The 55,829-nt window shown below is 46.6% G+C and overlaps 1 protein-coding gene across 1 annotated transcript; it reads right to left on the bottom strand.

Moving 5' to 3' along the window:
* Nucleotides 1–22,122: 22,122 nt before the first annotated feature.
* Nucleotides 22,123–39,794, bottom strand: LOC142295901 (uncharacterized). The gene is made up of 5 exons (XM_075339017.1): nt 39,693–39,794; nt 39,413–39,580; nt 39,203–39,326; nt 38,919–39,083; nt 22,123–26,303 (listed from the first exon to the last, which is right to left on the bottom strand). Exons 1-5 carry the CDS (start codon nt 39,768–39,770, stop codon nt 24,769–24,771), a joined length of 2,070 nt encoding a protein of 689 aa, XP_075195132.1. The 5' UTR covers nt 39,771–39,794; the 3' UTR covers nt 22,123–24,768.
* Nucleotides 39,795–55,829: the final 16,035 nt, after the last annotated feature.

Genomic DNA, 55,829 nt, shown 5'->3' with positions numbered 1-55,829 from the left:
CCTCACCACCACACACAGAGTCCGGAGCCACGTAGCGAAGAGTGGGCCCATAGTTCACAGGAGGCAAGCAGCCGGATTGACCTGGTCCAGGCTATAAGCAAACGGGCCAAAAGAAGGGGAGAGAGGCATCAGCAACTTCCCTGGGCGACCCCAGCAGGGCTTCAAGTAGGGGTCACCCCAAAACACACAGGGCTAGGAAGGCGAGTTGGTAGTCACCCTCATCAGCCAGCCGGAAGGATACCTGGTTCCAGCCTAGTTCATCCCAGCTACGCACGGGTTACTCACCCTACCATCAACTGTGAGTAAAAACCCTGAAAGACTGCCTGGACTGTGTTTGAGTCATTCTGCGCCTTGTGGTTCCACCCACTCAAAACGGGCCCTGGGGCCAGCCCTACTCTCGGGGGGCCACACCATCTAACTGCACCTACTAACAACCCCAGGCATCCCTTAACCTGCAGTGGCGGTCACCTGACCGCAATACCGAGAGTGGCGTCACAAAAATCCTAAAGAGAAGGTTCCCTACCTGTGACCAGACCATCCCATGTGGAGTCCCTGAAGGTAATGCACCGACACAACACCTGCGGGGCTTCACAGTACCACAGAACACCAGTGACTGTCTGACTGCAGTTTGCAACATCATGTCTGCCCTCTATCTGAAACTTAACCTTTCCAAAACTGAACTTCTATTCCCTCCATCTTCTAAACTCCCTAAACCCAACATCTCCCTCTCTGTGTGGCACCATGATAACTCCTAGGCAGCAAGCCCGCTGTCTGGGTGTTATACTTCACACCGATCTCTCCTTCACCTCCTATTTACAATCTCTTACCCAATCTTGTTGCTTGCACCTCAAGAACATCTCTAGAATCTGCCCCTTTCTCACAAAGGAAACGACAAAAACCCTCACCGTGGCCCTGATCCACTCCCACCTCAACTTCTGTAACTCTCTACTAATTGGTCTCCCCCTAACTAGACTCTCTTCTCTACAGTCCATCCTTAATGCAGCAGCCAGGGTCACCTATCTGGCTAACCGCTACTCAGATGCTTCCGTTCTGTGCCAGTCATTGCTTGTTCTCACCCACAAAGCTCTCCACAGTGCAGCAGCCCCCTACATCTCCACCCTCCTCTCTGTCCATCACCCTACCCATTCTCTCCACAGTGCGGCACTCCCTACATCGCCACACTCCTCTCTGTCCATCACCACAAAGCTCTCCACAGTGCGGCACCCCCTACATCTCCACCTCATCTCTGTCTATCACCACAAAGCTCTCCACAGTGCGGCACCCCCTACATCTCCACCCTCCTCTCTGTCCATCACCCTACCCATTCTCTCAACAGTGCGGCAGCCCCCTACATCGCCACACTCCTCTCTGTCCATCACCACAAAGCTCTTCACAGTGTGGCACCCCCTACATCTCCACCTCATCTCTGTCTATCACCACAAAGCTCTCCACAGTGCAGCAGCCCCCTACATCTCCACCCTCCTCTCTGTCCATCACCCTACCCATTCTCTCAACAGTGCGACAGCCCCCTACATCGCCACACTCCTCTCTGTCCATCACCACAAAGCTCTCCACAGTGCAGCACCCCCTACATCTCCACCCTCCTCTCTGTCCATCACCCCACCCGTTCTCTACGCTCTGCAAAAGACTTTTTGACTAACATCCACACTAATTCGAACCTCCCACTCCTGGATCCAAGACTTCTCCCGAGCCGCCCCAATCCTCTGTAACGCTCTACACCAAGAAGTTAGGACGAATCACAACTTCCTCAGCTTCAGACGTTCCCTAAAAACGCATATTTTTAGGGCAGCCTATCACACTCCCTAGCTGAATTAAATTCACATAGTCCCTCCACATCTTCTCACAACATAACCCCACATCAAACTCCATGGCGCCCAAATGCATCTCAAGGCTCTGGCCAACTGGTCCAGGCAGCCATTATCTATCCCCCATTTCTTGAAATGGCTGGATTGTCATTGTAAATAAGCACTTGTACCTTGCCCCCCCCCCCCATCTCATTGTAGATTGTAAGCTCTCATGAGCAGGGTTGTCTCTTTTTTCCATACTCCAATTAATTTATTTTTTATAACTGTTGTGTTTGTATATGAACCTCCTGAATTGTAAAGCGCTGCGGAATATGTTGGCGCTATAGAAATAAAGATTTATTATTATTATTATTATTATGTGGTGGCTTAATGGTGAGCACTATATGGTGGCTGAGTGGTTAGCACTATATGGTGGCTCAGTGGTGAGCACTATATGGTGGCTCAGAGGTTAGCACTATATGGTGGCTCAGTGGTTAGCACTATATGGCGGCTCAGTGGTTAGCACTATATGGTGGCTCAGTGGTTAGCAGGTTATGGTGGCTCAGTGGTTAGCACTACATGGTGGTGTTATGGTCAGTATTTTATATCTTGTATTAGTTATCATTTACACAGTTTATATATACTTGATAGTTTTGTGTTGTGCACATGGTTTGTGTTATTCAGAAATCTCTTACACAGCGCATTTTATTTCTTGTGTTGCTACATTTTGTGGCTCTCACACAGTCTTTAACCCCTGTTTACACCTTTTCAGCAGACTTTGTTTATGGCCGTCTTGTTGTGACACCTGCTATATCTGCTTTTGGATAAGGACTGAGCCATTCCCATTCTTCTGTGGATATAATATGTGCATTGTCAGGTGAAGTCAGACCAGGCTGATACACGGACATACTGGTGGTCTGTGTTCTCGTCTCCGATGCATCGCTATTAGTTGGACCAACACTGGCAGATCTGGAGATCCCTTGGATCTCACCCCAAATAAGGTCTCCCAGATAAGGGGTTTCCATGATAGAACATGGTGCCAGAAACCCGGGATGGTTAACTGGACCTCTCTGTGACCCGACTACAAGGACCTTCCCAGGAACCACTGAATAAAACCCGCTGTGAGTAACCCTTTGTGTTACAAAAAGATTCAGTGCATTTTAGTGGTCCGAGACGGGTACGTAATGGTCCTAAAAAACATTCTCATCAATCCTCTACCAATGTTTGGATTTTGTGTGTACGAAATAATAGATTTAAGATAATTTGTGGTCTATTATATGTTTCAATGTGTCTTTAGATGTGTAACTGATAATTGACTGATGATTGAATGAGAATTGAATCAAGTGACAAGTAATCAACCAAGTGAGGAAAAATTATAGTAGGTGAAGTTCTTGCTCAGTCGATTTACCCAGAGCAGGAAACATACAGTCATGGCCAAAAGTTTTGAGAATGCTACAAATCTTAATTTTTACAAAGTCTACTTCTTCAGTTTTTCTAATGGCAATTTGCATATACTCCAGAATGTCATAAAGAGTGATCAGCGTAACAGCAATTACTTGCAAAGTCAATAATGGCAAAGAAAATGAACTTTAACCCCCAAAACACATTTCAACATCATTGCATTCCTGCCTTAAAAGGAGCAGCTAACATTGTTTTAGTGATTGTTCCAGTAACACAGGTGTGGGTGTTGATGAGGACAGGGCTGGCGATCAATCAGTCATGATTAAATAAGAATGACACCACTGGACACTTTAAAAAGAGGCTGGTGCTTGGTATCATTGTTTCTCTTCAGTTAACCATGGTTATCTCTAAAGAAACACGTGCAACCATCATTGCTCTGCACAAAAATGGCCTAACAGGGAAGAGTATCGCAGCTACAAAGATTGCACCTCAGTCAACAATCTATCGCATCATCAAGAACTTCAAGGAGAGAGCTTCCATTGTTGCCAAAAAGGCTCCAGGGCGCCCAAGAAGGACCAGCAAACGCCAGGACCGTATCTTAAACCTGTTTCAGCTGCGGGATGGGACTAGCAGCAGTGGCGAGCTAGCTCAGCAATGGCAGCAGGCGGGTGTGAGGGCTTCTGCACGCACTGTGAGGCGGAGACTGCTGGAGCAAGGCCTGGTTTCAAGGAGGGCAGCAAAGAAGCCACTTCTCTCCAGAAAAAACATCAGGGACCGACTGATATTCTGCAAAAGGTACAGGGAGTGGACTGCTGAGGACTGGGGTAAAGTCATTTTCTCAGATGAATCCCCTTTTCGATAGTTTGGGACATCTGGAAAACAGCTTATTAGGAGAAGAAGAGGTGGCGCTACCACCAGTCTTGTCTCATGCAACTGTTAAGCATTCGGAAACCATTCATGTGTGGGGTTGCTCCTCAGCCAAGGGAATCACACCACTCACAGTCTTGCCTAAAAACACAGCCATGAATAAAGAATGGTACCAGAATGTCCTCCAAGAGCAACTTCTCCCAACTGTCCAAGAGCAGTTTGGCGCTCAACAATGCCTTTTCCAGCATGATGGAGCACCTTGCCATAAAGCAAAGGGGATCACTAAATGGCTCATGGAACAAAACATAGAGATTTTGGGTCCATGGCCTGGAAACTCCCCAGATCTTAATCCCATTGAGAACTTGTGGGCAATCATCAAGAGACGGGTGGACAAACAAAAACCAACACATTCTGGCAAAATGCAAGCATTGCTTATGCAAGAATGGACAGCTATCAGTCAGGATTTGCTCCAGAAGATGATTGAGAGCATGCCCGGGAGAATTGCAGAGGTCCTGAAGACGAAGGGGCAACACTGCAAATATTGACTTGCTGCATTAACTCATTCTAACTGTCAATAGAACCTTCTGGTCTCATAATATGATTGCAATTATATGTCTGTATGTGATGTAACATCAGACAAACACAATTAAAAACCAGAGGGAACAGATCATGTGAAAATATAATTTTGGTGTCATTCTCAAAACTTTTGGCCATGACTGTACAGTATGAGAAGTAAACTTATTGCAGATTTACAAAGGGGGAAAAAAAGTCATTGTTCAGCCCCCAATTGTGCAAGGTCTCCCCCTTATAAAGATGACATTTGCCTGTAAGTGACATCAGAGGTGACCACAACTATGAGAGACAAAATGAGAAAACAAATCCAGAAAACCACCGCGTCTGATTTGGAAGATTTTATTTGCTAATTATGGTGGAAAAGAAGTATTTGGTCAATAACAAAAGTTCATCTCAATAGTTTGTCTTATATCCTTTGTTGACAATGACAGAGGTCAGACGTGTTCTGTAAGTCTTCACAAGGTTGGCACACACTGCTGGTGGTATGTTGGCCCATTCCTCCATGCAGATCTCCTCTAGAGCAGTGATGTTTTTTGCCTGTCGATGGACAACACGGAATTTCAACTCCCTCCAAAGGTTTTCAATGGGGTTGAGATCTGGAGACTGGCTAGGCCACTCCAGGACCTTCATATGCTTCTTATGAAGCCACTCCTTCGTTGCCCTAGCGGTCTGCTTGGGATCATTATCATGCTGAAAAACCCAGCCACATTTCCTATTCAATGTCCTTGCTGATGGAAGGAGGTTTGCACTCAAAATCTCATGTTACATGACCCCATTCATTCATGTACACAGATCAGTCATTATGGTCCCTTTGCAGAAAAACAGCCCAAAAGCATGATGTTGCCACCCCCATTCTTCACAGTAGGTATGGTGTTTGGATGCAACTGAGAATTCTGTCTCCTCCAAACACGACGAGTTGTGTTTTTACCAAACATTTCTATTTGGCTTCATCAGTCCATATGACATTCTCCCAATACTCTTCTGGATAATCCAAATGCTCTTTAGCAAACTTCAGATGGGCCTGGACATATACTGGCTTAAGTAGGGAAACATGTCTGGCACTGCAGGATCTGAGTCCCTGGCGGTGTAGTGTGTTACTGATGGTAGCCTTTGTTACGGTGCTCCCAGCTCTATGCAGGTCATTCACTAGCTCCCCCCCGCCCTGTGGTCTGTGATTTTTGCTTACCATTCTTGTGATCATTTTGACCCCACGGGGTGAGATCTTGCGTGGAGCCCCAGATAGAGGGAGATTATCAGTGGTCTTGTATGTCTTCCATTTGCTTATTATTGCTCCCACAGTTGATATCATCACACCAAGCTGCTTGCCTATTGCAGATTCAGTCTTCCCAGCCTGGTGCATGGCTACAATTTTGTTTCTGGTGTCCTTCGACAGCTCTTTGTCTTCACCATAGTGGAGTTTGGAGTGTGACTGTTTGAGGTTGTGGACATATGTCTTTTATACTGATAAGTTCAAACAGGGGCCATTACTACAGGTAATGAGTGTAGGACAGAGTAGATTCTTAAAGACGAAGTTAGAGGTCTGTGAGAGCCATTAATCTTGCATGGTTTTAGGTGACCAAATACTTACTTTCCACCATACAATGCGTTTTTAACGCGTTTTGCCCAATGCGTTTTTTAAGTGAAATCTATTGACTGGAAGGGCTCAAAAAAGCTGCAAAAATGCAAAAAGAATTGACATGCTGCATCTTCAAAAATGCAGCCAAGATGCAACCAACAAAAGATGCCCAGTGTGGACAGCAAAACGAAAATCTCATAGACTTTGCTGGGAGAAGGAAACGCATGTATTTTGGTGCATCTTTGTGACCTCAAAAATGCACCAAAAGATGCACTGTGTGAACTTAGCCTAAAGAAGAAGAAGAAGAAGAAGAAACCAGGCACGGACCTGTGTATCGAATCTATGATAGTAAGAAAAACCCAAGAGAAACTTGCAGTTCCTATAATTGATGTAACACCTGCACCCCCCTTTTTTGGCACCCCTGCTTTATGCAGGATAGATTGAATATTTAAATGTGCAAGTAGATAAAAAAACAGCATTTACTAAGTAGTTAGAGGCAGGTAGAAATTCAGTATGCGATAGACCTGCAGATATTGGGGCCAACAGAATCCCCCTGGGGCTAACAATTGGGCGTCTTGTGTTTCCCCACGCCCAGGAATATTGCCCAAAGTGCCTCGTTTTCTCAAGTCATGTACATTTCTACTTCCTAGGATATAACATCACTTCCAGGTACAAGATCTGCCCCAGATATACAAAAATTGAATCGCACCAGCTGTGGCCCCTCAGCGAGATCATTGCCCTTGTAACCCAGCTCCTGGATCCCCGGAAAATTCTCTCAACATTTTAGAAGGTGCTTCCAGGGCATCCAGGAGGCATATCGGGCCACATGGGATGACCTGCTTTCAGTCATTTTACAGACAGGGAGTGACCCCTTACTCATGGAAATAATTCAGATGATGCCAGGGCAGGAACATTAAGAACACTACAGATTAAGGACGAGAATTTGTACGGAGGTTGCACTAGGCTCGGACAGAACAGGATAAGAAACAAGACCTGCTGCAGACTGTAGTGCAGGACAAAACTCAGTGTCAGAATATGCATCTGTGTTAGTGTAGCGCCCCTGAAGCCATTAGGGTGCTACCAGGTTCTGCTTTCCCACAAGGATACAGGGCCTATCCCCCAGTGATGGTGTCGCGGGCGGGGAGGATGCCGTCGCTGCTGCGCTCTCGCTGGCGCTCGGGGCGGGCGCTGCTGCGATGGCTGCTCGGTGGCTCGAGCGGCGGGCCGGATCCGGGGACCCGAGCGGCGCTCCTCGCCCGTGAGTGAAAGGGGGTAGTTGGTTTGGGGAGATTAGTCCGTGACGCCACCCACGGGTTGTGGTGAGGTTGGGCACCACCGCTGCTGGTGACTGGGATCCCGGGAGCGATGGTAGGGTCTTGGCTGTTAGGAAACCCCTGGGGTCCGGTCACTGACGGATTTGACCTGTTTAACGGCGACTCCAAGCCTGGTCGGGGTCCGCAGGCCCTGCCGGTTTGTGCTGGCTTCACTTCGCTCCCCGGTTCGGTACCGGCGGGCCACCGCCCATCCCCGGTCCTACGGTTCCGCGTTGATTCGCCTCTCCTGCAGACGGCCACCACCGTCTGCCAACGTTGCTCTAAGTGCCCGGGCCACGCACCCGGACACGGTCAGTTTACTCCTTTCACCTTCACTTCTCTAACTGATCTCTCCCCTCTCTACTCTCAACTGACTTCCTTTTCCCGCCTCCAGGACTGTGAACTCCTCAGTGGGTGGGGCCAACCACCTGGCTCCACCCCACTTGGTGTGGACATCAGCCCCTGGAGGGAGGCAATAAGGATTTTGTGTCTGACTGATGTGCCTGTCTCGGGGTGGGGGTGTGTGTTGCAGTACCTGTGATGACCTGGCTAGTCTAGGGCGCCACACTGGTAACATAAAGACCCAAATAATCCTAGTTTTCCCCAAACAATCCCCCATACAATGGTGCAAGGCTAGGGTCGGACCAATGGATGGCCGCCTAGAGGCGGAGCCACTCCAGTCCAGTGGATGACCAGTGAGAGGGGTAGACTGTGGACAGTGACAGCAGAGCAGAGTAGAGTGTGGAGGTGCATGAAAGACACAGACTGTCCCGGGTTAGCGGTAACCTGGTACCCAGGAGAGTAGTTGCCGGTGGAGTGCTCTCGAAACTACGCACCGACGGGGTACAGGACCCTAGGACAGGAAAGAGCTCCACGCCGACCTGTTAACACCTGCACAGCAAGGGGACCATTAAGGACCTCGCTGACCCCTTAAAAATCCGAAGACTCAGTAGCAAAGGGAGAACCCGGGACAGGACCAGAGACTCCAACCCCACAGGGTTCAAGCTACCATCAGTCGGACAGAAGTGGACAAACCACCAGACGGGGACCCCCAGTTGCTCTACGCCACGGGGACCCATTTAACAGAGAACAGGTGCAGGGGAAGAAAATACCAGAGTACTGAACTGGCACTGGGACGAAGGGGACCTGTAGGTGAAACCAGCCGGTCTCGGGGAACCAGCTACCACCAACCAGCAGTGAGTAAAAACCAGTTGCACTAAACCTCTGTGTGGACTACCTTCTTCCTCCGACTGTTATAACAGCCATCCTCTGGGGTGCGGCCCTGCTTGCGGAGGGCCTACCATCCAAGCTGTAATTAACACCAGCCCCATTAGTGACATTCTGCAGCGGCGGCTGCATCCACATAGCCGCAACACCGCAAGTGGCGTCACGTGTGAACACTAATTTAATCCCCTGTAAATATACCCCCTTTTCAAAAAGCACCCAGGGCACGGAAGCGGGCAATGGCCATCAAAGTGACATTCCCCAATTGTACCTTGCCCAGGACCGAGGACTCCATATCCCTGGGCGACACATTAGTACCAGGGCTCTTAATCTTAGACATAAAAACCAAAGCAGAAAAAGATAAAATTAAATACCCTCCCAAGAGATCAGGCCTCATCATGTGGTTTCCATTCATTACCAGAAATTAATCAAAACAGCTGTGAGATAATGGAAAAGACAGGTTAGCGCAGCAAACAATTAATTAGCAGAACACAATCCACAGGAATTAAACACATTTTGCATGGTATTAGCCTCACTATTGCGTAGTAATAAAAGCGTTAGCTCAACTCAGTGCACATATATGCAGTAGGGGTGAATGAAAATAAGGCAATTTAAAGAAAAGGTGTCGTAAAAAAAAAATTAAATTTCAATAACTGAAAAACTGTAAAGTATTCATGTTTTGTTTAAATATTATGTAAAAGTTTGATATTTTCCCCTCTGAAACACTAGGGGAAGCAGCTGCTGAAATCCTGCTGTATACCTAGCTCACATTACAGCTGCAGTAAAAGTGGGCGGAGTCTGCTCTCCTGTGTGTGATGTCACCTCCCCTTCCCAATCTGGTTGTTTCCAACAGGATACGGGAAGATGAAGTTTATCACAGTGCGGAGCCATTTTGTTGGTGACTGCAAAGTGATCCTAATGTCTAAAGTATCGAGAACCGCTGGCATAGTGCGCCACTATATATTATGCCCCAATGTATACTGTGCTCCGCTATATACCGCACCACCACTGTATACCATGCTCCACTATATTCCGCGCTCCACTGTGTTCCATGCTCCGCTGTATTCTGCGCCCTTCTGTATACTGTGCTCCACTATATACAGTGCCTACAAGTAGTATTCAACCCCCTGCAGATTTAGCAGGTTTACACATTCGGAATTAACTTGGCATTGTGACATTTGGACTGTAGATCAGCCTGGAAGTGTGAAATGCAGCAAAAAAAGAATGTTATTTCTTTTTTTTTTTTTTTTTTAAATTGTGAAAAGTTTATTCAGAGGGTCATTTATTATTCAACCCCTCAATCCACCAGAATTCTGTTTGGTTCCCCTAAAGTATTAAGAAGTATTTCAGGCACAAAGAACAATGAGCTTCACATGTTTGGATTAATTATCTCTTTTTCCAGCCTTTTCTGACTAATTAAGACCCTCCCCAAACTTGTGAACAGCACTCATACATGGTCAACATGGGAAAGACAAAGGAGCATTCCAAGGCCATCAGAGACAAGATCGTGGAGGGTCACAAGGCTGGCAAGGGGTACAAAACCCTTTCCAAGGAGTTGGGCCTACCTGTCTCCACTGTTGGGAGATCCGGAAGGGGAAGGCTTATGGAACTACTGTTAGCCTTCCACGGCCTGGACAGCCTTTGAAAGTTTCCACCCGTGCCGAGGCCAGGCTTGTCCGAAGAGTCAAGGCTAACCCAAGGACAACAAGGAAGGAGCTCCGGGAAGATCTCATGGCAGTGGGGACATTGGTTTCAGTCAATACCATAAGTAACGTACTCCACCGCAATGGTCTCCGTTCCAGACGAGCCCGTAAGGTACCTTTACTTTCAAAGCGTCATGTCAAGGCTCGTCTACAGTTTGCTCATGATCACTTGGAGGACTCTGAGACAGACTGGTTCAAGGTTCTCTGGTCTGATGAGACCAAGATCGAGATCTTTGGTGCCAACCACACACGTGACGTTTGGAGACTGGATGGCACTGCATACGACCCCAAGAATACCATCCCTACAGTCAAGCATGGTGGTGGCAGCATCATGCTGTGGGGTTGTTTCTCAGCCAAGGGGCCTGGCCATCTGGTCCGCATCCATGGGAAGATGGATAGCATGGCCTACCTGGAGATTTTGGCCAAGAACCTCTGCTCCTCCATCAAGGATCTTAAGATGGGTCATCATTTCATCTTCCAACAAGACAACGACCCAAAGCACACAGCCAAGAAAACCAAGGCCTGGTTCAAGAGGGAAAAAATCAAGGTGTTGCAGTGGCCTAGTCAGTCTCCTGACCTTAACCCAATTGAAAACTTGTGGAAGGAGCTCAAGATTAAAGTCCACATGAGACACCCAAAGAACCTAGATAACTTGGAAAAGATCTGCATGGAGGAGTGGGCCAAGATAACTCCAGAGACCTGTGGCGGCCTGATCAGGTCTTATAAAAGACGATTATTAGCTGTAATTGCAAACAAGGGTTATTCCACAAAATATTAAACCTAGGGGTTGAATAATAATTGACCCACACTTTTGTGTTGAAAATTTATTAAAATTTAACTGAGCAACATAACTTGTTGGTTTGTAAGATTTATGCATCTGTTAATAAATCCTGCTCTTGTTTGAAGTTTGCAGGCTCTAACTTATTTGCATCTTATCAAACCTGCTAAATCTGCAGGGGGTTGAATACTACTTGTAGGCACTGTACCACACTCTGCTGTATTATGTGCCCACTGTCTACCGCACTCCTCAGTATTCCGTGCTCCGCTGTATACCACGCTCCTCAGTATACTGTGCTCCTCAGTATTCGTGGTGCTCCGCTGTATACTGTGCTCCTCAGTATACCGCACCGCACTGTATACTGCGCTCCTCAGTATACTGTGCCCCTCTGAGCTGCTAGGAGCGGAGACCCAAGGTGATCACACGAGAGGGGGGGGGTGGCGGTGGCGGGGAGAGCGGCGGCGGGAGGACTGGCGGTGGCGGGGGGACGGGAGAGTGGCAGCGGCGGGGAGAGCGGCGGGGGGGGAGAGAGGGTAGCGACGGCAGCCCGGCTCCTGTACTCACAGATCCCAAGCGGGTGACGGGGGAAGTGCAGCACACAGCATACGCTGTGGGCTCCACAAAGATGGCAGCAATTTCTTCCCTTTGCTGTGATCTGGACAGCCAATGCAAGAGCACATCTGGGAGAACGTACTGTCCCCCGAATATGTAACTTGTTAGGGGATAGTGGGAAAACCTTCTAAATAATGAATGGCTCAGCTCCATCACTGAATTTCCATGATTCAATTATGACCCAGTTTTTAGTTTTCCCTGATGCACCTATTAATTTTTTAGTGACAGACGTGTTACAGAAAATTGAGGCCTGCATAGAATTTACTCCAAAGGGCCCCAAGATGACCACCCCCTTACATGAAATTACCTGTGTAGTCTCTGTTGCTCTTGCAGATGGGTCCATAGTAATGCGCCACTCAAAACACATACTTGGAAACCGTGTAGATGTGTGAGGTTTTGATCATTTGCCATTGTATACGCCACAGCAAGAAAATTCAGCTCCATTTCCTTCACTGAACAGGAGGGGGGAGAGGTTCCTGTATCAACACCTCTTCCAAATTGGTCCCTTCACACCCCATGCGTGGACTCCACTCCCCTAATGGCAATACCTAAAGCCAAAAAGATCTAAATCTGCATTAGACATTGGGTTTAGATAGCGTTCTCTGGTTTGTTAATCTCAGTTTCTATTAGTTTTAAACAGTCAGAAAACTTTTATTCATTGACCCATTCTCCATTTTTTCTTATCTTCTTGCTCTACCCATTCCGCTGTCCACTCTTTTGATCCCATTGTTGCCACTGGCTTCTTCCTGTCATGAGGGTGGAGTGTGGTTGGTTGTGTTAGAGGTGGGCATAAGGCTGTCTTTGAGTATTACCGTATTTTTTGTTTTATAAGACGCACCGGATTCTAAGACGCACCCCAAATTTAGAGATAAAAAAAAGATCCATCTGCACACGCGCTGACTCTGGGCGCCATCATTTGCACCCAGAGCATCTGGGACACCCACCGCACCGGCCTGCTCCATACAGCCACCACAGCCCGCCCAGAGAGGCAGCCAGCCACCTGCCCGCACAGAGAGGCATCCTGCCGCCAGCCCGCACAGAGAGGCATCCTGCCGCCAGCCCGCACAGAGAGGCAGCCGGCCACCTGCCCGCACAGAGAGGCAGCCTACCGCTTGCCCGCACAGACAGCCACCGACACCAATTCTCCACCTCCCGGTAAGCTATATTTGAATTTTAAGGCGCACCCCTCATTTTCCTCCCATATTTTTGGGAGGAAAAGTGCATCTTATAATCCGAAAAATACGGTATACGCTTCCCCTATTGTGTGCAGCCAACTCACTTGGTCTCGGCAACTTTTAGTTCCTTCTACAGATACTCTTATCTATGGCTCTTGTAAAGCTACTTTGAGATGAAACACAAAAAGATATCAATACATAGTAATACAAAAAGACTATAGGCCGGTTCATCCATCATTAATTAAAGGGGGCTTTACACGCTACAATATCGTTAATGTTTTATCGTCGGGGTCACGTTGTTAGTGACGCACATCCGGCGCCATTAACGATATCGCAGCGTGTGATACTTACCAGCGACCTCAAAATGGTGAAAATCGTTCACCATGGAGAGGTCGTCCCAAAGTCAAAAATCGGTAAGGGTTGTTTATCCATGTTGTTCATCGCTCATGCGGCAGCGCATATCGCTATGTGTGACACCGCAGGAGCGAGGAACGTCTCCTTACCTGCCGCCGGCCGCAATGCGGAAGGAAAGAGGTGGGCGGGATGTTACGTCCCGCTCATCTCCGCCCCTCTGCTTTGATTGGCCGGCCGCTTAGTGACGTCGCTGTGATGCTGAACGTCCCTCCCCCTTGAGGGAGGGATTGTTCGGCAGTCACACCGACGCCGCCAACCAGGTAAGTGCGTGACGCTGCCGTAGCGATAATGTTCGCTGCGGCAGCGATCACACGATATCGCATCCACAACGGGAGCGGGTGCTTACACGCTCGATATCGCTAGCAAATGCTAGTGATGTCGTAGCGTGTAAAGCCCGCTTAACTGTAAGAAGTTCCTGTGTGTTCAGAAAATACAGTAGAACTCGAGACCAAAAGCAAATAAATACACAATTCAAAACAGAAATATTGTAAAACATACTTTATTAATCAGCGCTGAAAACATTATGTTTAAAAGTGATAATACAAGATTTAAATAAGGGTACAGTATATGCAGTATATAAGTAGTGATGAGCAAATAGTAAAATATTTGGGTTCGGATTTATCGTACCTTGTAGTATTACAGTACTCGTAACGAATAACTAACATAAGTCAAGTCAATGCGGAGCCCGGGCATTATTCTTGCAGATATCCCAACAAAATCCTCAGGTTCCTCCTTGACATTAGGTTGGTTCTTCATGAGGAATACTGGAGTAGCGCTAGAGAGGAGGAAGGTGTCCAGCAACAAAACATCCAAGGTCATAAAAAATTGGTTAATCAACGTTGATACCAGTCTTGTTTGTCAGGAGCACCGCCCGAGGTTCCTCTTCCATCTCTATAGTCACACGGTGAGCTGGACGTTTTCTACTGTGTTTGGAATAACACTAGGTATCGGTACAAATAATCCGACCCCGAATATTTCACTATTCACTCATCACTATTTATAAGTTTTCACTTCACACATTCCATTCATTGTTTCGCCATTGTGCGGACAGAAGGATCCCACCCTCCATCAACTCATTTTTAGCTACGAACACAACTTCAGACCCTTCATATTTTCCATAATCTCTGTATAATCCCGTATAAACTGGCTGGATCGTTCCTCTTAAAGTCATGTATATGTCAGAAGTTACTAAAAACTTGAAACATATATTTAGACTTATTCTGTCCCAAATTATTAACACTTAAGTATAAGTATACCAAACTCTATAGAAAAACTGTAATGAACTAGCAGGGGGAGCTGGAACACCAGGAGAGTGCTGACAGTAATCCTCCACTAGAGGGCACAAGTCCCCTCAGTGGAAGAAGTGGATGGTTGTATGGGCTGGGGTCAGAACCAAGATGTCTACGAGGTACACAGGGTAAAACAAGGACAGACTCCAGGGAAAGCCGAGTCAGGAGCCAAGAGGAAACGTCAAAGACCTGGGGGAGCGCGGAAATCAGAGTAAATAGACAAGCGGGAGCCGGGAGAGCAGGTAATAGTAGGGAGTACAGGAGGACGAAAGAACAGAGGAGGGAGGATGGGAGTCAGAGAGGAACAGAGGTGGTCAGGACGGAGGGCAGGGAGAACCTACACAGGCAGGGCAGGAAGTGGGGGAGTGGACACGGTCAGGATAGGTGGCAAAGAGGATGAATGTAAACAGGACGAGAGGCAGGATCAGAACTCACGAGGGATGAGTCAGTCGCAAGCAGACCAACAACTGGAGTGACATTTTTGGAAAAGAATGAGCACACAGCTGACAGGAGGGATAATGAGAGGAACACTTGTGGTAAGAAACAAAAAAGTCTTCTTCTTCCTTCGGTCCCTGTCATGAAGGAGGAATAGAACTAGGTGATAGCACCGGGGAAAAGGACTTGGGCATAATAGTGTGTTACACCTCGTGGCTCTCCTGTGGCAAGGAATGAGACAGTCTCCTTGCCTGCCACGAGCGCTCCTGCTCCGCAGCGCCGAAGGTCTGCCAGACTGCGCAGAGTGCAGGAGAAACCTCCTCAGAGAGGCAGCACAAGGGTGACACCTAGTGGTACTCCTGTTGCAAGAAATGAGGCGGTCTCCCATTCCTTGCCTGCCACAGCTCCTCCTGCTCAGCAGCCTCGAAGGTCGGTGAGGTTGCGCAATGTGCAGAGATTTGCTGCTCAGGGAAGCAGTGAGACTCCCGTTATCTCTACACATTGTGAGACCGAGGATCCCGCCTCTATTTCCCAGAGGCAGGAGGGTGAGCATGTGCTATGCTTGGTGGATCCTGATTCGCCCACTGACGTCACACGGCTTGATGACAAGGCTGGTGACGTGGTGAATCCTGACTGGCCAGGCTGGGATGTCGTGGATCCTGATTGGGTCAAGTCCGTCATCTCCGCCTCGCGCCCGCCCTTGGCTGGAGCTACACCTCCTTAAAAGCTCCTCCTGCCATCATGGCGGCGCGCGACCGTCCTTCTATGTTTGGATGTCTGGCAGCGTGCTGCCACGCCACTGCTCAGGCATTATCTTCTTCTGTGGGCTTGGCCCTTGCTGCTTAGGCAGCACCTGGTTTGCAGGCCGTGTCCCTGCCTTGCTGCTCCGGCAGTAGCTCCTTCTACAGGCCGTGTTCCTGTCCCAGGTGAGCTCCTCGAGTCTCCACTGGACTCACCTGGTTATTGAAAGCACACGTGCGTGGGCACCTCTGTGCTACCCTCGTGCCATATTCTCGTGACTTCCACTGGCACACGTGCGTGGGCACCTCTGTGCTTCCCCGTGCAACAGGTACACCGAGCCGTGTGATCCCTGCCATACAACCCACACGGGTTAGCGCAGACCGGTGTACATAGATCGTCTGTGACATTCCAGACGATCGCTAGCAGCAACCCGCTCACTCTTCACCCACCATAGCAGCGGTCCCTTACACCGCACAGTGGACCTTGACCGGCGGAAGCTGTCCATTCCCCATCTTGGCACGCTTCCCCGGGTCCCCCTCGTAACATTACGGTCGCGCCAAAGGTCTGGCTATGGCTGAAGAGCAGCAGCAGTTGCTGCGTTATGTGCAGCAGTTGGAATCACGTTTGGCAGCAGTGGAGCAGTCTTCCTCCGACAAGAGTGCTCTGACGACAGTCGCCACCCAGGCGGCTACCCAGGCTGTGCTATTGGGCGGAAGGTCTCCTCGCCTTGCGCTTCCAGAGCGCTTTAGCGGGGACAGCTCCGAGTGCCGTGGGTTTATAAACCAAGTTACCACCTACTTAGAGCTGTCCGCGACTCTTTACGCTACCGAGAAGGCGAAGGTAGCCTTCGTCCAGTCCCTGCTCACAGGGAGAGCGCTGAAGTGGTCCACGCCGTTGTGGGAGCGCGGAGATCGGGTGGTGAATAACTTAGCATCTTATCTTGGGACCATGAGAATGGTGTTCCTCGGGCCTCAAGTCACCCACGACTCCGCGCTGCGCCTCCTACGACTTCGGCAAGGGTCCGCTTCAGTCGGGGACTTTGCCGTACACTTTAGGACACTTGCCGCAGAGCTGGACTGGCCCGATAAGGTACTTGTCCCTGTGTTCTGGGAGGGCCTGGCAGGGTTCGTCAAAGACGCACTGGCCACGCGTGAGGTGCCTGCTACTTTAGAGTCCTTGATTGTGATTGCCTCTCGCATAGACATCCGCCAGGCGGAGCGGAGGCTCGAGGTCTCTCCAGCACCCACGTCCTCACGGCCTAAAAAGCGTCTGGCTCCCGTATTCCACCAGACAGGTCTCCCAGCCAGCTCTGTAGGCGACTCCGTGGAGTCAATGGAGGTGTCCAAAGCGGTCTCCTCTACCCCAGGTTCTCGGTCTGGTGTCATCTGCTTTTCCTGTGGGCAGAGGGGACACATAGCTACCCGATGTCCCAAACCGTCGGGAAAAGACAGCGTCTAGTTTCCATCAGAGGGGGGTTACTAGACGCTGCTTCTCCCTCTAGGTTGACTATCAGCGCCCAGTTGCAGTTTGGCACTACTCTCTTCTCTGCTCTGGCCTGCCTGGACTCAGGCGCTGATGGCAATTTCATTTCGACCTCCCTGGCAACCCGAAACTCAGTTCCCCTGGTTCTCTTACCCAAGCCACTCAGGGTTCGGGTAGTCAACGGGTCCCTACTAGTCGATCCCATCACCCAGATCACCATCCCTCTCAGGATGGAAGTACCACCAGGACACCATGAGCAGGTGTCCTTCCTGGTGCTTCCAGGGGGGACGGATGAGATCCTACTGGGCCTCCCCTGGTTGAGACAGCATGCTCCTATACTCAACTGGGCAACAGGGGAGATCTCATCATGGGCAGGATCCTGTAGGGAGCACCTCGTGACTACCGAACCACCCGCTACCATTAGGTCGGTTGGGTCCTCAGGGAATACAGGGGAGCCAGGTTTACCGACACCTTATGAGGCCTACAGGGACGTCTTCTCCAAGAGGGCCACAGATACCCTTCCTCCCCACCGGCCATACGATTGCCGAATAGACCTGAAGCCAGGCTCCGAGCCCCCTAGGGGCAGAGTGTATCCCCTCTCTGCTCCAGAGACGGAGGCTATGTCCAAATATATTCAGGACAGCCTGGCAAAAGGGTTCATTCGAAAGTCTATTTCACCGGCCGGTGCGGGGTTCTTCTTCGTGCAAAAGAAGGAAGGGGATCTACGCCCCTGTATCGATTACAGGGGATTAAATGCAATCACGATCAAAAACAAATACCCTTTGCCCCTCATTACGGAGTTATTTGATCGATTCCGCGGGGCAAAGATCTTCACGAAGCTGGATCTACGCGGGGTGTATAATCTAGTGCGAGTCCGAGAGGGCGATGAGTGGAAGACCGCCTTCAACACCAGGGACGGTCACTACGAGTATCTCGTAATGCCCTTCGGACTCTGCAATGCCCCCGCCGTATTTAAAGACTTTGTGAATGATGTTTTCCGGGATTTGTATCTTTCCGTGGTTGCATACCTGGATGATATCCTTATCTTCTCCCCCGATCTTGCCACCTATCGGAGGGATGTCATCCGAGTACTTAAGAGGCTCCGCACTCATTCGTTATATGCTAAGCTAGAAAAGTGCGTTTTTGAACGTGAATCCTTGCCGTTCCTGGGGTATATCGTGTCCAGTCAGGGGTTAACAATGGATCCGGGGAAGTTGGAGACAGTGATGAAATGGCCTGAGCCCCGCTCGCTGAAAGCGATCCAGCGATTCTTGGGGTTTATCAATTATTATCGCCAGTTCATTCCCAACTTCTCGACGGTGGCAGCACCCATCATTGCCCTTACCCGCAAGGGCGCTAATCCCAAAGCATGGACACGGGAAACGGTAGAGGCATTTCACACTCTCAAAACTTACTTCTCCAGAGCTCCCATCCTTCATCGTCCAGACATCTCCAAACCCTTTCTACTGGAGGTAGACGCCTCTTCGGTCGGTGCTGGTGCAGTCCTGTACCAGAAAGACGAACGAGGAAGGAAGCATCCTTGTTTCTTTTTCTCCAAGACCTTTTCTCCGGCCGAGAGGAACTACTCCATAGGGGATAGGGAGTTACTGGCGATGAAACTAGCAGCATCCATTTGAAGTATTTTCCGACCATAAAAATCTCACATACCTCCAGACAGCACAACGCCTGAACCCAAGGCAGGCCCGTTGGTCCTTGTTCTTCTCCCGGTTCCGCTTTATTATCCGCCACCTGGCCGGTGAGAAGAACGTACGGGCCGATGCCTTGTCACGTTGTATGGTTGTGTTGGAGGAGGACGAGGAGGAGCCTCGTCTTATACTACCCCCGGACAGCTTGAGGATGGTCACTCCCACTTCTCTGGACCAGGTGCCACCTGGCAAGACCCTCGTTCCCCCTGAACTACGGAATGAGGTGCTATCGTGGGCCCATGCCTCCAAGGTCGGGGGTCACTTTGGGGTCAAAAGGACCAGAGACCTTGTGACTAGGCACTATTGGTGGCCGAGACTACCCCAGGACATACAGGAGTATGTGGGAGCCTGTATGTCGTGTGCACGGAATAAGCCGTCCCGGCAGAGACCGGCAGGTCTTCTTCACCCACTGCCAGTGCCGGATCGTCCCTGGGAAGTGGTGGGAATGGACTTCCTGGGAGATCTGCCCAAGTCAGCAGGTCACAAGGTCGTATGGGTCATCACGGATCACTTCTCTAAAATGGTCCACTTGGTGCCTCTCCCACGACTCCCGACGTCACGTGCTCTCGCCACCTTATTCATTAGGCATGTATTTAGGCTGCATGGCATGCCTGACAAGGTGGTGAGCGACCGGGGTCCCCAGTTCGCGTCTCGCTTCTGGAGAGAGCTCTGTAAGCTCCTGCAGATAGAGCTGAACATCTCCTCCGCATACCATCCCGAAACCAATGGACTGGTAGAGAGGACCAATCAGACCTTGGTAACTTACCTCCGCCATTTTATCTCCGCGCACCACGACAACTGGGCTAACCTCCTTCCTTGGGCCGAATTTGCCATTAATAATTCGGTCCATGAATCCTCTGGTCAGACTCCGTTCCTGCTCAATAACGGACAACATCCCAGAATCCCGGTTCCGATGCCCATTACGTCACCCGATCCTAGAGTGGAGGATTGGGCGACCGAGGCCCGGGAGATCTGGGATAACACCCAAGAGGCCCTTAAGAGGGCTAAAGACCGGATGGTGACAACGGCTGATGAGCGCCGCCGCCCTGCACCATCCTTCGCCCCTGGTGACCTAGTGTGGCTGTCCTCTAAGAATGTTAACCTACGGGTACAGGCAGCCAAGTTCGCCCCTAGGTACCTGGGTCCCTTTAAAGTGCTAGAGCAGGTGAACCCGGTGGCATACCGACTCCAGCTCCCTCCACGCTGGGCTATAGCCAACACCTTTCACGTGTCCCTCCTGAAACCCGTACGACTTAATAAGTTCTCGGGGTCCCTGACGCCTCAAACTGACTCCCCGCCCGACGACTCTGAGGTGGCGAAGCTTGTGGAGACAAAAGTTATACGGGGCAGGAGGTACTACCTCGTGGAGTGGGTCGGCCGTGGTCCGGAGCATAGATCCTGGGAATTGGAGGATCATATCCACGCCCCGGGTTTGATAGCGGCCTTCGAGCACGGGCAGGGGGGGGGCCTAGACGGGGGGGTAATGTTACACCTCGTGGCTCTCCTGTGGCAAGGAATGAGAGAGTCTCCTTGCCTGCCACGAGCGCTCCTGCTCCGCAGCGCCGAAGGTCTGCCAGACTGCGCAGAGTGCAGGAGAAACCTCCTCAGAGAGGCAGCACAAGGGTGACACCTAGTGGTACTCCTGTTGCAAGAAATGAGGCGGTCTCCCATTCCTTGCCTGCCACAGCTCCTCCTGCTCAGCAGCCTCGAAGGTCGGTGAGGTTGCGCAATGTGCAGAGATTTGCTGCTCAGGGAAGCAGTGAGACTCCCGTTATCTCTACACATTGTGAGACCGAGGATCCCGCCTCTATTTCCCAGAGGCAGGAGGGTGAGCATGTGCTATGCTTGGTGGATCCTGATTCGCCCACTGACGTCACACGGCTTGATGACAAGGCTGGTGACGTGGTGAATCCTGACTGGCCAGGCTGGGATGTCGTGGATCCTGATTGGGTCAAGTCCGTCATCTCCGCCTCGCGCCCGCCCTTGGCTGGGTCTACACCTCCTTAAAAGCTCCTCCTGCCATCATGGCGGCGCGCGACCGTCCTTCTATGTTTGGATGTCTGACAGCGTGCTGCCACGCCACTGCTCAGGCATTATCTTCTTCTGTGGGCTTGGCCCTTGCTGCTTAGGCAGCACCTGGTTTGCAGGCCGTGTCCCTGCCTTGCTGCTCCGGCAGTAGCTCCTTCTACAGGCCGTGTTCCTGTCCCAGGTGAGCTCCTCGAGTCTCCACTGGACTCACCTGGTTATTGAAAGCACACGTGCGTGGGCACCTCTGTGCTACCCTCGTGCCATATTCTCGTGACTTCCACTGGCACACGTGCGTGGGCACCTCTGTGCTTCCCCGTGCAACAGGTACACCGAGCCGTGTGATCCCTGCCATACAACCCACACGGGTTAGCGCAGACCGGTGTACATAGATCGTCTGTGACATTCCAGACGATCGCTAGCAGCAACCCGCTCACTCTTCACCCACCATAGCAGCGGTCCCTTACACCGCACAGTGGACCTTGACCGGCGGAAGCTGTCCATTCCCCATCTTGGCACGCTTCCCCGGGTCCCCCTCGTAACAATAGTGGATCCCAGATTCAACATGAGCCAACAATGCGGAGCTGCAGCTAAAAAGGCCAACAAAATTCTGGGATGTATCAAGACAAGCATTGAATCTAGATCAAGAGAGGCCATTATTCCCCTATACTCTGCCCTGGTCAGACCCCACCTGGAATACTGTGTACAGTTCTGAGCACCCCAATTCAAGAAAGACATCGATATATTGGAGCAAGTCCAGAGAAGAGCAACCAAGATGGTAGAAGGTCTGGAAACTATGTCCTATGAAGACCACCTACAAGAACTAAAGAGAAGGCTGAGAGGAGACTTAATAGCGGTCTACAAATGTCTGAAAGGTCGTCACAGTGCAGAGGGAACCACCCTATTCTCATTAGCACAAGGAAGTACAAGAGGCAACAGGAGGAAACTAAAAGGAAGGAGATTCAGATTAGACATGACACCGTGTGCAGAATTATTAGGCAAGTTGTATTTTAGAGGATTTTTTTTATTATTGATCAACAACTACAGTATGTTCTCAATCAACCCAAAAGACTCATAAATATCAAAGCTTAATATTTTTGGCAGTTGAAGTGGTTTTTTTTAGATTTGGCTATCTTAGGAAGAGATCTGTTTGTGCAGGTAACTATTACTGTGCAGAATTATTAGGCAACTTAATAAAAACCAAATCTATTCCCATCTCACTTGTTTATTGTCACCAGGTAAACCAATATAACTGCACAAAATTTAGAAATAAACATTTCTGACATGCAAAAACAAAACCCCAAAAAATTAGTGACCAATAGCCACCTTTCTTTCTGATGACACTCAGCAGCCGACCATCCATAGATTCTGTCAGTCCTTGATCGGTTTACGATCAACATTGCGTGCAGCATATACCACAGCCTCCAGACACTGTTCCGAGAGGTGTACTGTTTTCCCTCCCTGTAAATCTCACATTTTATGAGAGACCACAGGTTCTCTATGAGGTTCAGATCAGGTGAACAGGGGGGCCCATATCATTATTGTTTCCTCTTTTAGACCTTTACTGGCCTCTGGCCAGCCACGCTGTGGAGTAGTAGGAAGCATGTGGTGGAGCATTGTCCTGCATGAAAATCATGTTTTTTTTGAATGATACCGACTACTTCCTGTACCACTGCTTGAAGAAGTTGTCTTCCAGAAACTGGCAGTAGGCCTGGGAGTTGAGCTTCACTCCATCCTCAACCCGAAAAGGTCCCACAAGTTCATCTTTGATGATACCAGCCCATACCAGTAACCACCTCCACCTTGCTGGCATCGGAGTCGGAGTGGAGCTCTCTGCCCTTTACTGATCCAGCCTCTGGCCCATCCATCTGGCCCATCAAGAGTCACTCTCATTTCATCAGTCCATAAAACCTTTGAAAAATCAGTCTTAAGATATTTCTTGGCCCAGTCTTGACGTTTTATCTTATGTTTCTTGTTCAAAGGTGGTGGTTTTTCAGCCTTCCTTACCTTGGCCATGTCCCTGAGTATGGCACACCTTGTGCTTTATGATACTCCAGTAATGTTGCAGCTCTAAAATATGGCCAACCTGGTGGCGAATGGCATCTTGGAAGCTTCACGCTTGATTTTCCTCAATTCATGGGCAGTTATTTTGCGCCTTTTTGCCCAACACGCTTCTTGCGACCTTGTTGGCTATTTACCATGTAATGCTTGATTATTCGGTGTTCAGGATTCAAAAGTTTGGCAATTTCAAGACTGCTGCATCCCTCTGCAAGACATCTCACGTTTTTGGACTTTTCAGAGCCTGTCAAATCTCTCTTCTGACCCATTTTGCCAAAGGAAAGCAAGTTACCTAATAATTAAGCACACCTTATATAGGGTGTTGATGTCATTACACCACACCCCTCCTCATTACAGAGATGCACATCACTGGATTTACTTAATTGGTAGTTGGCTCTCAAGCCTATACAGCTTGGAGTAGGACAACATGTATAAAAAGTATCATGTGATCAAAATACTCATTTGCCTAAAAATTCTGCACACAGAGTAGGAAAAACTTTCTGACAGTGAGGGCAGTCAGGGAGTGGAACAGGCGGCCACGGGAGGTGGTGAGCTCTCCATCAATGGAAATCTTCAAGCGGAAGCTGGATAAACATATAGCTGGGATGATTTAGGAAAACCTGCACTCGCAGGGGGTTGGATCCGATGGCCCTTGAGGTTCCTTCAAACTCTACTATTCTATGATTCTCTGATTCCATTTCACCTAGTCAGGTCAGTCGCCAGTCTTTCTTATACATGCAATGATGTAAGACACTGTTTCTTAAATCTTTCTATATTTGCAGATACGTCACCTATTATCGTCGATGAGGGAACTGCAAGACAATAGTCAAACACATAATAAGGACAAGACCTAGGCATGTCTAAATACGTAACATTACCCTGACCAAAAAGGAACCAAGTAGTTCGGTGTTTGGAACTGCACAGTTATTTGTTACTATTGAGAACTCAGTTATCATCATCCTTATTTTCGCAGTCCAGGGCCCCCAGGGCATTCCCGAGAAGTCAAACCTGCTGCTGGTCCCTGGGCTGGTCCTTACTTTGTTTCAATGAGACCGATATCTAAGTAATGAATTCAACGTATCTCTATTGCTGACTAAAACCACACAACTGAAAACAATTGAAGCACATAAAGCAACCTAGAGTCACTAAAAGTTCTCTAAAATTCCCATGCTATCCTTGAAGACTCACTGGGGAAAGTATTCCTGCAGAAGGAGAGACAAAACCTGTCCATCCCCAATAGAAAATCCCCTTTTTCAGTTCCCAAGTGTTCTGGGAATCCCTTTAGTGGCTTAATCCTTTGACCACAGCCATAATTTCAATTGAAAAATTTCTGGGATTAAGTTTTCGCACAGTGATAATATAGATGTTACACGAATAACTGTAGGTGTTTCTTACATGATAGAAAATAGCAGAATTTATAGCTGCATAATAGGTAAGACAGTCTGTGTCTTCCAAGATTACTCACACCCCACATCGGTTTCTTTGATCCAGCAGTTTTCATGAAATCTACCACAACCTGTCAGATTTGCCGGGTCTGAAGACACTAAATCTTTCCTTACTGAAACACTATATTCTGACATAAAAATGGTTTCTACCCTGTGTGAACTTTTAGATGCTTCAAAAGACTTCCTTTCTGGGTATAACATTTGCTACATTCTGAACATGAAAATGGCTTCTCTGCTAAGTGAACAATTTGATGTTTTTTAAGAAGCGATTTCTGGTTAAAACATTTCCCACATGCAAGACATGAAAATGGCTTCTCCCCTGTGTGAGTTATCAAATGATTACATAAACCTGATTTATACTTGAAACATTTCCCACATTGTGAACATGAATATGGCTTCTCTACTGTGTGAGCTCTTACATGTTCATTAAGACGTGACTTCTGGCTAAAATATTTCCCACATTCTGAACAAGAAAATGGCGTCTCTCCTGTGTGAGTTCTTAAGTGATCCAAAAGAGTCGATTTCCTCTTGAAACATTTCCCACATTCTGAACATGAATATGGCTTCTCTCCTGTGTGAGCTCTTACATGTTCATTAAGACTTGACCTCTGGCTAAAATATTTCCCACATTCTGAACAAGAAAATGGCGTTTCCCCTGTGTGAGTTCTTAAGTGATCCAAAAGAGTCGATTTCCTCTTAAAACATTTCCCACATTCTGAACATGAAAATGGTGTCTCCCGTGTGTGAGTATTTAAATGCGCCACAAGACTTGATTTGTGCCTAAAACATCTTCCACATTCTGAACATGAAAATGTTTTTTCTTCTTTATGAAGTCTTAGATGATCCAAAAGATATGATTTCTGACTGAAACATTTCCCACATTCAGGACATATATAAGGCTTTTCCCCTGTATGAAGTTTTAAATGTTTCACAAGACTTGATTTGCAAACAAGACATTTCCCACATTCAGGACATAAAAAAGGTTTCTCCCCTGTGTGACTTCTCTGGTGTTTAACAAGATCCCATTTTTTGTAAAAACATCTCTCACATTCCGAGCATGAATACGGCCTCTCTCCTGTGTGAATTCTGAGATGGTTCACAAGACTTGATTTCTGAGTAAAACACCCCCCACATTCTGAACATGAAAATGGCTTCTCTCCTGTGTGACTTCTAAGATGTTTTTTTAGTCTTGATTTCGTGCTAAAACATTTCCCACATTCAGGACAAGAAAATGGCTTCTCTTCTGTGTGGCTTCTTGAATGGCTTTCAGGGGAACCTTTAGGCATAATGGAATTTACATCCACCAAAGATGACAATGGTTTCTCTCCAGTGTGAGTTTTCTGATGTCTTAAAAAATCGATTTCTTTGGTAAAAGATTTCCCACATTCTGAACATGCAAATAAGCTTTCCTGTCTGTGAATTTGTTCATTCAAATGAAGATTACAGTTCTTGTTAAAATAATTCCTCGTTTTGAGTATTTCGTCCTGGTTATGTCCAGTTGTTTGATTGCCAATCGGTGATTGATTTTTGTGACTAGTAGTATCAGTGAATATGTGGCTGCTGTGAAGGACTACGGGGACATTTAGAGTTTCTGAATTACTTTGTGTGGAATTGTTATATTCTACTTCAAGATACGGAGATAAAGGGATATGTCCGTGGGAGTCTCTTGTACAGTCTTCACCTAGAATAAAAACATTTACTCAATCAAAATAATGGCCATTATTTGAAAAATATCCTGAAAATTAGAATCATGTACAATTTAGACAGGAATTATACGATCTAGAGATTAATAGCAAAATTGTGGTTAAACCTGTATAAAAGAGGGAGACAAAGGGGCCAAGAAGATTACCTGATGTACCAGCACAAGAAGCAATGATACATGATAGGACGTTTTCATGACAAAGAGCTGAAGAATTTACAAAATTTGTTCCCAGGGGCGTACATAGAAATCATGAGGCCCATAGCAAAATTTCTAATTGCCCCCCCCCCCAAAAAAACCCCAAACAATTAATAATAATAAATAAAAATATTCAGCTGGGACACAGAGGAGCATATTTCACAACTTTGCAGCCCTTACCAAGTAATTTTCCTCCTATTGAAGCTCCTTGATTCCGACAAAAGTGCCCCCCAAACACGGTCAGTATCTTACATCAGTATTTGTACCCAAATCCAGGAGTGGGTGATAAATACAGAAGTGGTGCTCGTGTTTCTATTATACCTTTCATCTGATTGCTCCACTCCTGGTTTTGGCCACACATACTGAGGTAAAATACTGACCAAATACTCAACATGTTCACGGGGCTTTAGAAGAGAATAATGGGCCTCAGATAGTCCTCCATATAGTAAAATGAAGAGACGTTTACTTGTTTTCACCAGACAAGCTCTGTAAGTGCATATGTGCTACAGTGTAATAATCACAGGACAGGGAGGGGTTAAACATTCAAGTATTTAATCTCTATTGGAAATAAAGAATCTTTCCCATATAGATATCAGAGAGAAAAAGTGACCTCCATACACAACACAATTCACTATACCAAAACCAATAATACCACATACAAGGGAGAAATACTGTCATACCGTGACCAGACAACTTATTACCACCACATAGTGACCTAATACAACCACATACAAAGGAAGAAATACTGCAACACTATGACCAGACCACATAGTGACCGAATAATACCACATGCAAGGGAGAAATACAGCCACACTGTCACTAAGCCACATGGTGACCAAATAATACATACAAAAGAGAAATACCACCATATCGTGACCAGACCACATATTAACATGACATAGTGACCGAATGCAACCACATACAAGGGTCAAATACTAACATGCCATCACCAGACCACATACTGACTGAATAATACTACAATAATGATCATGAATAAAAACCACAATACTAGTAACACTAATATTATCATCAGTGCCATCATACACAGGAGTTCTGTATATAGTGTATAGTGTGTGTGTACATGTAATACACTGATTTACCAGTGACGTCTCTAGCTGACGTTGTTCACCTTCGCTTTTCCTCTCCATTTGCCATCACTTCTTCTAGCCAGAAAATGCCTCTGCAGAAAATAACACACGGTAACCTATAGCCGATCACTCCCAGGGCAAATTCCACACTGTTTCCCCAATTTCTACACTACATCAGACTTTTGTTCCCAACAATGGAAGATAGTATCCTAAAAAATAAACTACGGTATATTTCATCAGTAATAATGTCCCCTAATTTGCCCCTACAGTAATTATCTCCACTATTTGCCATCATAAACCAATAATGTATGTTCCTCACTCTGGCCCCATATAGTAATTATGTCCCCCATCCTGGCCCCCTGTATTTAATAATGTCTCCAATCCTAGCCCCCTTTATTTAATAATGTCTACCTTCCTGGCCTCCTATATTTAATAATGATTCCCATCCTGGGCCCCTTTGTTCCTCCGTCCCAGGCCCCTAAACTTCCCCATCCTAGGCCCCTATGTTCCTCCATCCCAGGCCCCAAAACTGTCCCATCCTGGGCTCCTATATCCACAACTCTGTCCATTCACAGAGAGAGAAACAGCAAGATTCTTCTCGCCTCCCTGCGCTCCCCCTTCCACCCTGCGGCTTCATATTCTGTGTGGTCAAATGGCCACCCCACCCATCCGAGGCCACGCGATGACATCAGAGTGTGGCGCATAACAGCGATGTTTAAAGATGTGATGTAGGCCCACACACATGCATACACATGCAGACAGGCACACACTGACACATGCATGCAGACATACACACACGCGCACATACGAAGATGCACTGACATGCAAATGTATGTAGACACACATACATGCACACACGCTTACATACAGAGACAAACAGATATACAAAGACAGACAAATGCATGCAGACAGGAAAACAGACACATGCATTCAAATGCACATAGACATGAACACTCATGCAGACAAGCACACACACGCATAAACACAAAGACATGCACACAAACACGCATATGCAGACACAGAAATGCACACATACACACATATACGTAGACACACAGACAAATGTACAGACATGCTGACACACACACAAACAGGCACACATACACATAGGCAGGCACACAGATATGCACACATGCAGCGTGATGTCACAGTCAGCAGATACGGCAGCGTCTGTTAACTGTGATGCTCCCGGGGCTGCACAAGAACATCGGGAGACATAGAAAAAACAGGTGGCCCGGAACAGCCGCATGTAAAGCTGCATGGGGACCCCTGCCCTAGCCCAGCCAGCCGATAGCAGAGGGCGGTTAACCAGCCCTATATGAAGCAAGGGGGGCCCCACTGAGGACCCGGGGCCCTCCGGTGGATACCCCGCTGTTCCTGCATACTCACCTCACCTCGGTCCCCCGCCGCTGCTCCTAGTTCACCAGATGTCTGTGCTCTGCCTAGTACTTTAACACAGTGGCGGCTGGCGCTTACCAGTGACATCACCGCTGTGTTGAAGAACTGTCAGAGCACAGCGGGGACAATGATGAGAGGGCGCGCTGCGCTCTGTGTCATTGTCGCTTTCAACTGTATCAGCATCTGAGATGCCGATACATTTGAAAGTGCGATCCTGGGGGGAGGTCCGCTGCTGGAGCTGATACCGCCGGCAGCCGCCCCCGGGCACCTCCAGCTCACGGGGCCCGGTAGCAGTTGCGTGGCCTGCCTCTACTGACGGTGCACCACTGTTTGTTCCTTGTTTCCTATATCTGCAAAACAAATCTTAATGGCTTCAACTGAACAACAGAATGATGTCAGGTCCGGTGACTTATTTTAAGAAGAATCATTGCTCCAGGCTTCTTCTGTATTACTTTACTAGTTCCTATGTTATTATTCTCAACCGTGTAGCTCCTATTCTTCACTTTTTTCCTGCCTCGTCCTTTTCATGGTTTCTCTAGTACATATTGTTACGTTTCTGCTCTGAAATTATTTTGACAATGCTTCTACAGAATCAGGGTTATTGCTGCTAATCTGTGACATTTCCGGAATTTGCGATCTTCGAATCTTCCTGCTGAAAAGTCTATACCATTTTGCAAGAATTAAAGGTAAAACAAGGGGAACCTTAACACCTCACAAGTAAGTCTAATCAATGACATATTGGACTCGCACCTTCTTTGTCTTAGAATATGACCGCCTTTTGCCGCAGTCTGATGTAACTTATATACGCCTTTTTCTGCAACATGTGACCCTTTGTCTAAACCAGGTATAAAACGCCCTAACACTATAGTTCATGGCCAGATAACCAAACCACCCAATCTCTGGACACCTGCGCGTGTCTGCGTGCCTTGTAACCTGTTTCCTGTATCTGCTCTGAAATAAATTCCAACCCCTACTTTGAAGAATCGATTGCAGAGTCTCCTTTGGACTACTAACCCTGCTGTACTGTTCGGGTCAATATGACCCGAAATGATTTTTGAGACCCTGCAGATTTTTTTTAATGAGGATTTGAAACTAGTGGTTCCTTGACTTCTCCTCATTTGTGGAGCTCTACATTTTTTTTTTGCTTTTGTTTTTTTTTTTTTTGTTTACTTTTTGCTACACGCTGATTGTTACACTTGTACTGTTCGGGTCAATATGACCCGATAGCATTTTATACTGTTCTACACGTCTCTGATTATTTCTGACTGCAAAAGTTATGTTTTTTTATGTGTACTTCATCTCAAAATGGTGTATACAGGAAAAACCCCTGATGAAAGACCTGAAAAAAATCAGGGTATGCGTGTTGTTCTAGATTTGACTCATGGACTAAAAGGACAAAATGTCACATGTGACAACTTTTTTACATCCTATCAACTAGGCCAGATGTTGAAGAAAAAACATCTTACCATGCTGGGTACTATGAGAAAAAACAAACCTGAACTACCGCAAGGTATCCTTAGGCTGCTTTCACACCTCCGGTTTCTGCAATGGGGCACACTCCGACACTTTGCAGGAAAATCGCAACCGTTTTTTTTTTGCTGCCGGTTGCGATTTTCCTGCATAGACTTAAATTAGTGCCGCATTGTGCCGCATGGCCTTGCGTTCCATCCGGTTTTTGCCGCATGCGGCAGATTTAGCAGATGCGGCGGCCGGATGGAACGTTGCCTGGCACGTTTTTTCGTGCGGCAAAAAAAAACCGCATCGCGCCGCATTCGGCCGATGCGGCGCATTTTTCAATGCATGCCTATGGCGGCCGGATGCGGCAATAACCGCATCCGGCCGCCGCATGCGGTTTTTGCCACTGCGCATGCTCTGTAGCATGCCGCAAGCGGCAAAAACCGGACTGGCTGCAAAGGAAAAACTTATGCAAAGGATGCGGTGTTTTCACCGCATCCGTTGCATAGCTTGCACAGCCAGATTGAGCCGCAGAGCTCAAGCCGGATGTGTGAAAGCAGCCTTAGCAAGAGAGAGGTGTACAGTTCTACTTTTTATTTTTCTGAAAAAACAACTGTTGTTCATTATGTTCCAAAAAAACCAAACAGGTAATTCTAATGAGCACAATGCACCATGACAATGCCGTAAGTGATAGAGAAGACAGAAAGCCTGACATTATTTTGGATTATAATACCACAAAGGGAGCAGTTGATACTTTAGACCAAGCAATATCAACATATACATGCAAACGCAAAACCAATCGGTGGCCAATGATTTTATTTTATAACATACTGGACGTTTCTGCATACAATGCATTTGTCTTAGGGAGAGAAATCGACCCTGATTGGAACCGGAATAAGCTGCATAAAAGAAGATTATTTCTTGAGGAATTGAGAAAATCCCTGGTGAGGCCATATATTGAGAGCAGAAAAGTGACCCTCAGAAGTGATGGAGCAACAGCCATTGTAAAAAGTGTCCAGCATGCTCAAGAAAGAGACTCCACATCCACGGCCTCCACCAGCACAGCTACCAGCAAAAAAAGGAAGAGACTCCACATCCACGGCCTCCACCAGCACAGCTACCAGCAAAAGAAGGAAGAGCCTCCACATCCATGGCCTCCACCAGCACAGCTACCAGCAAAAGAAGGAAGAGCCTCCACATCCACGGCCTCCACCAGCACAGCTACCAGCAAAGAAAGGAAGAGACTCCACATCCACGGCCTCCACCAGCACAGCTACCAGCAAAGAAAGGAAGAGACTCCACATCCACGGCCTCCACCAGCACAGCTACCAGCAAAAAAAGGAAGAGACTCCACATCCACGGCCTCCACCAGCACAGCTACCAGCAAAAAAAGGAAGAGATGTCGCTTCTGTCCTGTGACAATAAGACTAATCTGACATGTGCTGGATGTTCAAAATATCTGTGCAAAGGACATGTGTCTTATTATTGTGTTCAGTGTAAAAACGCATGAACATGTTCAGTTTATTCTTTTTTCTTTCTAAAAAGGTTGACGTTTTTATGATTTTTCATTTGTTGATTTATAAAATTTGTTTTCAAAAAGTTAAATTTCATGTTTTAGTAATAGTAATGTAAAGCTTCTCTATTATTTGTGTGCAGAATGTCAACAATTGAAGATAATTGCAAAAAGCCTGTGTAACCTTTTTATGAAAAAAAAAAATAATTAAGTTTGAATTTAAATTTTTTTATTTGTTTATGATCAACCATGTTCACATACAGTATTTCAATGAAAAAAGTATTCAAATAAAACAATTATAGTAGCTAAAAATCAAGAATTAATAGGTCGGGTCATATTGACCCGGGTACAGTACAAGTGTATAGCAAATGCGAACAGAACAGCAGGGTTAGGGAGAAATCATTATTGGACGCTCTAGTGATCTTACAATCATAATGGTGTTACAAGCCTATAGATTGCAAAACTGTTGCTATATGTAGTCCCTTGCCTTTGGATGTATAGGAATGGGCTGACAGGTGGCCAGGTAGCGCCTGCTAGCAAGAACAAATGAGGGCTATGCTATGTTCAAATGATCGTGTTAATTCACGGGCCAGTTGGATATGCCTCAATCCATGTGCTGCTGCTCTGTCGCTTCTTCTTGTATTCTGGGGCAAAACGTCTAACCACTTCAAGTCGTGATCTGGTTCTCCATCATCCAGATTTTAATAGGCCATTAAGGCCCCCGGGATTGGGATACATACAGTACTCATAAAGCAGATGAAAAAGAATAATGTGACATATGTGTGACGACATGGACTCTCATGGGTTAAAGTTTCTTAAAATTCAGCCAGACAGGATGATAGATTGTTTATAGACGGGGGATAAGTCCCTCATTGTTTTTACAAGACTCTTGTTGACTCATGTAATTGTGTTGGCCACTGAAAGTCAGACGTATTGTTTCTCCAGAATCTTCCAGTAATCATTGTATTGTAGTTGTGTATTGCTAATGTAATTACCTTAGTAGCCATTATCTAGTCGGTGACTTCCAGACTACATGTATACCCTCAGTCTTTCTGTAGACATCATTTGGATGAACATTGTCCATGCAGCTTGAGATTCATCTAATGAGAGAGGCAATCTTGTCCAACCAATCGATGAGGACGCAGTGTATCCAAGTGGAAGGCTGTGGCTATAAAAGGGATTTCTTTAAGCCACCAGGTTGTTGTTGATGGATGCTGATGGATCCAGTCTAAGCTCTTAGGAGCTGACTAGAGGATCATGATACCTTATGTCTTCAATCTAGGGACTCCGGTTCTGGTTGGAGACCATATCCACAATCTAGGGATTTCGACCCCGGCTGCCAGGATTGTATCATCATACCAGGACTACCTAAGGAGGACACTCAGGTTGGGACAATCTGGTCACCTGGCTACAGACTTTGCAGGCCTCACACAGCTTCCTAAATCTGGCGCTATTCCTATCTCGGTGGGTGCCCGCCGAAAGCAGGGTGCTGCTGGATTGGAGTAAGCGGCCCTTGGAACCTCTGAGGCATGGACATTCTAAATCCCTGGTGAGCCAGCGGAAGGGTGAGACTCTGTTGCCTGTTACATTTGTGTGTTTTGCTGGTTATGTGTTATGTGCAGTTAATTGTTTGGGGATCCAATAAAGTCTAATTATTGTGGTTCCCTCACCCTGTGTTGTCTGAGTAGTGTTACGCCCACGGTTAAGGAGGCCGGCGTCCAGTTGGGATAAGCCCTGAGCCACGCTGTCTTTCTAAAGGCGGAGGGTTTTAGTGGACGAGAGCACCCACTGAGCCCCGTGTCCCCACAATATTCTACAAGAACTTTTCTACCTGCTCTATTTGAGATCTTAAGGTACCGGAGATAACCTGTGCCTTGAGAAAAATGGTAACACATCTAAAAAAAGACCTGAATTTAACTATTATGGTTTTCACCGATTACTCATGTTTGGATTTTATCCTCGCATATCTGACAGAGTGTTATAAAAATTTCAATCTCATATTAATATTCAATAGTCTGTATTCATTATGAGTAGTGTTAAAAAAAATTTAGTCTCCTATTAATAGCTGGATATAATAATTGTATCTCTCTGTACTCATGATTTTGTATCTACTGATGTATGAAGAGTGGGAGAGTAAGCTGTTGCCCCAGACTTTATCTATGCTTCTCCTGTCAGGACAATATGGCAGAAGACGAAAGATTTATTTAAGGCCAATTAATGTATTTTCTAAAGTAGATTATTGTTACAAGTTCCTTATCTGGTGGGCTGGAAAATAAGAGATTTTTTTTCGAGATAATGTAATATGTGATTTTTTTTGCAGCTGTTGTCTCTGAATGTATTACTATAAAAAAATCACATAATCCTAGAGGGAAGACACTCTTGCCCATTGATCCTGGAAGGTGCTTTTTAGTTGTCTCCTCATATATAAAAATAAAGTCTTCAAAGAGAGCAAATGTCTTCCACTTCCTTGATTGATAAATAAGAAATTCTCCAGTCACAGAGAGGCTGCACTCTCATTCTGTGCATGCGCCTCACTCATTGCCATTTTATTGAAGACAGTCTGTAGAATCACACTGTGCACAATCTTCAATAACATGGCACTGGATGCGGCGCACATGTAAATTGAGATTTTGGCTTAATAAAGAGGTCATTGAGCTGAAATCTCAATTTATGCATGTGCCTCAACAAGCGCCATTTCACCAGCAAAATCGCACTGTGAATGCGCTGCCCACCGCAATCAAGGCAGTAGTGTGGAAATTCAAAAAGGAGGCAGTGACCTGTAGAAGCAACAGAGAAGGCGGGCTCAGAGGCGGAGAAGAAGGAAACCCTACCTCCCAAGTCCCCCTAGTTTAGAGCAAGATTATTCAGCAACCTAAGATCGGATTTCTTCACGGCAGGTATCCATTTAATCAGCATCACAGCAGCATTATGGCCATGTATTTACTTTATAGTGCTAAATCCTGCTGACAGTCTCTCTTTAAGCATACTTGTGAACTCTTCTGCTTCTATTGTTGATTAGGTTGTTAACAATTGTCTCTGCTTGCAGTGAAGGCTCCATCTCTAACCATCCAGACATTACCTCCTCCAGCCTCTACCTATTTCATCCAAGAGCTGAAAATAGATGGAAATTGATTTATGTTTTGTCTTCTGTACAGGATTTTATGGTAGATTTGTTCCTGTATTGTGATTTTTGTCTGATCTGGGTTACTGGGATAACATCTGCTCCTCAGCTGGTCTTAACTTTCATTAAGGAGAATTTGGCCTTCTCCAATCTCAATTTTTCATTGATAAAGAATTTCAGTTTGCCTCAAAGTCCTGGAAGACACTGAAGATTTCGGCCACAGTCACATCTCTGAGTCTCGCTTTATATTGGTACTCAAGATAGTCAATGGATGAAGCCCAAGAATTCCATTCCTACCATTGCTCAGCTTTACCAGAAGAAAACCCCCATTAAAATATAACTTTTAATAATAGTATTAAAAGGGCAAAGACCAAAAACACACAAAAAACAACAAAGAAATAGTGTGCAGAATGTGTAGTAACGAATGCTAGGTGGGAGGAAAAAATTCAGACTGGCCCTAGATAAGTCCTAATAAATCTCTCCTTACCTAGCAATGGAGGGTATGACGCCCTAGGGTTGTGGCGCCCCCATTCACCAAAGGGAGACCCTCTGCAGCCCTAATTAGCCCTGCACAGACCAAACAACATCATCACCATTTAGAAATAAACAGAAGATCCCCATCAATTTGATGGAGAGTCAAAAAAACGTATCTGAGAAAGTGTCCAGAGACAGCATTCCAACGCGTTTTCTCCCAAAGAATGCCAGGGATTCATCAGAGACAGCCAGGGAGTAGAAAGTCAATGTAGGAGTCACCTGGGAGTGCCAGATAGGTGGTGCAAGAGGGTGTTTTAGCCTTATAAAATTATGAGATTCCCAACTTTTACGATATGTTCGCCCCTGGAGGTCCCAGGTGATGTCATCTTTCATTTCATGATTCTATCTTTCCATAGATAGGAGACATGGCATAGATATTGTCATCTACCTGGCCGATATTCATTTGGTGGAACCATGGCATCCAGTGACGAAAGACGATGGTTTGCATTCGCCACTTCCAAAAATATCACTTTTCCATTTATATATCATGCCATTCATAAAACCTCAGTTCATAATTTCTATAAGAGAGTCAAAGGATTTTAAGTACTCTGCTTGTTTTCCTGTTCAAGCTGATGATCTCACCTATACCAGCTGTAAATCTGTCATTGTCATTCTCTGCATTCTTCTGCAAGTTAGAGACAACTTGTTACGGGGGAACCGGCAGATTAGGACCAGGGGTATATATCTTAATCGCCAGTCGGGGCCCACCGTGCTCCAGATGGTAATGGAGCTGCTGGCACCCTGTGGGTTAGGCGGAGACTATAGAGCTGGATGGCTCTGAGATAACTCAAGGAACCGGTCACGTGTGTAGGGACACGTCAGACCGGACGACAACCCAGTTAGCGTTTCGGTGGAGCGGACGCTACTCCGACCACGTGTGTAACAACACGTCAGGCCGGATGGTAACCAGTTAGCGTTGACCGAGAAGACCGCTGCGACAGCGCCCTGTCGGCCACGTGTGTAAGACACGTCAGGCCGAGCGGTCCTCCGATTAGCGTTTCTGGCCACCACTCGACTGGCCACGTGTGTAAAGGACACGTCAGACCAGGTAGTCACACCAGTAGCATTTGACTGGGAAGCCGAGGAGGATAATAGGGTTCACACACCCAATCCAGGAACACCCTGTAAACTTCACAGGGGTTCTGGGGTGCGCTGTCCATGCGCGTAGAGGGCACAACTGGACGGGTGGCGCAGCAGGTACACTGTCCGTGTGCGTAGAGGGCACTCTCGGACAGGTGACGCAACAGTATTCTGTCCGTGTGCGTAGGAGGCACAACTGAACAGGTGACGCAGCAGCCGCAGCCCAGTTAACGCCACTAAACTGCTCTAGCACAACAGGAACGGTAGCAAGGAAGCACCGCGCCTGACCCTCATGTGCTGAGCCACGAATCTTGGCGTGACAGGCACCGTTCGCCTAGCCCTACCTACCGCTTCCAACAAGGCTTATGCCACCAAGAACTCTAAATGAATACTGCGCACCTCCATGTTATCTCCAGCCCCTTTTATAACCTGGGTCCATCCCAAACCCAGGGTGGAACCACCAAGGTCCAATAGCAGAGTGCCATGTCATCAGTGACGTCAAATGCGGCCTATCCGGAACCGCCACGTCATTGATGACGTCATGGCAGCCACGCCCCAAGCACTTCACCAGTCATCGTCTGACGACCAATGGTGAGGTGCCAGATCATAGGGGCGGGCCTCTGCGAGCCAGTCCGAATTTGCCACGTCATCAGGACACCTGACACCCTCTGCCCTATCAGGGCCTGCCACCTCACGGACATGCTCAGTGAGGTCCTTACCGGACCTAGCCTCTGATGCACTAAGTGCCTGAGCATGCTCAGTAGCCTGAGCAACAGGCTCAGAAAGCAGACTATCAGTTTGAGCATGCTCAGTAGGCACATCCCAGAACTTAGACACAGCACGAAGTCCAAGTACCTGTACAAAGAGGCTGTTAGGGTTAATTGTGGGAGCATGCTCAGTAGCCCGAACTGAGGACTTAGTCTCAGACATAACACAATCAGGCTGAGCATGCTCACTAGGCAAAACACCGGGCTTAGACTCTGGCTGGGGTAAATCGGCGCACGCATGTGCACTAGCCGCCTCTCCACACTTAGACGTGGTGGAAGGAACAGCCAACTGGATGACTCGAGGCACGGCCAAGAACGGCAGCCGGCGCCTGGGCGCAACAGGAACCGCAGCAGGCTGCTTGCGGCTATGGCGGCGCCGGTTCGTAACACACCTCACATATGCTGTCCTTAGAGGATTCTCTTTAATTAACGGTTTCCAAAGGAGGGGGTCAGCTGCATAGAGGTGTTAGCCTAACTTCAGTATTCACTATGATTATTATCAGACGTCTTATAGAATTGCAATCATATCTGTAACAGATATCATGGAAACTTCACTGTGAATCAACATTTGTACTTGAATCTTTTTTGTTATTGTGTCTCTCCATGTTGTATCACATTCAATCATAGCTAGGGAATACCATAGAATAATAAAGCGACATACAGACCAGATTCCAAAGTAAAATATAGATGAAGGGTGAACAAAGAAGTTAGGATAGTGAGTGTTATTAACCTGCCTAAATAAATGTGCTTTTACGGCATATTTAAAACTCTCGAGACTGGGAAATAACCTGATCGTCTAGAGTAGTGCGTTCCAGAAAATTAATGCATTGTGAGAAAATTATTATATCCTTGAATAGGAGATTCAGTTTATGGAGGATTTTAGATTATTAGCCAAACAAAGAGGTGGGGTGGTAGACAGAGATGAGGAGAAGATGTAAGAAGAAGTAGCACAGTGGAGAGGATGGATAGGTTGGTAGACAGGAGATGTACGGCGGTGCAGCACTGTAGAGACGATGGGTAGGATGGTAGATAAAGATGAGGAGAAGATGTAGGGCGGTACAGCACTGTAGAAAGGATGGGTAGGATTGGATACAGAGAGGAGGATTAGATGTAGGGTGGTGAAGCACTGTAGAGAGGATGGGTAGGATTGGATACAGAGATGAGGAGAAGATGTAGGGGGGTGCAGCAGTGTGGAGAGGATGGGTAGGCTGGTAGACAGAGATGAGATGTTCTGCAATGAGGATAAAGTATGGTAGATGAAGAGGAGGTGTAGGGCGGTGCAGCAATGTGTAAAGGATGTGTAAGATGGTAGATAGGTGAGAAAATGTAGGAAAATCACTAAAGTAATGATAATATTGATCAGGAAGAAGAGAAGACAGATTTCTGAATTTAGTAATTAGTAATTCATATTTACAGGGAAAAATATCTAGGAAAAGCTCTTACCAGTGACAGATACTAATATGGGTTTTTCGGTATCACTCATTGTTTGTAGAAATCTCATCTCATCCACCTGATGATCCCGGGGGACATTCTCCTCCTTTTCTGGCCGATCCTGGGAATATAGAGGACGGGGACTTCTCTCCGGTGGATTTCTCTGACTGGATCCATCTGTAGGAAATAACGGCAGTGATGAATACATTGTCTGTATGTGATGAGCAGATGATGGGGAATCTAGACGACTCTCAGCCCTGTCCTCTCCTCTACAGCCCAGGACGGTCTCCTCTTACCCGGGGATGTGATGGACGGGGGATCCTCCATCATGACCTCCTTGTACAGATCCTTGTGTCCTTCTAGATACTCCCACTCCTCCATGGAGAAATAGACGGTGACGTCCTGACACCTTATAGGGACCTGACACACACAATGAGCCGTCATTAGCAGAACCCTCCCCCGGCAGCGGTATTGTATAATGTCCCAGCATTCCCGGCAGCGCTCACCTCTCCGCTCAGCAGCTCAGTGATCCTGTGGGTCAGTTCTAGGATCTTCTGCTCATGTATCAGTGAATGAGGTGGAGGCTCGGTGATGGCACTCGGGGTCCTGCTCCGTCCTCCTGACACACGGGGGGTCACACACTCCCTAGACAACGTCTTCACTACTGTGTGATCCTGTGTATGGGGAGACGCCGGTCACTACACAGAGGCTGAGAATCCTCCACCTTCCCCGTCATTTCCCTGCTTTATTCCTAGAGATCAGAGGGATGTGATGTGAAGCTCTCACCTCTCCAGTGATCCAGTAGATTATCTCCAGGGTGAAGTCTAATATCCGAGCCGCCATGTGGTCTCTGTCCTGCTCCATCCTCGGGGGGCCACTGATGGGAAGGATCAGCCTCTAGTAAAGGGAAAGAGTCCTCCTTATAATAAGGAACCTGAGGAAACAAGAAGACCTTGGATGAATTATCTCTCGATTTAGGAATTATAGGACTGTGAATGATACAATGAAGGTTTCAGCTATTGTCTTCTACAGTGGGGAAAATAAGTATTTGATGAGAAATTAGATAAATTAAACACCGGCGCTATTGTAGTACTGGAGCTGCGAGTGAACAGGGAGCCCTGTGTGTAAGATTTCCAAAAAATAAAAGCACTTAAAATTAATTTTTGATCACCGCGCATCCAGTAGTATTCTAAACGAAGTCCTGACTATGCACAACCACTAAAAACTAACAGAATAGTGTAAAAATGTAGCTTGTACTGACGAAATAATGTAAATATGTGGCAAATACAGGGATGCCAGTCACTGTAAGAACAATGAGACAGCGCTGATCCCACCTAGATAATCCAATTATGGACACGCTGAGGTTAAATTACCCTGAGGAAGGAGGCTGCTTTGCCCTTTGAAACGCGTTGGTGTTTTGGACCTTGTGTGAGTCCGTACTGGCCATTTCTTGTGCCTGTGACATCACTTGCATTTTTCTACGCGATTTGTTTCTATCGGAGCACCACCGGCCGGGGTGCTCCCTTCAGTATATCGCGTCCACTATTATCTGCTGAAGGCAGCACAACTATCAACAAGTCACTCACTTAACAAGCCGGTACAGAGACTTCCTAATTTGTCTCACTTACAGCCTATGATTCCAGGTATTTGTCTAGGTTCACTTTAAAGTGTGTCCTGACTTGCTGTCTGTTTATTTAACCTCAACGTATCCGTAATTGGATTGCTGCGTGCAGCTCACAGAGAGCGGTCGTGCTTTATGGCCGCTCGATGTGACCTTCCGATGTAGCAGAGTTGGAAGCGTCGTGGGACCTCGTGTGGATTACGTCGAACCTGGAAGGCTGTTTGGGGGTTAATAAAGTGGTGAAAGAGGGGTATTTTTGTCTTTTATTCTAAATAAAGGATTTTTTGGGTTTATGTGTTTATTCACTTTCACTTACAGATTATCATGGGGGGTGTCTCATAGACGCCTGCAATGATTTACCTATGACTAAAGTGGGCTTTACACGTTGCGATCTCGCTAGCGAGATCGCAAGTGATCGTACTTGCCCCCGTCGGTTGTGCGACACGGACAAATCGCTGCCCGTCGTGCACAACCTCGTTAGTCCCCGTCACACGCACTTACCTGCCCTGCGACGTCACTCTGGCCGGCGATCCGCCTCCTTTCTAAGGGGGCGGTTTGTGCGGCGTCACAGCGATGTCACACGGCAGGCGACCAATAGGAGCGGAGGGGCGGAGATGAGCGGGACGTAACATCCCGCCCACCTGCTTCCTTCCGCATTGCCAGTCGACGCAGGTAAGGAGATGTTCATCGCTCCTGCGGTGTCACACGTAGCGATGTGTGCTGCCTCAGGAACGACGAACAACATTGCTAATCAAAAGAGAATGATTTTTTGATTCAGGACGACCTCTCCACGTCAAAAGATTTTGTGCACTTTTGTGATCGTTTTAGGTCGCTCAAACGTGTCACATGCTGCGATATCGCTAACGGCGCCGGATGTGCGTCACTAACGACGTGACCCCGACGATATGTTAGCGATATCGTAGCGTGTAAAGCCCGCTTTAGTTACAGCTATGAGCGAGCTGCCATTAACTCCTTATTACCCCGATTGCCACCGCACCAGGGTAACCACGGTGAGCTGGGTAGAGTCCCGGGACTGTTGCATCTAATGGATGCGGCAATTCCATGCAGCTGCTGGCTGATATTTTTAGGTTGGAGGCATCCTAAAAACGATAGGCCTCCCCAGTCTGAGAACACCAGCCAGAAGCTGTAAGGCTTTATCTTGGTTAGGTATCAATTGGAGTGGGGACCGCACTTCGTTTTTTTAAATTGTTTATTTATTTAACTGTACGATATAGACATGCCCACCGGCAGCTGTGATTGGTTGCAGTGAGACAGCTGTTACTTAGTGTGGGTGCTCGTCTGACTGCAACCAATCATAGATCAAAAAAAATTGGTCTGCACTCTGACTAGTGGATGGTGGTGCAAGTGAAAAATGGGTCCAATCCAAAATAATAAATAAATTCACTGCACCTATAGATTGTGATGCAAAATTTTTTTCAAATTTATTGAGGCGACTGTGATTCTGGCGTTTCGACCCTGCCTGGGTCTTAGTCAAGAGTCGCTTCAAGATGGGTGCCTGGGATATGGAAATTTGAGTGGGTTAATAGCGTTTAGTAGAGAATACCTTGAGGATAAAGGTCCTGGGTTTAGCCAGCGCAGCAGCGCTGTGGCTGGTGATATGGTGTATCCTCATATCATATCACCAGCCACAGCGCTGCTGCGCTGGCTAAACCCAGGACCTTTATCCTCAAGGTATTCTCTACCAAACGCTATTAACCCACTCAAATTTCCATATCCCAGGCACCCATCTTGAAGCGACTCTTGACTAAGACCCAGGCGGGGTCGAAACGTCGGAATCACAGTCGCCTCGATAAATTTGAAAAATTTTTTGCATCACAATCTATGAGTGCAGTGAATTTATTTATTATCTTGCAACCAATCATAGGCGCCGGTGGACAGGGGAAGCAGTGAATATGAGATGAGCCTAATGAGCGTTGGCACTTTCAGAAGCAGGAGAACAGCCGTGTGACAGCCGTGCAGTGCTGCGCCGGTGATCGGTGGGTATGAAGGAGGGAGAGAGGGGAAGAAAGGGAGAGACCGACTGACCGAGAGAGAGAGAGAGAGACTGACACCGACAGAGAGACCGAAAGACCTGCGTTTTTGTTGACAAGAACGAACCCAAAATGCATCCAAAATGCAGTGCAAGAGCACAGCTAAACAGTTTGGTTGCGTTTTGGCACACCTCATTCATTTCAATGGGTGGAAAATGCAATCAAAAGTCTCCGGAGTCTCCTAGGATGTGGTAGTGATGTCACCTGAAGGGTGAGGTCTGCCAGGATGTGATAATGATGTCACCTATATGAGAAGAGTCTTCCAGGATGTGGTAGTGATGTCACCTGAAGGGCGGAGTCTTCCAGGATGTGATAATGATGTCACCTATATGAGAAGAGTCTTCCAGGATGTGGTAGTGATGTCACCTGAAGGGTGGGGTCTCCCAGGATCTCTGCGCTGTGCTGCTCGACGAGGAAGACGAGGCTGCACGACGTACGAGGAGACAGGAAATCATCTGCACATGTTGTATCCGAGCGACTGCAGGACCTGTGGTGATGTCATGGTCATGTGATCAGTCACATGGGGGAGGAGGGAACAAGTGATTTTTTTTCCCACTGTTCTGCACTTCCTGTCATGTGATGATATTGTTATCCAGTAAGTTGCGTGTAAGTGATCACATGACTGTGACATCACCGCAGGTCCTGTATGCACTGTCACACAGCGCCGCTGCCCTCACTATGACACCTCTTACCTTTATTTGAGCCCTGATTCTATTTTGTGGTGACGTCATATTCCGCACATCACAATATGCAGCTTTACAGAAGACACCACTTTCAAATTGTCAGTTTTTCTGATTTTTCTCTTTATAGGTATATTTTTGAGTAAAATGTAAATTGTTCTTTTATTCTATAAACTACTGACGACGTCTCCGAATTTCCAAGCAATAAATTTTGTATTTATTTTCTGCAAATGAGAAATGGTGAAAATAACAGAACAATGCACAGAATGCACAGCGCTTTCACACCTCAAATAATGCAAAGAAAAGAAGTTCATAATCATTTAGAAACAACAATACTAATAATGTTTTACCTCAGGAAGATTCAGAAATCAATATTTTGTGGAATAACCATGATTATTAATCCCAGCTTTCCTGCGTCTTGGCTGCTTTCCTCCAGTCTGTCACACTGCTTTTAGGTGACCTTATACCACTTCTGGTGAAAAAATGTAAGCAGTTCTTCTTTGTTTGATGACTTGTGACTATCCATCTTCCTCTTGATTACATTCCAGAGGTTTTCAATGGGGTTCAGGTCTGGAGATTGGGCTGTGATGTGGTGGTCCTTCATCCACACATTGATTGACCTAGCTGTGTGGCATTGCGCATTGTTCTGCTGGAAAAAACAGTCCTCAGAGTTGGGGAACATTGCCTGAGCAGAAGGAAGAAATTGTTTTTCCAGGATAACCTTGTATGCGGCTTGATTCATACATCCTAAGATGTTTGTTGAATTTTCTTTACCTAGTTTTAAGCTTTGCCCAACACCTGGTCGTCTATGGTTAGATGGAGACCTGGAGATGCGTACAAGCCACAGTGTTTTGCACCCACTGTGAAATTTGGTGGAGGATCGGTGATCTGGGGATGCTTCAGCAAGGCTGGAATTGGGCAGATTAAACTTTACGAAGGATGTATGAATCAAGCCGCATACAAGGTTATCCTGGAAAAACAGTGGCTTCCTTCTGCTGTACCGGCCGCTCCTGCTGCATTGCTCCATATCGGCCGAGCCTGTTCTACTGGCCGCTCCTGCTGCATTGCTCCATATCGGCTGAGCCTGCTCTACTGGCCGCTCATTCTACATTGCTCCATATCTGCCGAGCCTGCTCTACTGGCCGCTCATTCTACATTGCTCCATATAGGCTGAGTCTGCTGTAGTGGCTGCTCCTGCTGCATTGCTCCATATTGGCCGAACCTGCTGTAAAGGCTGTTCCTGTTGCATTGTTCCATATCGGTCGAGCCTGCTGTACCGACTACCCGTTGGTACACCTATCTATACTGGCTGGCTGCACCTGCCTTATCAGAGACGGTCAGTGTCCATTCCTCTAGGAACAGTTGTCACAGCACTGAGTCCATCCTCACCATTAGAGGCTTTAGTAAATACCCGGTGTGCGCCTAAGTCATGACCGTGTGCTGTGGATGACGGTGTTTTATGAACTAATTTTCCCACTCGTCCTGCAGATACTTTGTGTATTGCCTCAATTGTGACCAGAACTAATGCAAAAACACTTATCTAAAACACATGTAAGATGTAGTGTGACTCGTATTGCCCATTACTGAAACAAGTGACCCACATACAAGACATTCTCATATCTGTCTACATTAGATAGCTGTAAGATGAAATTATTCTGCAAATCACTGGAATAGGTTCAATAGTCTCGGACTGCGTATTTTTGGTTCCTTAAAAGTCCTACCTGGGTTATGAAGGGCACATACGCACAGGCTTCATAATGAATATATCCAATGGTATCTGTGATTGTATAGATTTATGTAAAGTCTTTTAATATCACCATGTGGCTGTTTTCAGCATCACACTTATATATGTCTTCATTTACTGCAGTTGTATTTGGCAGATTGGCGTGGTGGCACGCATGCATGGTCGATGCCCGGTCATCCTTCTGCCTCATGCTTTTTAAATGCCCCATTGCGTCGCAACCCCCATTGTGATACGGCTGGTCATGTGACTTGGGCAGCTGCGAGCCTCCATAACTATTCACCTGCACATGCATCAATGTACACCGTGCTCTTCTACCATTCATTGGCACTCTTATTTTATACATCCTCAATGTATGATGACGCCAACACCTGATGAAGGCAACGCCGATATGTGCGTCGGGGTGGCGGCATCACACAGGAAAGTTTGCCGAGCACCAAGTACCTATTTGTTCCTTTTATTGCACATAATATACCTACATTTTCGTTACCATGTGACTATTCTAAATCTAATTGATTTTTCTCTGTTTGTGCTGATTGCTTTGATATTATGCCCATGTAGACAGATATACCTTTTTTGCCATACCTCCAGTTTATCCCATTGGGGATAGACTTCTACAAAGAGTCTAAATTATATTGATATCTGGTGTCTGTGGCTGTACTTGTACCAGTTATCTCTCCTTTTGACGTTTATATTTCTTTCGGGACTGCTGCTGTAGTGTCATGCCTCAAGATGTGATCCGGTGGCCTCCTGCTCTGTTGTCTGCTTCCTTCCCTGCTGATGGTCTTTTACCTTTGCTTCTCTCCTTTGATTTGCTGTTATCAGATGGTCTTGCTTATTGTCTCTGTCCTATCACCTCTCGGGTGCTGCTATTTTTCCTGATTCCAGTCTTCTCTGCTGTTTATATTATTTCCATGTGGCGTTGCACTGCTAGGGATTTTGCCTAATAGTCTGAGACCAGTGTGGTTTTTGCTCTGTGTTTTCTCATTTGTCTTACCTACACCTTTCCTTTGTTTGCTATTGATTTGTAGAAGGTAACCCCCTTGCTTGCATTTAGTATTCCTCCTTTCCTTTTGTGCACATGCTTGTGCACATGCTTGATGTTTCCTCACTTTGGGTACCTGTTTATTTCTGCATGTTTGCCCTATTGTTACGTCACCGCCGGAGTCTGCTCCAGCGACTTCTGCTCCGATCGCCAGGCGACTCTGTGTTCCTGCCGTGGATGGTGCTGGTGATGGGAGAGGAGTCGATGCCAGCGGCACCGGTAAGCGCAGGCTCCGATCATCCACTGGGCTGGGTTATCTTGGGATCTGCAGTACCGCTGGCTGACTGTAGGTGGCGGGTGTCTCCCAGCTGAAGTACCATCATTCAGCTACAGCTAATGGGAAGACACTACACCCTTCTTATTCCCCCTCCTGTCTGCTGACCTCTGCCAGAGATAGTTCTGATTCTGGCTCATGTGCTGTTTGTTTTGTGATTCCTGTGCGCTGACTTGCTTGTTGTTGACTACCCTTCTGCCTGCTGTTTTGTACCTCGCTGCCCGACCCGGATCTGACCACTGCTACGTTTTCTGATTACGTCATTGCCTGCCGATTCTGTCCCTGTTCTGCTGTTCCTGGTTTGACCCTGCCTGACGACTACTCTCATCGGACTGCAGCCTTCCACGGGTAGAGATCACCGGGGCCCTGTGTAATACCAAATCCCTGTAAAGGGGTTAAAGGGATTCAGGGTTCTGGGGTCCTGCTTGGTGAGGGGCTTCCCTCTAGTCTGTCCATTACATCCTACCTGAGTCTGTGGATCCAGGCAGGTGTTACACCTATTTTGCTTTGTAATGTGTAGTACCCTCTCCTCTGATTCCTCAGGAGGTACGTGAAACAACCTGACGGCTTTTCAGGCAGACAGGTCCAGGTTGTGGGTTTTTAGTTGTGCTGCTAGGGATATTGCAGTCTGTGCAGGAACCACTAGGGTGATGTGCAGGTAGGGGTACTGGTCTGTACAGGATCCAGTAGGGTGCAGGTGCAGAAGCAGGGAGATAGGTTTTTGTTTCCCCTTAGCCTATGTTGGCATACTTATCTGTTTAATATGTAGTTTACCTAACAGCTCCATGTCCTCCTGCACACTACATACATCATTTTTTGGTAACAGCATAAAGGCAAGTGTTTTAACAGAAATATCTACCGGGGCATTACCCTGGGCTTCTCTTGTCATTAGCCTGAACTTTGATAATAGCCACTTGTCTGATACTTTCATGATACATTGTGTATGCGCTTGCCTCAGGACCCAATAAAACTCCTGCTCTTGCAGGTGGGTCCATAGTAATGCACCACTCAAAACACATACAGTACCTGGAAACCGTGTAGATGTGTGAGGTTTTGATCATTTGCCATTGTATACGCTACAGCAACTAAATTCAGCTCCACTTCATTTACCGAACAGGAGGGGGGAGAGGTTCCTGTATCAACACCTCTTCCAAAGTGACCCCTTCACACACCATGCGTGGACTCCCCTAATGGCAATACCCAAATCCAAAAAGCTCTAAATGTGCATTACATATTGGGGTTTAGATAGCGTTCTCTGGTTTGTTAATCTCAGTTTCTATTAGTTTCAAACAGTCAGAAAACGTTTATTCATTGACCCATCCTCCATTTCTTTTTATCTTCTAGCCCTGCTCATTCCTTTGTCCACTCTCTTGAACCCATTGTCGTAACGAGCTTCTTCCTGTCATGAAGATGGAGTGTGGTTGGGTGAGTTAGAGGTGGGCATAGGGCTGCCTTTGAGTATTACCGTATTTTTCGTTTTATAAGATTCAACCCAAATTTAGAGATAAAAAAAGATCCATCTGTATAGGCGCTGACTCCGGGTGCCATCATTTGAACCCAGAGCATCTGGGACACCCGCCGCACCGGCCTGCTCCATACAGCCACCGCAGCCCGCACAGAGAGGCAGCCTGCCCACACATAGAGGCAGCCGGCTGCCTGCCCGCACAGAGAGGCAGCCAGCTGCCTGCCCGCACACAGAGGCAGCATGCCCGCACAGAGAGGCAGCCTTCCGCCTGCCCGCACAGAGAGGCAGCCAGCCACCTGCCCGCACAGAGAGGCAGCCTGCCCGCACAGAGAGGCAGCCAGCTGCCTGCCCGCACAGAGAGGTAGCAAGCCCACACAGAGAGGCAGCCTGCCGCCTGCCCACACAGACAGCCGCCCGCAGAAATTCTCTACCTCCCAGTAAGCTACATTTGGATTTTATGATGCACCCCTCATTATCGTCCCAAATTTTTGGGAGGAAAGGTTCGTCCTATAATTCGAAAAATACGGTATACGTTTCCTCTATTGTGTGTTACCAACTCACTTGGTCTCGGCAACTGTTAGTTCCTTCTACAGATGCTCTTATCTATGGCTCTTGTAAAGCTACTTTGAGATGAAACATGGAAAGATATCAATACATAGTAATACAAAAAGACTATAGGCCGGTTCATCCATCATTGATTAACTGTAAGGAGTTCCTGTGTGTTCAGAAAATACAGTAGAACTCGAGACCAAAAGCAAATAAATACACAATTCAAAACAGAAATATTGTAAAACATACTTTATTAATCAGCGCTGAAAATATTATGTTTAAAAGAGTTAATACAAGATGTAAATAAGGCTACAGTATATGCAGTATATAAGTAGTGATGAGCAAATAGTAAAATATTTGGGTTCGGATTTCTCGTACCTTGTAGTATTCCAGTGCTCGTAACGAATAACTAACATAAGTCAAGTCAATGCGGAGCCCGAGCATATTTCTTGCAGATTTCCCAGTATAATGCTCTGGTTCCTCATTGACATTAGGTTGGTTCTTCATGACAAATACTGGAATAGCGCTAGAGAGGAGGAAGGTGTCCAGCAACAAAACATCCAAGGTAATAAAAAATTAGTTGATCAACGTTGATACCGGTCTTGTTTGTCAGGAGCACCGCCCGAGGTTCCTCTTCCATCTCTGTAGTCACACGGTGAGCTGGACGTTTTCTACTGTGTTTGGAATAGCACTAGGTGTTCGGTATGAAAAATCCGACCCTGAATATTTCACTATACGCTCATCACTATTTATAAGTTTTCACTTCACACATTCCATTCATTGTTTCGCCATTGTGCGGACAGAAGGATCCCACCCTCCATCAACTCATTTCTAGCTACAAACACAACTTCAGACCCTTCATATTTTCCATAATCTCTGTATAATCCTGTATAAGAAGCTGGCCGGACCGTTCCTCTTAAAGTCATGTATATGTCAGAAGTTACTAAAAATTTGAAACATACAGTACAGACCAAAAGTTTGGACTCACCTTCTCATCTCTAGAACAACTGTTAAGAGGAGACTTTGTGCAGCAGCCTTCATGGTAAAATAGCTGCTAGGAAACCACTGCTAAGGACAGGCAACAAGCAGAAGAGACCTGTTTAGGCTACAGAACACAAGGAATGGACATTAGACCATTGTAAATCTGTGCTTTGGTCTGATGAGTCCAAATTTGAGATCTTTGGATCCAACCACCGTTTCTTTGTGTGATGCAGAAAAGGTGAACGGATGGACTCTACATGCCTGGTTCCCACCGTGAAGCATGGAGGAGGAGGTGTGATGGTGTGGGGGGGGCTTTGCTGGTGACATTGTTGGAGATTTATTCAAAATTGAAGGCATACAGAACCAGCATGGCTACCACAGCATCTTGCAGCGGCGTGCTATTCCATCCGGTTTGCGTTTAGTTGGACCATCATTTATTTTTCAACAGGACAATGACCCTAAACACACCTCCAGGCTGTGTAAGGGCTATGTGACTAAGAAGGAGAGTGATGGGGTGCTACGCCAGATGACCTGGCCTCCACAGTCACCAGACCTGAACCCAATCGAGATGGTTTAGGGTGAGCTGGAGAGAGTGAGAGTGAAGGCAAAAGAGCCAACAAGTGCTAAGCATCTCTGGGAACTCCTTCAAGACTGTTGGAAGACCATTTCCGGTGACTACCTCTTGAAGCTCATCAAGAGAATGCCAATAGTGTGCAAAGCAGTAATCAAAGCAAAAGGTGGCTACTTTAAAGAACCTAGAATATAAGACATATTTTCAGTTGTTTCACACTTTTTTTAAGTATTTCATTCCACATGTTTTAATTCATAGTTTTGATGACTTCAATGTGAATCTACAATTTTCAGAGTCCTGAAAATAAAGAAAACTCTTTGAATGAGAAGGTGTGTCCAAACTTTTGGTCTATACTATGTATTTAGACTTATTCTGTCCCAAATTATTAACATTTAAGTATAACTATACAAGACTCTAAAGAAAAACTGTAATGAACCAGCAGGGGGAGCTGGAACACCAGGAGAGTGTTGACAGCAATCCTCCACTAGAGGGCACAAGTCCACCCAGTGGAAGAAGTGGATGGTCGTATGGGCTGGGGTCAGAACCAAGATGTCTACGAGGTACAAAGGGTAAAACAAGGACAGAGTCCAGGGAAAGCCGAATCAGGAACCCAGAAGAAACGTCAAAGACCTGGGGGAGCGCGGAAATCAGAGTAAATAGACAAGCGGGAGCCGGGAGAGCAGGTAATAGTATGGAGTACAGGAGTACGAAACAACAGAGGAGGGAGGATGGGAGTCAGAGAGGAACAGAGGTGGTCAGGACGGAGGGCAGGGAGAACGTACACAGGCAGGGCAGGAGGTGGGGGAGTGGACACGGTCAGGACAGGAGGCAGGGAGGACGAATGTAAACAGGATGAGAGGCAGGATCAGAACTCACGAGGGACCAGTCAGTCGCAAGCAGACCAACAACTGGAGTGACATTTTTGGAAAGGAATGAGCACAGAGCTGACAGGAGGAACAATAAGAGGAACAGCTGTAGTAAGAAACAAAAAAGTCTTCTTCTTCCTTCGGTCCCTGTCAGTAACTTTACTTTCCCTCTCTCTCAATGACGTCCTTCCAGTTCGTTCCCCATTGAAGTCTACTTTGGAGTCCTTTGTATTGGGAGGTCAGGCAGTGTTCAACTTTCCTTGCAGAACCATGTATTCTGTCCAGTGCTATGCCCTATGTGCATTCCCTCTCCTGGTTACATGGTCTGGAATTCCAATCCCAAGAATCTGAGAAGGAAAAGGTTGGGCATTGGGGGCAAAACCAGGGGTAAAGGTGGTGCATTGGGGTTAGATGATGCATCATACCTCTCACTCTTCGTTTGTTCTTTTTCTCCTCCTCAGATCCAGGAAGCCTGTAGAAGGCATTCCTTCCTTTTTAAGGACTTTCTGTACATTATTCAAAGGACTACTGCCAATTCTACTACTCACTATGGCTGTATCTAAAGCATCTTGTTATTTGGAGACCCCATGGGTTGTGTGAGTCTAATTCCAGATACCATGAAACACTCTCTAGTCTTGTAATCTAGATCACCCCTATGTAATTAATTTCGGATATTTTGAAATAATCTCTAGTCTGTTATGAAACAAATTTTAAACACCTTGAGATAATCTCTAATTTCAAAATACAACCCCAAATTTTATAGAGAGGTTATGTTCTATATTATCGGTCTCTTACTTGGCACTCCTGTTCAGTCCTAAATGTCTGACATGAGAAAAGAAAGTCTCAAAATATATCAGAGGAAAGATGCAGCAAAAGCATATATAATATGGGAGGAATAGAACTGGGTGATAGCACCGGGGAAAAGGACTTGGCCATAATAGTGGATCCCAAATTCAACATGAGCCAACAGTGCGGAGCTGCAGCTAAAAAGGCCAACAACATTCTGGGATGTATCAAGACAAGCATTGAATCTAGATCAAGAGAGGCCATTATTCCCCTATATTCTGCTCTGGTCAGACCCCACCTGGAAAACTGTGTACAGTTCTGGGTGCCCCAATTCAAGAAAGACATCAATATATTGGAGCAAGTCCAGAGAAGATCAACCAAGATGGTAGAAGGTCTGGAAACCATGTCATATGAAGACCACCTACAAGAACTAAAGAGAAGGCCGAGAGGAGACTTAATAGCGGTCTACAAATATCTGAAAGGTCGTCACAGTGCAGAGGGAACCACTCTATTCTCATTAGCACAAGGAAGTACAAGAAGCAACAGGAGGAAACTAAAAGGAAGGAGATTCAGATTTGACATTACACAGTGTGCAGAATTATTAGGCAAGTTGTATTTTAGAGGATTTTTTTATTATTGATCAACAACTATGTTCTCAATCAACCCAAAAGACTCATAAATATCAAAGCTTAATATTTTTGGAAGTTGGAGTGGGTTTTTTTAGATTTGGCTATCTTAGGAGGATATCTGTTTGTGCAGTAACTATTACTGTGCAGAATTATTAGGCAACTTAATAAAAACCAAATATATTCAAATCTCACTTGTTTATTTTCACCAGGTAAACCAATATAACTGCACAACATTTAGAAATAAACATTTCTGACGTGCAAAAACAAAACCCCCAAAAATTAGTGACCAGTATAGCCACCTTTCTTTCAGATGACACTCAGCAGCCGACCATCCATAGATTCTGTCAGTGCTTGATCTGTTTATGATCAACATTGCATGCAGCAGCCACCACAGCCTCCAGACACTGTTCCCAGAGGTGGACTGTTTTCCCCTCCCTGTAGATCTTACATTTTATGAGGGACGACAGGTTCTCTATGGGGTTCAGATCAGGTGAACAAGGGGGCCATGTCATTATTTTTCCATCTTTTAGACCTTTACTGGCCAGCCACGCTGTGGAATAGTTGGATGCATGTGGTGGAGCATTGTCCTGCATGAAAATCATGGTTTTTTTGAACGATACCGACTTCTTCCTGTACCACTGCTTGAAGAAGTTGTCTTCCAGAAACTGGCAGTAGGTCTGGGAGTTGAGCTTCACTCCATCCTCAACCCAAAAAGGTCCCACAAGTTCATCTTTGATGATAACAGCCCATACCAGTACCCCACCTCCACGTTGCTGGCATCTGAGTCGGAGTGGAGCTCTCTGCCCTTCACTGATCCAGCCTCTGGCCCATCAAGAGTCACTCTCATTTCATCAGTCCAGAAAACCTTTGAAAAATCAGTCTTAAGATATTTCTTAGCCCAGTCTTGACGTTTTATCTTATGTTTCTTGTTCAAAAGTGGTGGTTTTTCAGTCTTCCTTACCTTGGCCTGTCCCTGAGTATGGCACACCTTGTGCTTTATGATACTCCAGTAATGTTGCAGCTCTAAAATATGGCCAAACTGGTGGCAAATGGCATCTTGGCAGCTTCACGTCTGATTTTCCTCAATTCATGGGCAGTTATTTTGCGCCTTTTTGCCCAACATGCTTCTTGCGACCCTGTTGGCTATTTGCCATGAAATGCTTGATTATTCGGTGATCAGGCTTCAAAAGTTTGGCAATTTCAAGACTGCTGCATCCCTCTGCAAGACATCTCACGTTTTTGGACTTTTCAGAGCCCGTCAAATCTCTCTTCTGACCCATTTTGCCAAAGGAAAGGAAGTTTCCTAATAATTAAGCACACCTTATATAGGGTGTTGTCATTACACCGCACCCCTCCTCATTACAGAGATGCACATCACCTGAATTACTTAATTGGTAGTTGGCTCTCACCTATACAGCTTGGAGTAGGACGACGTGTATAAAAAGTATCATGTGATCAAAATACTCATTTGCCTAAAAATTCTGCACACAGAGTAGGAAAAACGTTCTGACGGTGAGGGCAGTCACGGAGTGGATCAGGTGGCCACGGGAGGTGGTGAGCTCTCCATCAATGGAAATCTTCAAGCGGAAGCTGGATAAACATATAGCTGGGATGATTTAGGAAAACCTGCACTCACAGGGGGTTGGATCCGATGGCCCTTGAGGTTCCTTCCAACTCTACTATTCTATGATTCTCTGATTCCATTTCACCTAGTCAGGTCAGTCGCCAGTCTTTCTTATACATGCAATGTTGTAAGACACTGTTTCTTAAATCTTTGTATATTTGCAGATACGTCACCTATTATCGTCGACTAGGGAACTGCAAGACAATAGTCAAACACATAATAAGGACAAGACCTAGGCATGTCTAAATACGTAACATTACCCTGACCAAAGGGGAACCAAGTAGTTCGGTGTTTGGAACTGCACAGTTACTTGTTACTATTGAGAACTCAATTATGATCATCCTTACTTTCGCAGTCCAGGGCCCCCAGAGCATTCCGAGAAGTCAAACCTGCTGCTGGTCCCTGGGCTGGTTCTTACTTTGTTTCAATGAGACCGATATCTAAGTCATGAATTCAACGTATCTCTATTGCTGACTAAAACCACACAACTGAAAACAATTGAAGCACATAAAGCAACCTAGAATCACTAAAAGTTCTCTAAAATTCCCATGCTAACCTTGAAGACTCACTGGGGAAAGTATTCCTCGAGAAGGAGAGACAAAACCTGTCCATCCCCAATAAAAATCCCCTTTTTCAGTTCCCAAGTGTTCTGGGAATCCCTTTAGTGGCATAATCCTTTAAGTGCAGCCATAACTTCAACTGAATAATTTCTGGGATTAAGTTGATAATACCGTGTTTTTCCAAAAATAAGACACTGTCTTATATTTTTTTTGCCCCCCAAAAAAGTACAAGGGCTTATTTTTGGAGGAGGTCTTATTCTTGGAGAAACACGGTTGGGGTAAGTTTACCCCCCAAAAAAACAGACCCCCCCCCACTTCCCAGGAGACTCATACTCACCAGACCAGGATGTCTGCGTGGCTCCCAGGGCCTCCTGTGATCTCCGGTCGGTGCTGCACGCCGTCCTACCCTGCTGCTAGCTGACACGCTGACACACACAGAAGATCCCAGACACACACAGCAGATCTCTCACTCACACACACAGACAGCAAATCACAGATATACACAGCAGATCACACACAGCAGATCGCAGATATACAGTGCCTACAAGTAGTATTCAACCCCCTGCAGATTTAGCAGGTTTGATAAGATGCAAATAAGTCAGAGCCTGCAAACTTCAAACAAGAGCAGGATTTATTAACAGATGCATAAATCTTACAAACCAACAAGTTATGTTGCTCAGTTAAATTTTAATACATTTTCAACATAAAAGTGTGGGTCAATTATTATTCAACCCCTAGGTTTAATATTTTGTGTAATAACCCTTGTTTGCAATTACAGCTAATAATCGTCTTTTATAAGACCTGATCAGGCCGGCACAGGTCTCTGGAGTTATCTTGGCCCACTCCTCCATGCAGATCTTCTCCAAGTTATCTAGGTTCTTTGGGTGTCTCATGTGGACTTTAATCTTGAGCTCCTTCCACAAGTTTTCAATTGGGTTAAGGTCAGGAGACTGACTAGGCCACTGCAACACCTTGATTTTTTCCCTCTTGAACCAGGCCTTGGTTTTCTTGGCTGTGTGCTTTCGGTCTTTGTCTTGTTGGAAGATGAAATGACGACCCATCTTAAGATCCTTGATGGAGGAGCGGAGGTTCTTGGCCAAAATCTCCAGGTAGGCCGTGCTATCCATCTTCCCAAGGATGCGGACCAGATGGCCAGGCCCCTTGGCTGAGAAACAGCACCACAGCATGATGCTGCCACCACCATGCTTGACTGTAGGGATGGTATTCTTGGGGTCGTATGCAGTGCCATCCAGTCTCCAAACGTCACGTGTGTGGTTGGCACCAAAGATCTCGATCTTGGTCTCATCAGACCAGAGAACCTTGAACCAGTCTGTCTCAGAGTCCTCCAAGTGATCATGAGCAAACTGTAGACGAGCCTTGACATGACGCTTTGAAAGTAAAGGTACCTTAGGGGCTCGTCTGGAACGGAGACCATTGTGGTGGAGTACGTTACTTATGGTATTGACTGAAACCAATGTCC

Source organism: Anomaloglossus baeobatrachus, chromosome 3, assembly GCF_048569485.1.
Source record: "Anomaloglossus baeobatrachus isolate aAnoBae1 chromosome 3, aAnoBae1.hap1, whole genome shotgun sequence".
Lineage (NCBI taxonomy): Eukaryota > Metazoa > Chordata > Amphibia > Anura > Aromobatidae > Anomaloglossus > Anomaloglossus baeobatrachus.
The sequence above is the reverse complement of the archived record's forward strand: the minus strand, read 5'-3'. Positions and strand labels throughout refer to the sequence as shown.

Bases quoted from the DNA above. Each gene is read 5' to 3' on its own strand.
- LOC142295901 (XM_075339017.1), bottom strand. From the start codon at position 39,770: ATGGAGCAGGACAGAGACCACATGGCGGCTCGGATATTAGACTTCACC. The intron at 39,327-39,412 runs GTGAGCGCTGCC...TGTGTGTGTCAG, and splicing joins CTGAGCTGCTGAGCGGAGAG to GTCCCTATAAGGTGTCAGGA. The intron at 39,084-39,202 runs GTAAGAGGAGAC...TATTTCCTACAG, and splicing joins CCCGTCCATCACATCCCCGG to ATGGATCCAGTCAGAGAAAT.